The following is a 72,089-nucleotide window of genomic DNA, read 5'->3' as shown; positions in this document are numbered from 1 at the left end:
ACCCTTCTGCCATTCCTCCAAGTTTCCCTCTTTTTTTAAAATAGGTATCATCTGGAACAAAAAAAGAAACTTTGGTAGAACATTCATTTTTACAGCTGAAATTCTCCCCAACAATGACAGTTGAAATTTTTTCCAATCCTTTAAATCCTTTTGTACTTTTGCCCATAATGGTTCATAATTGTTCTTATACAATTTTCCATTTGAAGCAGTTAAATATACTCCCAAGTATTTAACCTTTTTTACCATCTGAAAACCTGTAGCTTTAACCAGACTTTCCCTATCCTTAACTGACATATTCTTAGGTAATATCTTAGTCTTGTAATTGTTAACTTTAAAACCAGAAACATTCCCATACTGTGTTATAAGTTCTAATAAGCAATCAATCGTTTGATTCGATTGTTCCAAAATTAAAACCAAATCATCCGCAAAAGCCCGCAGTTTATACTCATTCTTCCTTATCTTTATACCCTTGACTACCGTTGATTCTCAAATCTGGATCAACAAAATTTCCAACGTTAAAACAAATAACAATGGAGATAATGGGCATCCTTGTCTTGTCCCTTTTTCAATATTGAAAGTCTCAGTCAATCCCCCATTTACAACAATTTGTGCAGATTGTTGCTGATATATAGCTTTAAGTGCATATAGAAACTTATCCCCAAAATTCATTTTCTAATTTTGGGAGGTATTTCTTTTAAAATTATCACGTCTTGATCTGCAATTTGAAACTTCTGTTTATAAAAAGCCTGTATAATTTCATTACGAATAAATCTTCTAGAAAAATAAATAACCACATCTCTTGGTAGGTTTCTCTGTCTAGCAACCCGTGAGTTGACTCTAAAAAATTTTTCTATCTCATTCCCAATTATTTCAGGTCTCCATCCAAGATTAATAGCAGTATCTTTCACAATAAGCTTCTTTAAGTCCTCCTGAAAGTTTTCTCTCAATCCCCTGATACGCAATGCAAACTCCATCTCTCTGTATTGTGAAATAATTTGTTCATCCTGTGTAATTTCTATCTTATTCTCCACCTCCTCCATTCTAGATTCCAATCGTGTTGCATTTTCGGTAATCTCCTCCATTTTGTCATCAATTCTTTCAATATGCACAGCAAGACCTTGAAATGCAAATAGGATGTCCTCCCTGACTTGCTTATTTATTTTCTCCAATAGTTCTTCTGTAATAGCCCTCTCTGCAATTATAAGATCTTTTACTTCCTCTTTAATATCCAAAGCATTCTTTTTAAAAGCTTCTTGTAAGTCTTTAAGAGAAATTGCAGGAGGAGGGGAGGGTGGGGGTGATTTTGGTTTCTGAGAAACAGGCTGAGACATTGGAGAGGAGATGAAAGCTTTAGGAGCAGGGGGCAAACGTTTTGAAGCCATTCTCTTAAATACAAAAGAATAAAATTCTTGCCTATAAAATCACAGTTCTTTAAATAGTAGCAAAAAGAAAAAAAAGAAAAAAAAGAAAGAAAAAAAGAAAAAAAGAAAAAAGAAACCAAGTTCTTGCCTCTATATTTAAAACATTGATCTATGTCCAACTTTTAACTTTGTTGCTAAATCAAACAAGAAAGACGGTCGCCATTTTGCCTTTCACTTTCCCTTTCTTCAAAAGGGAAAGTAAACAATAAAAAGAGGAGAAGATACTTGCTGGAGTTAAAGTCACAATCAATCTTAAACGCGGTTTCTCCTGGTCTGCTCTGTCTGCATTTAAGTACTCACAAACCTCCAAAAAAAGCAGATGTGGGAGCGGCGCCTTGCTTCATCCCAAAGCTTTGGGACAAAGACGTCCTGGAGTGCAGAGTTGGCTCAGGCTCCGAGGGAGCTCTACCCTCCGATCCCTGAAATATGGGGATCCAGGGGAGCTCTTACCTCTACCTGAGCAGCTCTTCTCCTCTCTTTATCCCAGAGAGGAGATTCAAACCGCAGGACAGCTGATTGTAAAAATCTTGCGGCTTTTACACAACCCAGGAACGGGCTGCTTTGTGAAAAGCAGCAATCGTAGCTGCTTGTTCAACAGGAAGTCGTGCCTCCTTATTTTTTGATGGTCAAAGTATCAGATTATCACAAATGTCCTAGTGCCCATCCATAGTTCTTACTTGGGGAACTTTGTAAAAGCCCAAGACATCTTCTATACAGAAGGAAGCATCAGCACTTAGTTCACCAATGACACCTATTAATTTTTGACTGCTTCCACATTTGTAGTTCTGTGTAGCAAAACTACACAGAAGAATTATACAAAAATGAGCTTAATGTCCCAGATAACTACAATGGGGTGGTCACTGATCTCAAGCCAGACATCCTAGAATGTGAAGTGAAATGGGCCTTAGGAAAGCTGAGCAACAACAAAGCTAGTGGAGGTGACAGTATTCCAGCTGAGTTATTCAAAATCTTAAAAGTTGATGTAGTAAAAGTGCTACACTCAATTTGCCAGCAAATTTGAAAAACTCAACAGTGGCCACAGGATTGGAAAAGGTCAGTTTACATTCCAATTCCAAAGAAAGGCAATGCCAAAGAATGTTCAAACTATCGCACCATTGCACTCATTTCACCTGCAAGTAAAGTTATGCTTAAAATCCTACAAGCTAGACTCAAGCAGTATATGGATTGTGAACTACCAGAAGTACAGGGAGGATTTTGAAGAGGCAGAGGAACTAGAGATCAAATTGCCCACCTATGTTTGATCATGGAGAAAGCTAGCAAGTTCCAGAAAAACATCTACTTCTGCTTCATTGACTATGCTAAAGCCTCTGATTGTGTGGATCACAACAAATTGTGGCAAGTTCTTAAATAGATGGGAGTACCAGACCATCTTATTTGTCTCTTGAGAAACCTATATGTGGGTCAAGAAGCAACAGTGAGAACTGGACACGGAACCACTGATTCGTTCAAAATTGGGAAAGGAGTCCGGCAAGGCTGTATTCTGTCACCCTGCCTATTTAACTTATATGCAGAACACATCATGAGAAAGGCAGGGCTAGATGAATCAAAAGTTGGAATTAAGATTGCCGGGAGAAATATCAACAACCAAAGATATGCAGATGATACCACTCTAATGGCAGAAAGTGAAGAGGAACTAAAGAGCCTCTTGATGCAGGTGAAGAAGGAGAGTGCAAAAGTTGGCTTGAAACAACATTAAGAAAACCAAGATTATGGCATCCGGCTCTCTCAATTTCTGGCAAATAGATGGGGAAGAAATGGAGATAGTGACAGATTTTATTTTCCTGGGCTCCAAGATCCCCTCAGATGGGGACTGCATCCAAGAAATTAAAAGACGCTTGCTCCTGGGGAGGAAAGCTATGGAAAATCTAGACAGCATACTAAAAAGCAGAGACATCACCCTGCCAACAAAAGTGTGTATAGTCAAGGCCATGTTTTTCCCAGTTGCAATGTGTGGATGTGAAAGTTGGACCATAAGAAAGGCTGAGCGCCAAAGAATTGAGGACTTTGAACTAATGGTGCTGGAGAAGACTCCTGCGAGTCCCTTGGACTGCAAGGTGATCAAACTGGTCAGTCCCAGAAGAGATCAACCCTGACTGCTCTTTAGAATGTCAGATCCTGAAGTTGAAACTCAAGTACTTTGGCCACTTAATGAGAAGGAAGGACTCACTGGAGAAGAGCCTAATGCTGGGAAAGATTGAGGGCAATAGAAGAAGGGGACGACAGAAAATGAGGTGGCTGGATGGAGTCACTGAAGCAGTAGGTGTGAGCTTAAATGGACTCCAGAAGGTGGTAGAGGACAGGAAGGCCATGGGATTGCAATGAGTCGGACACAACTTCACAACTAACAACAACAACAACATTTGTAGTTGGGAAGAAATTGATGTGAGTTGGAGAGCAAGTCCAAAGTGGCACGGAAGGTTGTCCTTGAATCAGTGTAGCTGTCATGGATGTGGAACCCAGAAGTTACATTGGGTAAGAGCTCAGAATTCCCATTGATCTCATCAATGGCAAAGACCAAGGCTAGGATATGTTGGATGAACTTTTTGATCAATCTGCAAAGAAAGAGATTGGATGCTTGTAGGCAGAAATCAAAATTAACTAATTTTAATTATTTATTGTTTCCCTTTAGAAGCAATAAAATAGGCCATAGTTACCACCCAAGTGATTACATCCATGAACTATGTTTACTAAATAAAAAAGTGCTAGTTAGCAGCCAGATCAGATCTATATCCTCATCACTGAGCTATAGCAATTGAGGATTTGAATGGAAATTATGTTGAATTAACTTCATCAAATAATAAGCTCTTTGTATGGAATTGCATTCAATGCAAGAACAACCTAAACAATACATTTTATTCATTTCTTATCCCCATGAATTGAATTCAGGCTTAATTATCCTCAAAAAATTAAATAAATAGAATTGAAATTAGTCTGGCCATAATTCCAGTGGGTACAGTCCAAGCATAACTAAATCTGGATCCAGATGTATGACTTTAACATTTCTGATTAAACTTTTACTGATCCTGATTCTGAAGTTAGTTAACAGAACATAGGTATTCCTTAATGGAACTGAAAAAACTGGATCTGTGACTTTCATTCATTCGCTAATTTCTGTTCACTCCTCAAATGTAATGCAATTTCCTCTTGGCTACTGTTTTAATTTCATTCCTTTTCTTGTTTTCCATGAATGTGGCCTTTTGAGAAATGTATTTTTATGGTACAGACTTATCAAAGAACTATGCCAGATATATAATCATCTATTCTCAGTTCTGTTCGTTGTTTCTTCACAGCGGATAGAAGGGACATAAGAATCTCTCCCCAAGGCAGTTCTGATTCAGCCCTGGATCTGAATGTTCTCCAACACATCAACTAGAAAGAAATTATGGTGACAGAATATCTGCCTCAGTAGATTTGGGAACAAACATCCCAATTTCTGAAAGAATATATGAAAATAATAGTAATGTAATGAATAGTAGAAAATAGAGAGTAATGTTATTTAATGCAATGGAAGAATGGAATGGAATGGAACATAGAATGGAATAAAACAAGAATAGAATAGAATAGAATAGAATAGAATAGAATAGAATAGAATAGAATAATTCCTTTACACATACATATATTTACATCTCTATTTTGATTTAAGGATCTAATGGTTTTATTTTTGTCTTTTTTATATAAAAGTTTTATTGGTTTTTTCCATTTTTTTTACAAAAGCTTAGGACACAACGTGGTGGTCAGAGTGTCAGATCATTCAAAAACAAAATCATATACATATAGCTCAAATTAATTATAAACAATTTCCTCTCTGTAAGGAATAATGTTACTTATTAAAATTAATACAATTTTAGATAAAGTTCAATCAAACAAAAATCCTCAATCACCTTGCAATTATGATAATCTATATCCTGTTTTAAGCTTTACTAATTACAATTGTCATATTCCAGTTACATTTCAATAGACATATAGTTGGGATTTCAGGTATACTTAATAACAGATCGTTCATTAAAACTATTTTTTCCCTATCACAAGTGGCTCTTACTCTCTCTCTATTACCGCATATTTTTCACTTTTAAAATAACAATATAAATCCAACAAATACAGTTCTATTTTTAAAAATATATTCTATCATTTCATCAATCCACATCTATAAAAAATCTTTTTAAGCCCTTTTATAAAATTTACACCTTCAAATACTTATCAAGTATAATGTCAGGAAATTCCCAGCCTTCATTCATTATTAAATCAAACAGAAATTCTCTCTCTATTTCAAAATAAGTATCATATTTAAAATAATAGTGTAGTTCCAAAAAGAAAACAAATATCTATTTTTAAAAACATGTTCTATCATTTCATCACTCTACGTTTATAAAATCTTTTTAACCCTTAAACAAGTTTGCTCCCTAATAATTATCAACTATGATAACAGTCAATGCTCATCCTTCTTTTATTGTTAAATCAGACAAAATCTCTAAAGTCTTTTTAACACATCAAGTAACATTTTATATCACATTTAAACCTGACTCTAGCTTTCTTTCTAGGTCAAGTTGGTTCCCATATTAAAACTTTTCGATCATCAAACCTCAAACTTTGGTTACAAAAGTTTCTAATCAATTCAAACTGAGCAAAATTTTCTTTTCTTCCTGTCAATATCATCTGAGTGTTATATTGACTTTTATTCCATATTATAATTGTAAATAGGTTATCTGCTTTGTTGTGGTTTCCAGAAAGTTGTATCTGAGTGTCAATCTTTGTAGTTTTTGGTAGTTGAACTGAATCAGTTACAGTTAGTTCTTGATCATCCAAGTTATCCATCCGTTGTAGGTAATGTTGTGTAGAATTAGTTGACTCATTGGTTACCACCTTTTCTCCCAGTGTAGATTCACCATTGGGTTGTAAGAATAATGTCTCTGTTTCTTTAGATTGTGTTTCTTGATGTGTGAAAGCTTGTTCAGTTTTGCTCTGTTCTTCCTCTGGTGTTCCTTGTTCCATGGCTTGATTCATTATTGGAGGGTCCATTGGAAATGCCAAGGTGGCATCTTTAGATTGTCTCCTAGATTTCCAATAAGTTTTGAGCTCTGCTGCCATTTCAAAAAAAAAAAAAAAAAATTCAAATACTAGATCATAGTCAAGATATGGAATATTTTCTTCCATTTTGGTGGTAGACTAGCCTATTCCTTTATTAGAGACTATATTTAACAAAAGTCCAAAAATATCTGCCTCTAAAGGTCTAATAGCCAGCTTCACTACCCAAATGTCAGATTATCTTTTCTCTTTTACTGTCATATGAAGTCCAATCCCTCTTCCAATCACAAAGATAGAGTTGTAATGTCACTTTTGGCCACCAGATATCCTCAGTGGACTGTAAGTTCTTTTTTCCAAGTTGATAAATTTAAAGAAACAAAATGTTTTCACTTTTATTTTTTTAAAATTTAACAAGAGAGGTATCTCCAACATTATAAAGTTGATAGGAACAAATTAGCAATGTCCCTTCTTTCTTCTTTTCCCCTAAATATCCCCACTGAGAAAGTCCAATGGTAGAAAAAACAACCCAAAAAGACAAAGAGGTTTTTTTTAAGCAGCTGCTGCTTTCTTAGCAAAGGGAAATAGTCAGAGCTCTTTACAGGAAAGATCAGGATAGCGATAGAAAAGGGAGTCTCACCCAGATTCACCACGGTGGGTCTTCAAGCTTAGTTGTTCTTTTGATTTGCGGTTAGTGCAGCTGGGTGATCGGCCATTTTACTGGCCGATCTTCTTCTCCGTCGACCCTCAGAGTTCACTCGGCCAGCTGGGGGAGCCGCTGCTCCTCTACAACTGAGCACAGCCTCCTCGACAGTAGTCGCATCTTCCAGGGCGACTTTTGACCTGGATAAGGGTCTACCGGCAGAGGGAAACTAGCTCACGAGGAGACGAGTCTCTTTGAACGGCTAGAGGCACCGCGATCTAGAAACGGAAGTCATTTTTGTCTTATTGCTCATGTATCTCTGCCTCTGGAGGCCCTCACATGTTTTGAAGATGTTCACATATGTGACTCTCTTATTATCATTAAGAAATTAACCAGTTTGTCTCTTACAAATCCTATGGGACTCCATGAAAACAGGCGGAAGGGACACTGAAATATGGTATTTATTGTCCCCATGATATTCCAACCTATGGCTGGGAGCCCCAAAGCTTTGTGAGTTGATCTGATAGTATGTTGCACTCACTATTTGTGTTTGAAGAAGGCAAGTCAGTCTGATCCACTTCAAATAACTTGTGGCAGAGAGAGGCATTTGCACCCAGAAAGAAGACACTCACAGAAGATGTTAGTATTCATGGAGTTACTGTTAACAGTATTGCCTGAAGTGGTGTGCAAGGATCCTGGTCTTCAATGTGACTTTCATCAGCCTCTTCCTATTCGGCACACCTATCATCAGCTTGGAGACATTAATATTGCTGGTATTATTTCTGTCTTGTTTGCACCTTCTAGTCCTATTAATTTTATTCAAGATCCTTCTCAGGGATTTCATGATGGACTTATGTAAGTACACCATTAATTCATTGTCAAGCTCTGAACCTTATCTGATGCTTGAAATGTTTCCTCTAAGGGCAAAAATTCCAGAAAGAAACATCAACAATATGATGCCTAGGTTTATTTTGTGTGAAGTTATATTTTACTTTAGTCTCCATCAAATCTCCATTTATAATAAATCACATCTAAATATATATTAATATACAGGAATGTGGCTTAATTTATGAAGCTGTTACTATCATTAAGAAAGGGGAAGCACATATTTCCCATGATCAGGTTTCTCATTTGATATTTCCGGTGCCAAAATGTAGCAATTTCCTTCTGCATATAAGCCATTCTTAAAATGTATTGCTTGATAGTGGGCCGTTCTCACATATAAGAGCACAGAAATAAGAATTATTTCACACATTCCCCAAAATGTGTTGTACTGAAGGATTGCAAGTGCCATAATTGAAGCAGACCCTTCTTAATATTTATATTTTAAACATTTTACAGAATAATATTTCAGAATTACCAGCATATTCTGGCATTAGCATTTACTATAAAACAGATTAATGAAAACCCTCAGATCCTACCCAACATTATGTTGGGCTTCCACATTTTTAACAGCAATTTTAGTCCAAGCTGGACTTACTTCACATCAATGGTTCTGCCTTTCACTCAGGGAAAATTCATCCCTAACTACAAGTGCGGTGTCCCAAATACCTTGGCCGCAGTCATTGGGGCACCTGACATCTCTCTTCACATGGCAACTGTGCTCTGCATCTACAAAATTCCTCAGGTAAGATGTGCTGAAGACATACACTATCATTCTGCCATATCCCCACAGGTATCTATATGCTTCTCTCTGTGAAAAGGAGAAACTTTTCTGATTCCTACATATTATTTTTTGTCTGATAGTATCTGATAGAGCTGCCTGAGTAATGAGTAAGTTTGAATAGACAGTGGGTATATGTGACATAGCAAAACATTTCTCAATTTCAGAAATTGATCCAAGGTTCAATTTTGATATATCCACAAGGAGACTATTTCTAGGAAACGGTATTTACTGATACCTGAAGAGTGACATCTTGGTGATATTCCTAAGAATCCTTTAGATTCCTAGATATTATTTTTGCTTGATAGGATTAGCATAACAGCACGAATAATCATAACTCTGAATAGATGGTGGGGCTATTTGACACAGCAAAATATATCCAAATTCCAGACACTGAACTAAGATGCAAATATTCAAAATGAGACTACTTCAACAAAAATGTATTTACTGATCCCTCAAGAGTGACATTTTGGTGGATATTTCCTAATAAACACAACCAGTTGCATAGAGTTTCACAATATAACATCAAAGATACCCAAAAATGCACATAGACCTTAATCTCACACAGACCTTTGCAACTGCATATGTTTATCTTTCTGTAGTTGATATATGGCTCTGCTCCAGTCATGGATAAAGAGACTCAAGCAGTTTTCTTCCAACAAATGTTTCCGAATGAATCCCACCAACATAAAGGCCTCCTGCAGCTATTGCTGTATTTTAGATGGATCTGGATTGGAATTCTTGTAGTAAAGGATGAGAAAGGAGAGAAATTCCTTCAGGAGATGCTCCCCAAATTTTCTGAGAAGGGCATTTGCATTGAATTCATAGCAGAATTCCCAAAAGAATCTTTTTACAGTGATTTTACTGATACCATGGATGAGGGATTAAATATATACCATGTTCTCATGAAGAGCACAGCCAATGTGATTCTCTTATATGGTGAAACTCAGTCCATATCAGCTCTGAGAAGCTTTCTCCAGTTTTCAGAAGTGGAAGATATACCAAAGAAGAATAAGATTTGGCTTATAACAGCTCAGACAGATTACACTTCAGTTGCCGTTCATAAATTTTGGGATATCCATTTTCTCCATGGTGCTTTATCCTTTGCAGTTCATACAAAGGAGGTCCAAGACTTCCAGGAATTTCTTCAAAACTTGAATCCAAACAACAACAACCAGCATGATCGTTTTCGGAAAGATTTTTGAGAACAGGCATTTGATTGTTTTTTTGCAAACTCAAAAACTGAGATCTCTGGGAAGAAATGTACTGGACAGGAGAGGCTTGAGACCCTTCCCACATCTGTGTTTGAAACAGTAATGAATGGCCAGAGTTACAATATTTACAATGCAGTCTATGCTGTGGCACATGCTTTGCAATCTCTGTATTCATCCAAATCCAGGGGAAAAACATTTGTTAAAGAAGGGAGGAAACAGTTTCATAATCAAGCATGGTGGCAGGTAAGTCTGTAAGCAGAGTAGTACAGAAACCACCATATGTTCAATTGCAAGATCTGTCCATAAATTCTAGCGAGCAATAATTTCTTCAGGGATTGACATCAGGTTTAAATGTGATATACAGTAATGGATTAACCAACTGAAATATTTATATGCTGATGTTAAAATTGTAAATAGCATCTTACAAAATTGTAACCACATCTCTTAGAATTTACTACTGTCCATGAAATTAACTGCCTGCAAAATTTAGAAATGGATTTGATGATTCTTCGAAACTGGTTTCTTTCTTGTTTCATACCTATAGACAAAATCTTGCCAGACTGAGCACTTTAATATATGTATCCATAGTATAATCTGTGAACTATTCAGGAAGGAGTGTTTTCATCCTCTTTCTCTCACACATAATATTCAAACTGAGTTGTCTTTTACTTGTCAAAAATATATCCCCTCCCTCCTGAGAATTCACCTCCTTACCACAATTCCCTCTCTCTGCCATAAATTCAGTCTATTAATAAATAGAATGAGGTGATCTGTTCCATTCACATGATGTGCAGTAGTTGCAAGCTGCCCGGGACCAGACAGAGTGGTGCCAGCCTGCGCGCATGCGCAAGGCGCAAAAGCGCACCATTCTTTGTTACCTTTTTGCCAGGGGATTGTATTTAGAGGCAGAGAGGCCTGTGAGCCTCTAAGTTGTGTCGGAGAGAGCTGAAGAGAATAAAAGCTGTTATAACCATCAGAATGTGTGCTCTTCTTTCGCCATTGACTCGATGATTAAACAGCCCAGATTTCACAGACCATTAGAAAGTCATCTGTATTTCTACACACAGAAATTAACAGCAAAACGTGCTTAGTTTGGGAGCAAATGAATGGAGAAGAATGACGACAGCCTCTCTTTGAACACATCCAGTAAAAGAAAGGTCATTGCTCCTTAGTTATTATTTCTTATTGCCTAACCCATGAGGGTCAAACTTGCCACATCACGTGATGTGTCGTGACGTATCGTGACTTTTTTTGCATTGCCAGAGCTGCCATGAATGTGGCCTCGATATGATGTAACCGGCCCACAGTCCAGCAGCTTGACACACCTGGCCTAATCTCTTCTACTGAGGTTTTGTTTAATAGGTAAAATATAGTTTGCAAAAATATTTTTAATGAAGTTTAGATTTTACATTCTAAAAGTAAAATCTGTCTTCCATTATACTGAATATTTTGCAGATCATTCTTACTGAACTATGGTAATCAGGGCCAGAATTTCCATTGCTAAGTGATGCAGTTATAAAGTATGCTGTCATTTGACCATGCAGCTTACAAAAGCAATAGTGACAGTTTCCAATTATCTTTGTTAAGTGGGGACTGCACAGGTTTTGAAGCACCTCATGTGATTACAACCTCCAACTTCCTTCCAGCTTCCCCATTGACTTTGCTTGTGGAAAGCCACCAAGGAAGGTTACAAATCCCAATCATGTAATTTTGGGATACTGCAGCAGTCAGAAATCCAGTTACCAAGTTGCACTATTGTGATCACATGACCACAGGGGTGTTGTGACAGCTGGAATTTCAAGGAAGTCATCAGTACCATATATTTTGCACCAACCAATTTCAAATGATTGCTGAACAAGAAGCCATTGAACGAGGACCACCTGTACTTACATATTTCTGTGTTGTCTCATATATAGAGACCTCCAAGACATTTTCAGCCCCAAAAGGTAGACCAGACTGGGAAACCATCACCATGTAGGTCAAGATTAATTTTATTGCAAGAGCTCTAGTAACTGAATCTTGCAAGTCTGAATGTGCCTAGATCTCTACCATATTCTCTTTGTTTGATACACTAAGGTTTCTCTGAAATGTTTTCTCAACTAATATTTCTTAATTAAGGTTCAAGTACTTATTTGAATGTTACCTTGATAGTTGCTCTCCCTTCTGTACTTCAAGACCATTCATATGATCATTACAAATGTAGATATTTCCCCATTCACAACACATTGGCTGTGGGAGAAGGACCTTGACTACTTCTGTGTCTTGCTAGCTGTCCAGGAATGGGGATATCATATATTGTAGCCCAGTTCTGTATGTGAGATAAGATTGAATGCATATCACTCCTCCAAGTGAAGTGATCCTGAATCCAATCAAGGTTACCATAACAAAGTATGCCTAATGGCCATTTTTCTTTCTGTTTTGAACATAAGATAATACAACCAAATACATAACACAATATCTAGATATTGTAACTGGAAAGGATTTTGTGTCTGTCTGTATATACATACAGTTAGATTTTGTTTTAATTTGTTAGTTCCTTGCCTCTAGTCTGTTTGATTTTAACCATACTGTAACTGAAATCAAATTTTAGCACAGTTACAAGTATAAGGCTCTTTATAAGTAAGAAGAGTATTCAACTATTATATCCCTATATATTCTATATATAGTTTTTGTTTAATCATTAAGTTGTGTCTGAATCTTTGCGACCTCATGGACCACAACACCCAAGGACCCCCTATCGTCCACTGTCTCACAGAATTTGCCCAAATTAAAGTTCATTGTGGTGAACATCTCATTTAACCATCTTATCCTCTGCTGTCCTTTTGACTTCTCCTTTTGCTTTCCTTCTTTCCCAACATCAGGATCTTTTCCAACGAGTTCTCTCTTCTCATTAGGTGGCTAAAGTATTTGAGCTTCAGCTCCAATATCTGTCCTCCAAAGTAGTCAGAGTTTATTTCCTTTAGGAATGACTAATTTACTCTCCTTGTACTCTAAGGAACTCTCAAGATCTTCTCCAGCACCACAAATGGAAAGCATCAATTCTTTGGTGCTCAGCCTTCTTTATGGTCCAACTCTCACAGTTTTACATTACTACTTTGAAAACCATAACTTTGACTATACAGACTTTTGACAGCAAGGTGATGTCTCTGCTTTTTAATATTCTGTGGAAGTTTGCCATAGCTTTCCTCCCAAGGAGTAAATTTCTCTCAATTTCATGGCTGAAGCCACTATCTGCAGTGATTTTGTAGCCCAAGAAAATAAATCTGTCACTGCTTCCATTTCTTCTCCTTCTGTTTGCCAGGAGTGATGGGACCAGATGCCATGATCTTAGTTTTTTCATGTTGAGTTTCAAGCTAACTTTTGCACTCTCCCGTTTTACCTTCATCAAGAGGTTCTTTATTTCCTCTTCACTTTCTGCCATAAAAGTAATATTTTCTGCTTATCTGAGGTTGTTAATATTTTTCCTGGATATCTTAATTCCAGCTTGTGATTTATCCAGCCTGGAGTTTTTCATCATTTACTCTGCATATAATTTAAATAAGGATCGCTGAGACGATTATTGATTAACTAGTTGATATCATAAGGACTTCTTATTAGTACCTATATTAGGACACAACTGAAAGATACGTAAATACAACATTGACAATTGAAAGATGGTTTACCCAAAATATTACAGATGTTATACGCACAGTTTGTTATACTCTGTCCTGTTATAGAATGTATTTTAAGTTTCTGTTTTTCTTTCTGTAACATAAGGTAATAGTAATAGCACTGTTGAAGCCAGGGAAGTTGAATCATGTCCATTTTTGTTTTTAAAATGTATATTTAATAAATTTTGTAAAAAAAACCATTATCTCTATCTTTCTTTCTGTATCTTAAAATATTCTTCTTCATTCATTGATAGGCATTACCTCTATCTTTGTGTAATGATCCTTGTGAGACAGGATACAGCAAGGAAAAGTTAGAAGGGGAGTCGTTTTGCTGCTATGATTGCCACCTATGTCCAGAAGGGAAAATATCAAAGGAGAAGTGTTGCGTCCTTGGCGGGAAAACAGACACGAGAAGCAGCTGGAGTTCTCAGTTTCTTTTATTCAGCGTTCAGCTTACAGGAAGATGGCTTCAGCCTCGCCCAAACGCCTCGCAGCCTCTTATATAGGCAACTCCCGGGTAAATGGGTTACTTTTCCCGCGCCAGCACCCGCGCATGCGCACGGCGCTGGCGACAGCCTGTCTGGTCCCGGGCAGCTTTGCACCTGCCCGGGACTGTCTGCAAACGCCCGAGCCGTTTGCAAAGGCTCGGGACATAACAAGAAGGGTAGGAAATTTTCAAATATAATGGGATGGCACAACACTATAATTCCCTATATCAATTCACATGCATTCTTTTTCAGACAAAGATGACTGCTCTCCATGTCCAAAAGACCAATATCCAAATCCTGACAAAAATATGTGCCTTCCAAAGCGGATCACCTTTTTGTCCTATGAAGAACCCTTGGGAATCAGTCTGACTGTTCTTTCTCTTTGCTTTTCATTGATGACACCTTTGGTAATAACAATTTTTCTGAAACACAAAGATACTCCCATTGTCAAAGCCAACAATCGGAATCTCACTTATATACTCCTAGTTTCTCTTCTCCTTTCTTTCCTTTGTGTCTTTCTATTTGTTGGGAGACCCAATACAATTGTGTGTCTCCTTCGACAACCAGCTTTTGGCCTCATCTTTTCTATGGCGGTTTCTTGTATATTGGCCAAAACCTTTGTTGTGGTTCTAGCATTCATGGCCACCAAACCTGGTTCCAAATTGAGGAAATGGGTGGGAGGAAGAATGGTTAGTTTCATTCTACTGTCCTGCTCCCTTGTTCAAATATGTGTTTGTGCTGTGTGGATGATAGCCTTACCACCATATCCAGATTTTGATGTGCATTCAATACCTGAAGAACTTATCCTGGAGTGTCATGAAGACTCGGTCATGTTCTACTGTGTTTTGGGTTTTATGAGTTTTCTTGCGCTGGTTAGTTTCTCTGCTGCTTTTCTAGCTAGGAATTTACCTGACAGTTTCAATGAAGCCAGCATGTTGGTCTTCTGCAGTGTTTGGCTGCAGTGTTTGGCTGTGCTTTATTCCAACCTATCTAAGCACAAAGGGAAAATATACATTGGCTGTGGAGATCTTCTCCATGATCTCCTCCAGTGCTGGCTTATTAGTGTGTATCTTTCTTCCCAAGTGTTTTATCATTGTGATGAGACCTGAACTGAACAATAAACATCAGCTCATGAAAATAAAGTTTTAACAAATCTCTCTGTTTGCATGACATCATATATAATGTATTTTGTAGCTTCAATGTACTTGTACATTGAAGCTACAAAGTAATGTGCAGTTAGATTGGCCTTCTCTGATGCCCTTTCCTGTAGGGCTTGGATAGTTTAAAACTCTTTTTCCTTCTGGAAGTCAATTTTAATTGGGGACCATAAAATGTATAAATAAATAAATAAATAAATAAATAAATAAATAAATAAATGGACAAATTGATTTGTTAAGATATTTCAGTTATGTGATAGACAATTCTGACTAAATATATAGATTAAATGTTAATTATATATTTATCTTTATTGGTCATCTTAATTCATATCCAAACTAGAATGTGTAATAAGAAGTGGGCATTAAACACAAATGAGCCTTCATTTAAACAGGGAAGACCTATGAATTGGGTTTTTTAAAAATATTTTATTGGTTTTTTACAATAACAATCTCCAGTGCCTGTTGTACAGTGTGTTGTCTTGGTTTATATATTTGAACAAGAGACAATGGTAATTAAATAATAGTCAATAATAATAGATTTTGATAATTCCATAATTACTATATTAATTAATAATATATTTCTTTGATCTTCCTTCTCCCAATTGTATTCTCCTTCTTCAAACTCTAAAGAGATATTTCTTAATATTTTCAATGTATAAATGATTAAATATAAACGTTTTTCATATTTGTTCAGATAATGATAACTTATCATCTGCTTATGTTATTCTTATAGAAATCATCTCATTAGTTCATCATGCATCCTATTTGTGAAGTTTTTGTTTAAGCTTAATTTCCCCTTTATATTCAATCCATTCTTATCAATCATGATTTTCTCAATGTTCGTCATCTAAATATCCATTTTTTCCATTTAAGTATACCATCCCAATATTTTCATATTTCATACCTTATAAAAGTCTATATTCCTTATCTATCTTATAGCATCTGTGTATCATCTTATATTTCACTTATATTTATAAAAATTACATCTTCCCAATATTTTTACATTTCATATATTGTAAAACATACTATAGTACTTAAATCTCTTATCCCTCTTGTTGAAGAGCCCCTTTATGTTCAAAATTGCACATCATGTGAAATGGTCATCTACAAAACATGGGTTAAAGATCTTCCAGATGGCCATATGTCTTTTCCTCATTAGCAAAGATCAATGAAATCTTTGGCACAAAAACAATTTTGGAAAATCCAAATAAATTCCATGAAAAGTCCAATTCATACCAGTATCTAATACACATAATGGTCTCCTAGTAAATTCAATCACGTAAAAGATGACTGTAGAACAGCATGTTCCTGGGTCATAAGTCTGTTTGAGTAAGTTGACTAAGTTGCAAGCTATTGCCATGCTCACCAATGTCAGATACTAACCTCCAAAAAAATTGCACAGATAGATGAAAAATAGCCCAAGAAAGTGGCAGAAAATGATACAGCTGATGGTTACAGATGGGCACTTCAGACTAAACAAATATTATCATTTCATGGCAATGCTCAAGGAACAATCAAAATAGACCAGCATCCCAGAGCATATAAAAAGACTGGTCACCACCATCAAGACATGCCAGAAAAAGAAAAAAATAAATTACAAACAAAACTACTCAAACTAAACCCAGAATAAAATAGGTACCAGAGTCCAAATGGGTGATCAAAATGTCTAGCAGAATACAACATTTTATGGAAAAGCTTGATTTTCTTTTAAATCCTAACTTCATTTTTGCTGCCTAAAATAATACCCTCCTATTATACATACATGGAAAAAGAAGTAGTATCTCCAGTTACGGGGCCGTTGGTGTTCTTTGTGAGCTCTTTTGAGAACTGCTCTGTTCTCTGCTTTCAATTACTTTTCTCTTTTTCCTCTGGTCTGTGGTGTAATAGTTTGTCTGATGCTTTCTTAGTCCCTGCTGAAGGTCCTGTGGTTTTAAAGTCTACTTCTAAGCCTGCAAATAATTCTATTTGATTAGCATCATCTCTGTTTAGTTTAGTTAAAAGAAAATAGAAAAGCAGAGTTTAAAAGGCTGCTGCTACTGCAACACCAAACTTGCAGAAAAGAAAAAGGGGAAAGAAAAGAAAAGAAAAAAAAAGAAAGTGGGTGGGACAAGGCTGATCCTAGAAGAAAATTTATCCTCCCACAAATGCTCAAACAAAACCCTGGTTTGTTGTTGTTGTTAATTGCGAAGTTGTGTCTGACCCATCGCAACCCCATGGACAACGTTACTCTAGGTCTTCCTGTCTTCTACCATCTTCTGGAGTCCATTTAAGTTCCCACCCACTGCTTCAGTGACTCCATCCAGCCATCTCATTCTCTGTCATCCCCTTTTTCTATTGCCCTCAATCTTTTCCAGCATTAGGCCCTTCTCCAGTGAGTCCTTCCTTTTCATTAGGTGGCCAAAGTATTTTGAGTTTCAACTTCAGGATCTGGCCTTCTAAACAGCAGTTGGGGTTGATCTCTTCTAGGACTGACCGGTTTGATCACCTTGCAGTCCAAGGGTCTCGCAGGAGTCTTCTCCAGCTCCATAGTTCAAAGTCCTCAATTCTTTGGCGCTCAGCCTTCCTTATGGTCCAACTTTCACAGCCATACATTGCAACTGGGAAAATCATGGCCTTGACTAAATGCACTTTTGTTGGCAGAGTGATGTCTCTGCCTTTTAGTATGCTGCCTAGATTTGCCATAGCTTTCCTCTCCAGGAGCAAGCATCTTTTAATTTCTTGGCTGCAGTCCCCTTCTGAGGTAATCTGGGAGCCCAGGAAAGTAAAATCTGTCACTACCTCCATTTCTTCCCCATCGATTTGCCAGGAACTGAGAGGGACGGATGCCATGATTTTGGTTTTCTTAATGTTGAGTTTCAAGCCAACTTTTGCACTCTCCTTCTTCACCCACATCAAGAGGCTCTTTAGTTCCTCTTCACTTTCTGCCCTTAGAGTGGTATCATTTGTATATCTTAAGTTGATGATATTTCTCCCGGTTATCTTAATTCCAGCTTTTGATTCATCTAGCTCTGCCTTTCTCATGATGTGCTCTGTATATAAGTTAAATAGGCAGAGTACAGCCTTGCTAGATTCCTTTCACAATTTTGAACGAATCAGTGGTTCCGTGTCCAGTTCTTTCAGAGCTTCTTGACCCGCATATAGGTTTCTCAAGAGACAAATAAGATGGTCTGGTACTCCCATCTATTTAAGAACTTGCCACAATTTGTTGTGATCCACACAATCAAAGGCTTTAGCATAGTCAAAGAAGCAGAAGTAAATGTTTTTCTGGAACTCATTAGCTTTCTCCATGATCCAGAATAGGTTGGCAATTTGATCTCTAGTTTCTCTGCGTCTTTGAAATCCTCCCTGTACTTCTGGAAGTTCTTGATCCACATACTGCTTGAGTCTAGTTTGTAGGATTTTAAGCATAACTTTACTTGCATGTGAAATGAGTGCACCATTTTTGCACCTATTTCTGTCTGTAAGCCTTGTTCATTTATATCAGAACCCCACACATATAAACTTTACTTGCATCCCAACATTGGCATTGAAGTTCCCTTATACATATTTAAAACAAAACATTCCTTTAAATACACTTTAAGTTTCTGAACATTCATTTCTTGTCTAAATAAATTTTCATTCAGCCTCCAAGATCTTCTCTCCTCTTTTTCAGCCCATCCACACTGGGCTGTGACCTGTCAATGACCTTGGAAAAAATCTTTGCATTCTTTACCCTAAAATATAAATCAGTTGTAATAAAAAAAAGTGAATTCTTAAAAAAGATTAATATCTTTCTGAAAAAAAAGTAAAGTCCCTCTCTTCCATGTTATGTTCTCGCCAATAATCTCGCAACTCCTAGTCCTCTTTCAAATCAAAAAAGGACTTAAGTAATTTAGCCTGTTTAAAAAAAGTAGAAAGTCCTTTTTTATCTCTATGAGTGTCTAAAACTCCATTCCAATCTCTCATTAATATAACAGATCTATAGTCCAATAGAACTTGTCACAGTTTGTTGTAATCCACACAATCAAAGGCTTTAGCATAGTCAATGAAACAAAAGTAAATGTTTTTCTGGAACAAATGTGCTTTCTCATAATCCTGCAAATATTGGCAATTTGTTCACTATTTCCTCTGCCTTTTCAAAAAATAATTTGTACTTCTTGTGGTTCTTGGTTCACATACTGCTGAAGCCTAGCTTGTAGGATTTTGAGTATAGCCTTGGTATTGTGTGAAATGAGCACAATTATATGGTAGTTTTAAACATTTTAGTATTTATTATATATTTATTACAAGTCCTCTGGCTTAAGTAGCTTTCACAATTAAACTACAAATGTTTTGTTTTGTGTTTTTTTTTTTGCAATTCTATGTTAATTTCATTTCTGTAAACTGATATATTATCTCTCCTTTGTGTTAGAATGATTGTTATGTCATTTGTTTTATACTGGCCTACCACTAAATTAAAAAAAAAAGTTTACATTTTCTTTGCTTAAATAAACATTCATATGAATGTTTTGAATATATGAATTCTGTCTTCCTCCCTCAGTCCTATTCTCTCCCTTCCATCATCATCATCATCATCATTCCTCACAATCATCTGGTTGTTAGCACTCTTTCTGAGAATCACTGAGGCCACTTGGAGGTTTATCTGTGCCCTCAGGGACATCTGAGTAGTGCAAATGGGTGTGGAAGCTTTTTGGAACTGCTGAAAGGACTATGCTGTAAACAGGAGGTTGACAATATTGAAGGACAAAGGCCACTCTTTTGAAGATAGCAAAGTCCACATTATGGACAAAGAGAATTGCTGGTTTGAAAGAGGGGTCAAAGGGTCCATCTACATTAAAACTGAATAGCCCTCTCTCAACAGAGAAAGAGGGATATGATACCAACTAAATTCTTCCATTTCCTGCCACTCAAACTGAAAAAAAAAAACATATTATCATGTTTGGTGGACATGTGACAAAGCAAAGAGCTATTGGAAAAAGATACATACTTGGTTAGAAAAGATATTGGAAGAACATGTAGACTTTAAACCTGAACTTTTCCTACTAGGTATAACTCCAGAAAAGATTAACAAACAAAGCCTATATTTGATCCTACACATCACAACAGCTGCAAGAATAAGGTTTGTGCAATATTGGAAAAATGAAGGAACACCACCAGAGGAAGTAATAATTAAAAAAAATTGGAATATGCAGAGATGGACAGATTGACCTTGAGATTGAAAGAAAAAGAAACAGAATATTAGCAAACATGGGATTTATTCTATCAATGGCTAGAGGAAAAAAATGAAGGATTAGGAATCAAATATGTATTAGCGCTTTCAAACTCAGACAGCACATTGGTTGAAAAATTATTATATGTATGTAAGAAAAAAATCAATAAAACCTTATTAAAAAAAAGAAAAGAAAAAACATCTTGGATGAGAAACAAAATGTCTTCAAGGAAAAGCAAACTGCATATTGAAAAAGCACCTTTAGGTGTCCTAGCAGCTGAGTATTCGTAATCAGGAAATGGAGCAACCTAGTTAGAACTCCAATGTCCCTTCCAACTTTTATTATTATTATTATTATTATTATTATTATTATTATTATTATTATTATTGATCATCGCACAGCCAGATGTTCAGAATGGATTTGGTATTTTGTCTACCTATTGACTTGTTGTTGTTGTTGTTATTATTATTATTATTATCACCAGGTTGTTCTATTGTGGATCAATGTAACACTCTGCACCAGCTCTCTGCAAAGTACTTAAACCTTCCTGAAGGTGTTCTGTGTGCTGTTTTCACAAATCTGAAAGTGGTATTTGATTGAAAGATTGTGGCAAAAACTGCTTCCTTCACTGATCACTGGCTCCTGCAACTATACCAGTAGGTATAGGTTCTGAGTGACAGTTCAAAGTTACATTGAACATCTTCAAGGCTACTTAAGTTCTGATAGCCGAACCATCCCTTCTGTGAATGCTCAGCAATTGACCCACATTTATGATGTTTGCAGCATCTCACAATCATGCAAGTGTCATTTATGATGTTTTCTTTACCAGAGACCTACAGTTTCCAGCAAAAAATTCCCATTTCAGACAATGGATTTTCTTAATGACCACCATCTACCCTTAATGTCTACTGATGTCTAATGCCTAATGAACATTGAACACAGTCATTATGTAACTTAAGTAATGACTGTCCTGAGGTATAACAGTGATTCTAAGCTCATTTATAGTTGTAAGTTGAGTACTTCTAACACTTAGAACGTTCTATGAAGAGACTCCAATATAGGCTCTATGGTTATTAGTGGAGAACTGATTCCCTATTCCAGTTTCTAAAAGAATTAAACAAAACTCTATTCTGACTCTTATATTCTTCAATTGTTAAACTAACTCTACGGTATGTGTTCTCACCTAAACTGTTTTTTTCTCTTTTCTATTGCTAGTAAAGCAATCTTCACTCTGCTATATGCTTATTACATTGTCATTAGTTGGTTTCCCAATGCAGTCTTCATAAATTAGCATCCTACAACATCATATGTCAGTCTTGAATAGTAGAATTCAACTACAGGACAACTGAGAATTGCAATAAACATCCAAATTTCTTGAAGAATATATGAAAATAATGGTAATGTAATGGATAGTAGAGAATAGAGAATAATGTTATTTAGTGCAATGGAAGAATGAAATGGAATTGAATAGAATTGAACATAGAATGGAATAAAAGAAGAATAGAATAGAATAGAATAGAATAGAATAGAATAATGCCTTTACACATACATATATTTACATCTCTATTTTGATTTATGGATCTAATGATTTTAGTTTTGTCTTATTGCTCATGCATCCCTGCCTCTGGAGGCCCTCACATGTTTTGAAGATGTTCACATATGTGACTGTCTTATTATCATGAAGAAATTAACCAGTTTGTCTCTTCCAAATCCTATGGGACTCCATGAAAACAGGAGGAAAGAGCACTGAATTATGGTATTTATTGTTCCCATGATATTCCAGTTTATGGCTGGGAGCCTCAAAGCCCTGTGAGTTGATTTGATAGTATGTTGCACTCATGATTTGTCTCTGAAGATCATCTCAAAAAGAACGGTCAGTCTGATTCACTTCAAATAACTTGTGGCAGAGAGATGCATTTGCACCCAGAAAGAAGACACTCACAGAAGATGTTAGTATTCATCGAGTTACTGTTAATTGTATTGCCTGAAGTGGTGTGCAAGGATCCTAGCCTTCAATGTGACATTCATCAGCCTCTTCCTATTCGACACACCTATCATCAGCTTGGAGACATTAATATTGCTGGTATTATTTCTGTCTTGTTTGCACCTTCTAGTCCTATTAATTTTATTCAAGATCCTTCTCAGGGATTTCATGATGGACTTATGTAAGTACACCATTAATTTATTGTCAAGCTCTGAACATTGCTGGTATGTTAGCTGATGCTTGAAATGTTTCCTCTAAGGGCAAAAATTCCAGAAAGAAACATCTAAAATAGGATGCCTAGGTTTATTTTATGTGAAGTTATATGTTGCTTCAGTCTCCAGGTAATGTTGAAATGGAGATCAAATCTCCATTTATAACAAATCATATCTAAACAACTATCATTAAGAAAGGGGAAGCACATATTTCCCATGATCAGTTTTCTCATTTGATATTTCTGTGCCAAAATGTAGCAATTTCCTTCTGCATATCAGCCATTCTTAAAATCTGTTGTTTGATAGTGGGCCATTCTCACATATAAGAACACAGAAATAAGAATTATTTCACACATTCCACAAAATATGTTGTACTGAAGGATTGCAAGTGCCATAATGTGAAGCAGACCTTTCTTAATGTATTTTTTTTTTAAAAAAAATGTTTTACAGGATATTTTTTCAGAATTACCAGCATATTCTGGCATTAGCATTTACTATAAAAAAGATTAATGAAAATCCTCAGCTCCTACCTAACATCACACTGGGCTTCCAGATTTTTAACAGCAATTTTAGTCCAAGCTGGACTTACTTCACCTCAATGGTTCTACTTTACACTCAGGAAAAATTCATCCCTAACTACAAGTGTGGTGTCCCAAATACCTTGGCTGCAGTCATTGGGGCACCGGACATCTCTCTTCACATGGCAACTGTGCTCTGCATCTACAAAATTCCTCAGGTAAGAAGACATACACTATTATTCTGCCATATCCCCATAGGTATCTTTTCTGATTCCTAGATATTATTTTTTTGTTTGATAGGATCAGTAGAGCTGCCTGAGTAATAAGTAAGTTTGAATAGACAGTGGGGATATGTGACATAGCAAAACATTTCTCAATTCTAGAAATTGATCCAAGGTTCAATTTTGATATATCCACAAGGCGACTATTTCTAGGAAACGGTATTTACTGATACGTGAAGAGTGACATCTTGGTGATATTCCTAAGAATCCTTTCAGATTCCTAGATATTATTTTTGCTTGATAGGATTAGCATAACAGCATGAGTAATCATCACTCTGTACAGATGGTGGGGCTATTTGACACAGCAAAATATATCCAAATTCCAGACACTGAACTAAGATTCAAATATTCATAATGAAACTATTTCAACAAAAATGTATTTACCGATACCTCAAGAGTGACATCTTGGTGGATATTTCCTAATAAATACAATCAGTTGCATAGTGTTTCACAATATAATATCAAAGATACCCAAAAATGCACATAGACCTTAATCTCACATAGACCTTTGCAACTGCATATGTTTATCTTTCTGTAGTTGATATATGGCTCTGCTCCAGTCATGGATAAAGAGACTCAAGCAGTTTTCTTCCAACAAATGTTTCCGAATGAATCCCACCAACATAAGGGCCTCCTGGAGTTATTGCTGTATTTTAGTTGGATCTGGATTGGAATTCTTGTAGTAAAGGATGAGAAAGGAGAGAAATTCCTTCAGGAGATGCTCCCCAAATTTTCTGAAAAGGGCATTTGCATTGAATTCATAGCAGAGTTCCCAATAGAATCTAATTACAGTGATTTTACTGATACCATGGATGAAGGAATATATATTTATCGTGTTCTGATGACCAGCACAGCCAATGTGATTCTCTTATATGGTGAAACTCAGTCCTTATCAGTTCTGAGAAATTCCCTCCAGTTTTCAGAAGTGGAGGATATACCAAAGAAGAATAAGATTTGGCTTATAACAGCTCAGACAGATTACACTTCAATTGCCTTTCATAAATTTTGGGATATCCATTTTCTCCATGGTGCTTTATCCTTTGCAGTTCATACAAAAGAGGTCCAAGACTTCAAGGAATTTCTTCAAAACTTGAATCCAAACAACAACCAGTATGATCATTTTCAGAAAGATTTTTGGGAACAGGCATTTGATTGTTTCTTTGCAAACTCAAAAACTGGGAAGAAATGTACTGGACAGGAGAGGCTTGAAACCCTTCCCACATCTGTGTTTGAAACAGTAATGAGTGCTCAGAGTTACAATATTTACAATGCAGTCTATGCTGTGGCACATGCTTTGCAATCTCTATATTCATCCAAATCCAGGGAAAAAACATTTGTTAAAGAAGGGAGGAAACAGTTTTATAATCAAGGGTGGTGGCAGGTAAGTCTGTAAGCAGAGTACTAGAGAAGCTATCATATCTTCAATTGCAAGATCTGTCCATAGATTCTAGTGAGCAAAAATTTCTTGGGGGATTGACTTTAGGTTTAAATGTGAGATAAATCTCTTAGAATGTACTACTGTCCATGAAATTAACTGCCTGCAAAATTTAGAATGGGATTTGGTGATTCTTCGAAACTGGTTTCTTTCTTGTTTCACACCTATGGACAAAATCTTGCCAAGCTGAATACTTTTATATATGTATCCATCGTATAATCTGTGAACTATTCAGGAAGGAGTGTTTTCATCCTCTTTCTCTCACACATAATATTCAAACTGAGTTGTCTTGTACTTGTCAAAAATATATCCCCTCCCTCCTGAGAATTCACCTCCTTACTACAATTCCATCTCTCTGCCATAAATGCAGTCTATTAATAAATAGAATGAGGTGATCTATTCCATTCACATGATGTGCAGTAGTTGTTTTTCCTTCTAGATTAGGAGTGTCAAACTCACCACCTCACGTGACGTGTCACGATGTATCGCAACTTTTTCCCCATTGCTGGAGCTGGAATGTGCATGGCTTCTGCGTGACACAACCAGCCCACAGGCCAGCAGTTTTACACCCCTGTTCTAGATGCTTTCTTTGGAATAGTTGCTTTTAATCACAATCAATTCTATGATTGTTGAAAGTACAGTCATTCCTTTATTAGTCATTCCATGTGTGGAAGAGGAAGGACTGATAATTATATTGTGACATGATTACTCAAAACAGGATTCAGATGTTCCTTTTCCATCAGGCATCGGTTTCCCAGACTTCACAGACCATTAGAAAGTCATCTGTATTTCTACACCAGAAATTAACAACAAAACATGCTTAGTTTGGGAGCAAATGAATGGAGAAGAATGAGGAAAGTCTTATATGCTTTCTGGAATAGAGTTCTAGGAATAGCAGGGAAGGGCATGAAGGTGTTTTTAAGATGTGCTTAAAAAAAAGAGGACTAAGATAGGGTTTAATTTTGAGCCTACTTTTTGTGAGACATATATACTCCAAGTGATGAAAGAATCATAGGTTTAAAAATGGGTATTTAAGCCCTTGCTTAGTGCAAAATTTCAAATTCTAGCATCTCAACAGATGTTGATTCTGTCTCTCTTTGAATACATTCAGTAAAAGAAAGGGCATTGCCTTTTGGTCATTATTTCTCATTGCCTAACTCAAGGGGGTCAAAGTCGTCACGTCATGTGATGTGTTGTGAGGTATTGTGACTTTTTTTTCCCATTGCCAGAGCTGGGGTGGGAATGGCTTTGATATGATGCAACCAGCCCACAGACCAGCAGTTTGACACCCCTGGCCTAACCTGTTCTACTGAGACTTTGTTTCATAGGTAAAATATAGTTTGCCAAAATAGATTTTTAATTAAGTTTAGATTTTACATTCTAAAAATAATGTATTATACTGAACATTTCACAGATCATCCTTACCGAACTATGGTAATCAGGGCCAGAATTTCCATTGCTAAGTGATGCAGTTATAAAGTATGCTGTCATTTGACCATGCAGCTTACAAAAGCAATAGTGACAGTTTCCAATTATCATTGTTAAGTGGGGACTGCATAGGTTTTGAAGCACCTCATGTGATTACAACCTCCAACTTCCTTCCAGTTTCCCCATTGACTCTGCTTGTGGAAACCGAGCAAGGAAGATTTCAAATCCCAATCATGTAATTTTGGGATATTGCAACAGTCAGAAATCCACTTACCAAGTTCCAATATTGTGGTCACATGACCACAGGGGTGTTGTGACAGCTGGAATTTCAAGGGAGTCATCAGTACCATATGTTTTGCACCAACCAATTTCAAATGATTGCTGAACAAGCAGCCATTGAATGAGGACCACCTGTACTTAAATATTTCTGTGTTGTCTCATATATAGAGACCTCCAAGACATTTTCAGCTCCAAAAGGTAGTCCAGACTGGGAAACCATCACCATGTAGGTCAGGATTAATTTTATTGCAAGAGCTGTAGTAACTGAATCTCGCAAGTCTGAATGTGCTTAGCTCTCTACCATATTCTGTTTGTTTGATACACTAAGGTTTCTCTGAAATGTTTTCTCAACTCATATTTCTTAATTAAGGTTCAAGAACCTCTTATTTAATATTACGTTGATGGCTGCTCTCCCTTCTGTACTTCAAGACCATTCATATGATCATTAGAAATGTAGATATTTCCCCATTCACAACACATTAGCTGTGGGAGAAGGACCCTGACTACTTCTGTCTCTTGTTAGCTGTCCAGGAATGGAGATATCATATATTGTAGCCCAGTTCTGTATGTGAGATAAGATTGAATGCATATCACTCCTCCAAGTGAAGTGATCCTGAATCCAATCAAGGTTACCATAACAAAGTATGCCTTATGGCCATTTTTCTCTCTGTTTTGAACTTAAGATAACAAAACCAAATACATAACACAACATCTAGATATTGAACTGGAAAGGATTTTGTATCTGTCTGTATATACATACAGTTAGATTTTGTTTTAAATTGTTAGTTCCTTGCCTCTAGTCTGCTTGATTTCAACTATACTGTAATTGAAATCAAATTTTAGCATAGCTACAAATATAAGGCTCTTTATAAGGAAGAAGAGTATTCAACTATTATATCCCTATATATTCTACATATAGTTTTTGTTTAATCATTAAGTTGTGTCTGAGTCTTTGCGACCTCATGGACCACAACACCCAAGGCCCCCCTATCGTCCACTGTCTCACAGAATTTGCCCAAATTAATGTTCATTGTGCTGAACATCTCATCTAATCATCACATCCTCTGCTGTCCTTTTGACTTCTACTTTTGCTTTCCTTCTTTCCCAACTTCAGCATCTATTCCAACGAGTCCACTCTTCTCATTAGGTGGCCCAAATATTTGAGCTTCAGTTCCAATATCTATCCTCCAAAGTAGTCAGAGTTTATTTCCTTTAGGAATGACTGATTTACTCTCCTTGTACTCCAAAGAGCTCTCAAGATCTTCTCCAGCACCACAAATGGAAAGCATCAATTCTTTGGTGCTCAGCCTTCTTTATGGTCCAACTCTCACAGTTTTACATTACTACTTTGAAAACCATAACTTTGACTATAAAGACTTTTGACAGCAAGGTGATGTCTCTGCTTTTTAATACACTGTGTAGGTTTGCCATAGGTTCTTTATTTCCTCTTCACTTTCTGCCATGAAAGTAATATTGTCTGCTTATCTGAGGTTGTTAATATTTTTCCTGGATATCTTAATTCCAGCTTGTGATTTATCCAGCCTGGAGTTTTTCATGATTTACTCTGCTTATAATTTAAATGAGCAGGGTGAAATATACAGCCTTGTGGTACTCCTTTCCCTATTTTGAATCAATCATTTGTTCCATCTCCAGTTATAACTGTTGCTTATTGAACCTGCATAGAGGTTTCTCAGTTGATCTTTTAAGAACTTGTCACAGTTTGTTGTGATCCACACAACCAAAGGCTTTAGCATAGTCAATGAAACAGAAGTAAATGTTTTTCTGGAACAAACATGCTTTCTCATAATCCAGCAAACTTTGGCAATTTGTTCACTATTTCCTCTGCCTTTTCAAAAAATAATTTGTACTTCTTGTGGTTCTTGGTTCACATACCGCTGAAGCCTAGCTTGTAAGATTTTGAGTATAACCTTGCTATTGTGTGAAATGAGCACAATTATATGGTAGTTTTAAAGTTTTTAGTATTTATTATATATTTATTACAAGTCCTCTGACTTAAGTAGCTTTCACAATTAAATTACAAAGGTTTTTTTTTTCCTTTTTGCAATTCTATGTTAATTTTATTTCAGTATGCTGATATGTTATCTCTTCCTTTTGTTAGAATGATTGTTATGTCATTTGTTTTATACTGGGCTACAACTAAATTTAAAAAAAAGTTTATATTTTCTTTGTTTAAAAAAACATTCATATAAATGTTTTGAATATATGAATTATGTCTCCCTGCCTCCGTCCTATTCTCTCTTTTTTCCTTTCTGAGTATCAATATATTTCAGGTTCATTCTTTTCTGAGAAGTGTCAGATTCAACAACAGTGTTGGTGAAAAGATCTCCTTTGACAAAAATGGAGAATTCATTGGTGGATTTGATATTATCAACTGGATCACATTCCCAAACCAATCCTTTGTGAGGGTCAAAGTTGGAATAATAGATCCCACAGCTCCAACAGACAAGTTCTTCAATATTTCTGTGGATTCCACCACGTGGCCAGTAGGCTTTAATCAGGTTAGCTTTTTGAATCTAGATTGGTCTGCCTTCATTTAAATATCCTTATTGATGAAGATCTTAAAGCATCATTTCTGACTAACCTACAGTAGATACAAATGTCATGGGGAAGGAAAAATATCAGTATTTTTTTTTACTTTTCTAGCAATTGCTATTGAACATTGTACTCTTTATTTTGGCCCCCTGTTAAATATGGACAATGGTTTTCATAGTTTTGACATAAAAACTGCAAGCTAGTGTACTAGATTTCATCAGTTAGCTGGCTTCAAAAATTCAGAAGTTGAGAAGACCAACTTTAACTACTCAGCACAGAAATTGTCTTTCGACAGTGGGGAGAGAAGGCCATAAATTCCAATAATTGTAGATATTTAATTCATTATTATTTCAGACCAATTACATCAAAAATTATGTTATCACACTACTTTATTTTTAATCTATTGATTGCACATTAACATTATCTCTCCATAATTACATATAAAGATATCTTAGAGAAGAATGGGGACCTGAAAACAAGGAAAAGATTATCAGAAGATGGTATAGAGTTGGAATGGTGGGCATACTTACAAATACAGTCACGATACAGAAAAGAGAAAAAAGAACCGGGGATAAAATTAGAGCATTCACAGTTAGATAAAATCCTTTTAGGAACAGAAGATGAAATGATAAAAAAGATATATCAATATTTATTAGAACAAGATTTGTTAGAAGAACAGATAAAAGAAACAATGTTAATCTGAAATAAAATTTTTGGTTACAGTATTGACCTAGATAATTGGCAATCATTATGGGACAGAAAGAGGAGCTTAACACTAGCCACCTCCTACAAAGAAAATTTATACAAGATGTTTTATAGATGGCACCTTCCCCCTACAAGGCTAGCAAAAATAGATAGAAAGACATCACCAACATGCTGGAAATGTAGAAGGCTTCCAGGGACTTACTATCACATGTGATAGGAATGTTCAAAGGAGCAAAATTTTTGGAATGAGATAAAAAATTGGCTGGAAGAAATACTATTACAAAAAAATTGATTTAAAACCAGAAATCTTCTTATTAGGGATTATTAATGATAAACTCAGAAAAGCATTTTTTTTACTTACTATTGCATATTTTAACCGCAGCAAGATTGCATACACCCAAAAATGAAAAGAAAAGGAAACCCCCACTGAGGAAGAAATAATAAATAAAATTTTATCCTGCGCTGAAATGGAAAGGTTAACTCTAGAGATTAAAAATAAAACTGAAACAGAGTATTATGAAATTTGGAAAAATTTGTACGATTGGTTAGAGCAGTGGTTCTCAACCTTTCTAATGCCGCGACCCCATAATACAGTTCCCCATGTTGTGGTGACCCCCAACCACTTATACATCACTGGGTGCCAGGGGTGTGGCCAAAGAAAAGGGGGGAAAAATGGCGGACAGCCTTGTTTGGCAACCCCCGTGAAATGGTCGTTCGACCCCAAATGGGATCCCGACCCACAGGTTGAGAACCACTGGGTTAGAGATAAGGAGGATCGCTGAGACGATTATCGATTAACTAGTTGATATCATAAGGACTTCTTATTAGTACCTATATTAGGACACAACTGAAAGATACGTAAATACAACATTGACAATTGAAAGATGGTTTACCAAAAAAAATTACAGATGTTATACGCACAGTTTGTTATACTCTGTCCTGTTATAGAATGTATTTTAAGTTTCTGTTTTTCTTTCTGTAACATAAGGTAATAGTAATAGCACTGTTGAAGCCAGGGAAGTTGAATCATGTCCATTTTTGTTTTTAAAATGTATATTTAATAAAATTTGTAGAAAAAAACATTATCTCTATCTTTCTTTCTGTATCTTAAAATATTCTTCTTCATTCATTGATAGGCATTACCTCTATCTTTGTGTAATGATCCTTGTGAGACAGGATACAGCAAGGAAAAGTTAGAAGGGGAGTCGTTTTGCTGCTATGATTGCCGCCTATGTCCAGAAGGGAAAATATCAAAGGAGAAGGGTAGGAAATTTTCAAATATAATGGGATGGCACAACACTATAATTCCCTATATCAATTCACATGCATTCTTTTTCAGACAAAGATGACTGCTCTCCATGTCCAAAAGACCAATATCCAAATCCTGACAAAAATATGTGCCTTCCAAAGCGGATCACCTTTTTGTCCTATGAAGAACCCTTGGGAATCAGTCTGACTGTTCTTTCTCTTTGCTTTTCATTGATGACAACTTTGGTAATAACAATTTTTCTGAAACACAAAGACACTCCCATTGTCAAAGCCAACAATCGGAATCTCACTTATATACTCCTAGTTTCTCTTCTCCTTTCTTTCCTTTGTGTCTTTCTATTTGTTGGGAGACCCAATACAATTGTGTGTCTCCTTCGACAACCAGCTTTTGGCCTCATCTTTTCTCTGGCGGTTTCTTGTATATTGGCCAAAACCTTTGTTGTGGTTCTAGCATTCATGGCCACCAAACCTGGTTCCAAATTGAGGAAATGGGTGGGAGGAAGAATGGTTAGTTTCATTCTACTGTCCTGCTCCCTTGTTCAAATATGTGTTTGTGCTGTATGGATGATAGCCTTACCACCATATCCAGATTTTGATGTGCATTCAATACCTGAAGAACTTATCCTGGAGTGTCATGAAGACTCAGTCATGTTCTACTGTGTTTTGGGTTTTATGGGTTTTCTTGCGCTGGTTAGTTTCTCTGCTGCTTTTCTAGCTAGGAATTTACCTGACAGTTTCAATGAAGCCAAATTCATCACCTTCAGCATGTTGGTCTTCTGCAGTGTTTGGCTGTGCTTTATTCCAACCTATCTAAGCACAAAGGGAAAATATACATTGGCTGTGGAGATCTTCTCCATGATCTCCTCCAGTGGTGGCTTATTAGTGTGTATCTTTCTTCCCAAGTGTTTTATCATTGTGATGAGACCTGAACTGAACAATAAACATCAGCTCATGAAAATAAAGTTTTAACAAATCTCTCTGTTTGCATGACATCATATATAATGTATTTTGTAGCTTCAATGTACTTGTACATTGAAGCTACAAAGTAATGTGCAGTTAGATTGGCCTTCTATGATGCCCTTTCCCGTAGGGCTTGGATAGTTTAAAACTCTTTTTCCTTCTGGAAGTCAATTTTAATTGGGGACCATAAAATGTATAAATAAATAAAAGGACAAATTGATTTGTTAAGATATTTCAGTTATGTGATAGACAATTCTGACTAAATATATAGATTAAATGTGAATTATATATTTATCTTTATTGGTCATCTTAATTCATATCCAAACTAGAATGTGTAACATGAAGTGGGCATTAAACTCAAATGAGCCTTTCATTTAAACAGGGAAGACCTATGAATTGGGTTTTTAAAAAATATTTTATTGGTTTTTTACAATAACAATCTCCAGTGTCTGGTGTACAGTGTGTTGTCTTGGTTTATATATTTGAACAAGAGATAATGGTAATTAAATAATAGTCAATAATAATAGATTTTGATAATTCCATAATTAGTATATTAATTAATAATATATTTCTTTGATCTTCCTTCTCCCAATTGTATTCTCCTTCTTCAAACTCTAAAGAGATATTTCTTAATATTTTCAATGTATAAGTGATTAAATATAAACGTTTTTCATATTTGTTCAGATAATGATAACTTATCATCTGCTTATGTTATTCTTATAGAAATCATCTCATTAGTTCACCATGCATCCTATTTGTGAAGTTTTTGTTTAAGCTTAATTTCCCCTTTATATTCAATCCATTCTTATCAATCATGATTTTCTCAATGTTCGTCATCTAAATATCCATTTTTTCCATTTAAGTATACCATCCCAATATTTTCATATTTCATACCTTATAAAAGTCTATATTCCTTATCTAACTTATAGCATCTGTGTATCATCTTATATTTCATTTATATTTATAAAAATTACATCTTCCCAATATTTTTACATTTCATATATTGTAAAACATACTATAGTACTTAAATCTCTTATCCCTCTTGTTGAAGAGCCCCTTTATGTTCAAAATTGCACATCATGTGAAATGGTCATCTACAAAACATGGGTTAAAGATCTTTCAGATGGCCATATGTCTTTTCCTCATTAGCAAAGATCAATGAAATCTTTGGCACAAAAACAATTTTGGAAAATCCAAATAAATTCCATGAAAAGTCCAGTTCATACCAGTATCTAATACACATAATGGTCTCCTAGTAAATTCAATCACGTAAAAGATGACTGTAGAACAGCATGTTCCTGGGTCATAAGTCTGTTTGAGTAAGTTGACTAAGTTGCAAACTATTGCCATGCTCACCAATGTCAGATACTAACCTCCAAAAAAATTGCACAGATAGATGAAAAATAGCCCAAGAAAGTGGCAGAAAATGATACAGCTGATGGTCACAGATGGGCACTTCAGACTAAACAAATATTATCATTTCATGGCAATGCTCAAGGAACAATCAAAATAGACCAGCATCCCAGAGCATATAAAAAGACTGGTCACCACCATCAAGACATGCCAGAAAAAGAAAAAAATAAATTACAAACAAAACTACTCAAACTAAACCCAGAATAAAATAGGTACCAGAGTCCAAATGGATGGTCAACATGTCCAGCAGAACACAACATTTTATGGAAAAGCTTGATTTTCTTTTAAATCCTAACTTCATTTTTGCTGCCTAAAATAATACCCTCCTATTATACCTACATGGAAAAAGAAGTAGTATCTCCAGTTACGGGGCCCTTGGTGTTCTTTGTGAGCTCTTTTGAGGACTGCTCTGTTTTCTGCTTTCAATTACTTTTCTCTTTTTCCTCTGGTCTGTGGTGTAATAGTTTGTCTGATGCTTTCTTAGTCCCTGCTGAAGGTCCTGTGGTTTGATTAGCATCATGTTTGTTTAGTTTTGTTAAAAGAAAATAGAAAAGCAGAGTTTAAAAGGCTGCTGCTACTGCAACACCAAACTTGCAGAAAAGAAAAAGGGGAAAGAAAAAAAAAAGAAAGAAAGTGGGTGGGACAGGGCTGATCCTAGAAGAAAATTTATCCTCCCACAAATGCTCAAACAAAATCCTGGTTTGTTGTTGTTGTTAATTGCGAAGTTGTGTCTGACCCATCGCAACCCCATGGACAACGTTACTCCAGGTCTTCCTGTCCTCTACCATCTTCTGGAGTCCATTTAAGTTCATGCCTACTGTTTCAGTGACTCCATCCAGCCACCTCATTCTCTGTCATCCCCTTTTTCTATTGCCCTCAATCTTTTCCAGCATTAGGCCCTTCTCCAGTGAGTCCTTCCTTTTCATTAGGTGGCCAAAGTATTTTGAGTTTCAACTTCAGGATCTGGCCTTCTAAACAGCAGTTGGAGTTGATCTCTTCTAGGACTGACCGATTTGATCACCTTGCAGTCCAAGGGACTCACAGGAGACTTCTCCCGCTCCATAGTTCAAAGTCCTCAATTTTTTGGCGCTCAGCCTTCCTTATGGTCCAACTTTCACAGCCATATATTGCAACTGGGAAAATCATGGCCTTGACTAAATGCACTTTTGTTGGCAGAGTGATGTCTCTGCTTTTTAGTATGCTGCCTAGATTTGCCATAGCTTTCCTCTCCAGGAGCAAGCATCTTTTAATTTCTTGGCTGCAGTCCCCTTCTGAGGTAATCTGGGAGCCCAGGAAAGTAAAATCTGTCACTACCTCCATTTCTTCCCCATCGATTTGCCAGGAACTGAGAGGGATGGATGCCATGATTTTGGTTTTCTTAATGTTGAGTTTCAAGCCAACTTTTGCACTCTCCTTCTTCACCCACATCAAGAGGCTCTTTAGTTCCTCTTCACTTTCTGCCCTTAGAGTGGTATCATTTGTATATCTTAAGTTGTTGATATTTCTCCCGGTTATCTTAATTCCAGCTTTTGATTCATCTAGCCCTGCCTTTCTCATGATGTGCTCTGTATATAAGTTAAATAGGCAGAGTACAGCCTTGCTAGATTCCTTTCACAATTTTGAACGAATCAGTGGTTCCGTGTCCAGTTCTTTCAGAGCTTCTTGACCCGCATATAGGTTTCTCAAGAGACAAATAAGATGGTCTGGTACTCCCATCTATTTAAGAACTTGCCACAATTTGTTGTGATCCACACAATCAAAGGCTTTAGCATAATCAAGGAAGCAGAAGTAAATGTTTTTCTGGAACTCATTAGCTTTCTCCATGATCCAGAATAGGTTGGCAATTTGATCTCTAGTTTCTCTGCGTCTTCGAAATCCTCCCTGTACTTCTGGAAGTTCTTGATCCACATACTGCTTGAGTCTAGTTTGTAGGATTTTAAGCATAACTTTACTTGCATGTGAAATGAGTGCACCATTTTTGCACCTATTTCTGTCTGTAAGCCTTGCTCATTTATATCAGAACCCCACACATATAAACTTTACTTGCATCCCAACATTGGCATTGAAGTTCCCTTATACATATTTAAAACAAAACATTCCTTTAAATACACTTTAAGTTTCTGAACATTCATTTCTTGTCTAAATAAATTTTCATTCAGCCTCCAAGATCTTCTCTCCTCTTTTTCAGCCCATCCACACTGGGCTGTGACCTGTCAATGACCTTGGAAAAATCTTTGCATTCTTTACCCTAAAATATAAATCAGTTGTAATAAAAAAAAGTCAATTCTTAAAAAAGATTAATATCTTTCTGAAAAAAAAGTAAAGTCCCTCTCTTCCATGTTATGTTCTCGCCAATAATCTCGCAACTCCCAGTCCTCTTTCAAATCAAAAAAGGACTTAAGTAATTTAGCCTGTTTAAAAAAAGTAGAAAGTCCTTTTTTATCTCTATGAGTGTCTAAAACTCCATTCCAATCTCTCATTAATATAACAGATCTATAGTCCAATAGAACTTGTCACAGTTTGTTGTAATCCACACAATCAAAGGCTTTAGCATAGTCAATGAAACAGAAGTAAATGTTTTTCTGGAACAAATGTGCTTTCTCATAATCCTGCAAATATTGGCAATTTGTTCACTATTTCCTCTGCCTTTTCAAAAAATAATTTGTACTTCTTGTGGTTCTTGGTTCACATACTGCTGAAGCCTAGCTTGTAGGATTTTGAGTATAGCCTTGGTATTGTGTGAAATGAGCACAATTATATGGTAGTTTTAAACATTTTAGTATTTATTATATATTTATTACAAGTCCTCTGGCTTAAGTAGCTTTCACAATTAAACTACAAATGTTTTGTTTTGAGGTTTTTTTTTGCAATTCTATGTTAATTTCATTTCTGTAAACTGATATATTATCTCTCCTTTGTGTTAGAATGATTGTTATGTCATTTGTTTTATACTGGCCTACCACTAAATTAAAAAAAAAGTTTACATTTTCTTTGCTTAAATAAACATTCATATGAATGTTTTGAATATATGAATTCTGTCTTCCTCCCTCAGTCCTATTCTCTCCCTTCCATCATCATCATCATCATCATCATCATTCCTCACAATCATCTGGTTGTTAGCACTCTTTCTGAGGCCACTTGGAGGTTTATCTGTGCCCTCAGGGACATCTGAGTAGTGCAAATGGGTGTGGAAGCTTTTTGGAACTGCTGAAAGGACTATGTTGTAAACAGGAGGTTGACAATATTGAATGACAAAGGCCACTCTTTTGAAGATAGCAAAGTCCACATTATGGACAAAGAGAATTGCTGGTTTGAAAGAGGGGTCAAAGGGTCCATCTACATTAAAACTGAATAGCCCTCTCTCAACAGAGAAAGAGGGATATGATACCAACTAAATTCTTCCATTTCCTGCCACTCAAACTGAAAAAAAAAAACATATTATCATGTTTGGTGGACATGTGACAAAGCAAAGAGCTATTGGAAAAAGATACATACTTGGTTAGAAAAGATATTGGAAGAACATGTAGACTTTAAACCTGAACTTTTCCTACTAGGTATAACTCCAGAAAAGATTAACAAACAAAGCCTATATTTGATCCTACACATCACAACAGCTGCAAGAATAAGGTTTGTGTAATATTGGAAAAATGAAGGAACACCACCAGAGGAAGTAATAATTAAAAAAAATTGGAATACGCAGAGATGGACAGATTGACCTTGAGATTGAAAGAAAAAGAAGAAACAGAATATTAGCAAACTTGGGATTTATTCTATCAATGGCTAGAGGAAAAAAATGAAGGATTAGGAATCAAATATGTATTAGCGCTTTCAAACTCAGACAGCACATTGGTTGAAAAATTATTATATGTATGTAAGAAAAAAATCAATAAAACCTTATTAAAAAAAAGAAAAGAAAAAACATCTTGTCCCTTCCAACTTTTATTATTATTATTATTATTATTATTATTATTATTATTATTATTATTGATCATCGCACAGCCAGATGTTCAGAATGGATTTGGCATTTTGTCTACCTATTGACTTGTTGTTGTTGTTGTTATTATTATTATTATCACCAGATTGTTCTATTGTGGATCAATGCAACACTCTGCACCAGCTCTCTGCAAAGTACTTAAACCTTCCTGAAGGTGTTCTGTGTGCTGTTTTCACAAATCTGAAAGTGGTATTTGATTGAAAGATTGTGGCAAAAACTGCTTCCTTCACTGATCACTGCTCCTGCAACTATACCAGTAGGTATAGGTTCTGAGTGACAGTTCAAAGTTACATTGAACATCTTCAAGGCTACTTAAGTTCTGATAGCCGAACCATCCCTTCTGTGAATGCTCAGCAATTGACCCACATTTATGATGTTTGCAGCATCTCACAATCATGCAAGTGTCATTTATGATGTTTTCTTTACCAGAGACCTACAGTTTCCAGCAAAAAATTCCCATTTCAGACAATGGATTTTCTTAATGACCACCATCTACCCTTAATGTCTACTGATGTCTAATGCCTAATGAACATTGAACACAGTCATTATGTGACTTAAGTAATGACTGTCCTGAGGTATAACAGTGATTTTAAGCTCATTTATAGTTGTAAGTTGAGTACTTCTAACACTTAGAACGTTCTATGAAGAGACTCCAATATAGGCTCTATGGTTATTAGTGGAGAACTGATTCCCTATTCCAGTTTCTAAAAGAATTAAACAAAACTCTATTCTGACTCTTATATTCTTCAGTTTTTAAACTAACTCTACGGTATGTGTTCTCACCTAAACTGTTTTTTTCTCTTTTCTATTGCTAGTAAAGCAATCTTCACTCTGCTATATGCTTATTGCATTGTCATTAGTTGGTTTCCCAATGCAGTCTTCATAAATTAGCATCCTACAGCATCATATGTCAATCTTGAATAGTAGAATTCAACTACAGGACAACTGAAAATTGCAATAAACATCCAAATTTCTTGAAGAATATATGAAAATAATGGTAACGTAATGGATAGTAGAGAATAGAGAATAATATTATTTAGTGCAATGGAAGAATGAAATGGAATTGAATAGAATTGAACATAGAATGGAATAAAAGAAGAATAGAATAGAATAGAATAGAATAGAATAGAATAATGCCTTTACACATACATATATTTACATCTCTATTTTGATATGGATCTAATGATTTTAGTTTTGTCTTATTGCTCATGCATCCCTGCCTCTGGAGGCCCTCACATGTTTTGAAGATGTTCACATATGTGACTGTCTTATTATCATGAAGAAATTAACCAGTCCAAATCCTATGGGACTCCATGAAAACAGGAGGAAAGAGCACTGAATTATGGTATTTATTGTTCCCATGATATTCCAGTTTATGGCTGGGAGCCTCAAAGCCCTGTGAGTTGATTTGATAGTATTTTGCACTCATGATTTGTGTCTGAAGATCATCTCAAAAAGAATGGTCAGTCTGATTCACTTCAAATAACTTGTGGCAGAGAGAGGCATTTGCACCCAGAAAGAAGACACTCACAGAAGATGTTAGTATTCATCGAGTTACTGTTAATTGTATTGCCTGAAGTGGTGTGCAAGGATCCTGGCCTTCAATGTGACATTCATCAGCCTCTTCCTATTCGACACACCTATCATCAGCTTGGAGACATTAATATTGCTGGTATTATCTCTGTCTTGTTTGCACCTTCTAGTCCTATTAATTTTATTCAAGATCCTTCTCAGGGATTTCATGATGGACTTATGTAAGTACACCATTAATTTATTGTCAAGCTCTGAACATTGCTGGTATGTTAGCTGATGCTTGAAATGTTTCCTCTAAGGGCAAAAATTCCAGAAAGAAACATCTAAAATAGGATGCCTAGGTTTATTTTATGTGAAGTTATATGTTGCTTCAGTCTCCAGGTAATGTTGAAATGGAGATCAAATCTCCATTTATAACAAATCATATCTAAACAACTATCATTAAGAAAGGGGAAGCACATATTTCCCATGATCAGTTTTCTCATTTGATATTTCTGTGCCAAAATGTAGCAATTTCCTTCTGCATATAAGCCATTCTTAAAATCTGTTTTTTGATAGTGGGCTATTCTCACATATAAGAACACAGAAATAAGAATTATTTCACACATTCAACAAATATGTTTTACTGAAGGATTGCAAGTGCCATAATGTGAAGCAGACCTTTCTTAATGTATTTTTTTTTAAAAAAAAATGTTTACAGGATATTTTTTCAGAATTACCAGCATATTCTGGCATTAGCATTTACTATAAAAAAGATTAATGAAAATCCTCAGCTCCTACCTAACATCACACTGGGCTTCCAGATTTTTAACAGCAATTTTAGTCCAAGCTGGACTTACTTCACCTCAATGGTTCTACTTTACACTCAGGAAAAATTCATCCCTAACTACAAGTGTGGTGTCCCAAATACCTTGGCTGCAGTCATTGGGGCACCGGACATCTCTCTTCACATGGCAACTGTGCTCTGCATCTACAAAATTCCTCAGGTAAGAAGACATACACTATTATTCTGCCATATCCCCATAGGTATCTTTTCTGATTCCTAGATATTATTTTTTTGTTTGATAGGATCAGTAGAGCTGCCTGAGTAATGAGTAAGTTTGAATAGACAGTGGGGATATGTGACATAGCAAAACATTTCTCAATTCTAGAAATTGATCCAAGGTTCAATTTTGATATATCCACAAGGCGACTATTTCTAGGAAACGGTATTTACTGATACGTGAAGAGTGACATCTTGGTGATATTCCTAAGAATCCTTTCAGATTCCTAGATATTATTTTTGCTTGATAGGATTAGCATAACAGCATGAGTAATCATCACTTTGTACAGATGGTGGGGCTATTTGACACAGCAAAATATATCCAAATTCCAGACACTGAACTAAGATTCAAATATTCATAATGAAACTATTTCAACAAAAAGGTATTTACTGATACCTCAAGAGTGACATCTTGGTGGATATTTCCTAATAAATACAACCAGTTGCATAGTGTTTCACAATATAATATCAAAGATACCCAAAAATGCACATAGACCTTAATCTCACACAGACCTTTGCAACTGCATATGTTTATCTTTCTGTAGTTGATATATGGCTCTGCTCCAGTCATGGATAAAGAGACTCAAGCAGTTTTCTTCCAACAAATGTTTCCGAATGAATCCCACCAACATAAGGGCCTCCTGGAGTTATTGCTGTATTTTAGTTGGATCTGGACTGGAATTCTTGTAGTAAAGGATGAGAAAGGAGAGAAATTCCTTCAGGAGATGCTCCCCAAATTTTCTGAAAAGGGCATTTGCATTGAATTCATAGCAGAGTTCCCAATAGAATCTAATTACAGTGATTTTACTGATACCATGGATGAAGGAATATATATTTATCGTGTTCTGATGACCAGCACAGCCAATGTGATTCTCTTATATGGTGAAACTCAGTCCTTATCAGTTCTGAGAAATTCCCTCCAGTTTTCAGAAGTGGAGGATATACCAAAGAAGAATAAGATTTGGCTTATAACAGCTCAGACAGATTACACTTCAATTGCCTTTCATAAATTTTGGGATATCCATTTTCTCCATGGTGCTTTATCCTTTGCAGTTCATACAAAAGAGGTCCAAGACTTCAAGGAATTTCTTCAAAACTTGAATCCAAACAACAACCAGCATGATCATTTTCAGAAAGATTTTTGGGAACAGGCATTTGATTGTTTCTTTGCAAACTCAAAAACTGGGAAGAAATGTACTGGACAGGAGAGACTTGAGACCCTTCCCACATCTGTGTTTGAAACAGTAATGAATGCCCAGAGTTACAATATTTACAATGCAGTCTATGCTGTGGCACATGCTTTGCAATCTCTGTATTCATCCAAATCCAGGGAAAAAACATTTGTTAAAGAAGGGAGGAAACAGTTTTATAATCAAGGGTGGTGGCAGGTAAGTCTGTAAGCAGAGTACTAGAGAAGCTATCATATCTTCAATTGCAAGATCTGTCCATAGATTCTAGTGAGCAAAAATTTCTTGGGGGATTGACTTTAAGTTTAAATGTGAGATAAATCTCTTAGAATGTACTACTGTCCATGAAATTAACTGCCTACAAAATTTAGAATGGGATTTGGTGATTCTTCGAAACTGGTTTCTTTCTTGTTTCATACCTATGGACAAAATCTTGCCATGCTGAATACTTTTATATATGTATCCATCGTATAATCTGTGAACTATTCAGGAAGGAGTGTTTTCATCCTCTTTCTCTCACACATAATATTCAAACTGAGTTGTCTTGTACTTGTCAAAAATATATCCCCTCCCTCCTGAGAATTCACCTCCTTACTACAATTCCATCTCTCTGCCATAAATGCAGTCTATTAATAAATAGAATGAGGTGATCTATTCCATTCACATGATGTGCAGTAGTTGTTTTTTCTTCCAGATCAGGAGTGTCAAACTCGCCACGTCACGTGACGTGTCACGATGTATCGCAACTTTTTCCCCATTGCTGGAGCTGGAATGTGCATGGCTTCTGCGTGACACAACCAGCCCACAGGCCAGCAGTTTTACACCCCTGTTCTAGATGCTTTCTTTGGAATAGTTGCTTTTAATCACAATCAATTCTATGATTGTTGGAAGTACAGACATTCCTTTATTAGTCATTCCATGTGTGGAAGAGGAAGGACTGATAATTATATTGTGACATGATTACTCAAAACAGGATTCAGATGTTCCTTTTCCATCAGGCATCGGTTTCCCAGACTTCACAGACCATTAGAAAGTCATCTGTATTTCTACACCAGAAATTAACAACAAAACATGCTTAGTTTGGGAGCAAATGAATGGAGAAGAATGAGGAAAGCCTTATATGCTTTCTGGAATAGAGTTCTAGGAATAGCAGGGAAGGGCATGAAGGTGTTTTTAAGATGTGCTTAAAAAAAAGAGGACTAAGATAGGGTTTAATTTTGAGCCTACTTTTTGTGAGACATATATACTCCAAGTGATGAAAGAATCATAGGTTTAAAAATGGGTATTTAAGCCCTTGGTTAGTGCAAAATTTCAAATTCTAGCATCTCAACAGATGTTGATTCTGTCTCTCTTTGAATACATTCAGTAAAAGAAAGGGCATTGCCTTTTGGTCATTATTTCTCATTGCCTAACTCAAGGGGGTCAAAGTCGCCACGTCATGTGATGTGTTGTGAGGTATTGTGACTTTTTTTTCCCATTGCCAGAGCTGGGGTGGGAATGGCTTTGATATGATGCAACCAGCCCACAGACCAGCAGTTTGACACCCCTGGCCTAACCTGCTCTACTGAGACTTTGTTTCATAGGTAATATATAGTTTGCCAAAATAGATTTTTAATTAAGTTTAGATTTTACATTCTAAAAATAATGTATTATACTGAACATTTTACAGATCATCCTTACAGAACTATGGTAATCAGGGCCAGAATTTCCATTGCTAAGTGATGAAGTTATAAAGTATACTGTCATTTGACCATGCAGCTTACAAAAGCAATAGTGACAGTTTCCAATTATCTTTGTTAAGTGGGGACTGCACAGGTTTTGAAGCACCTCATGTGATTACAACCTCCAACTTCCTTCCAGTTTCCCCATTGACTCTGCTTGTGGAAACCGAGCAAGGAAGATTTCAAATCCCAATCATGTAATTTTGGGATATTGCAACAGTCAGAAATCCACTTACCAAGTTCCAATATTGTGGTCACATGACCACAGGGGTGTTGTGACAGCTGGAATTTCAAGGGAGTCATCAGTACCATATGTTTTGCACCAACCAATTTCAAATGATTGCTGAACAAGCAGCCATTGAATGAGGACCACCTGTACTTAAATATTTCTGTGTTGTCTCATATATAGAGACCTCCAAGACATTTTCAGCTCCAAAAGGTAGTCCAGACTGGGAAACCATCACCATGTAGGTCAGGATTAATTTTATTGCAAGAGCTGTAGTAACTGAATCTCGCAAGTCTGAATGTGCTTAGCTCTCTACCATATTCTGTTTGTTTGATACACTAAGGTTTCTCTGAAATGTTTTCTCAACTCATATTTCTTAATTAAGGTTCAAGAACCTCTTATTTAATATTACGTTGATGGCTGCTCTCCCTTCTGTACTTCAAGACCATTCATATGATCATTAGAAATGTAGATATTTCCCCATTCACAACACATTAGCTGTGGGAGAAGGACCCTGACTACTTCTGTCTCTTGTTAGCTGTCCAGGAATGGAGATATCATATATTGTAGCCCAGTTCTGTATGTGAGATAAGATTGAATGCATATCACTCCTCCAAGTGAAGTGATCCTGAATCCAATCAAGGTTACCATAACAAAGTATGCCTTATGGCCATTTTTCTCTCTGTTTTGAACTTAAGATAACAAAACCAAATACATAACACAACATCTAGATATTGAACTGGAAAGGATTTTGTATCTGTCTGTATATACATACAGTTAGATTTTGTTTTAAATTGTTAGTTCCTTGCCTCTAGTCTGCTTGATTTCAACTATATTATAATTGAAATCAAATTATAGCATAGCTACAAATATAAGGCTCTTTATAAGTAAGAAGAGTATTCAACTATTATATCCCTATATATTCTACATATAGTTTTTGTTTAATCATTAAGTTGTGTCTCAGTCTTTGTGACCTCATGGACCACAACACCCAAGGCCCCCCTATCATCCACTGTCTCACAGAATTTGCCCAAATTAATGTTCATTGTGCTGAACATCTCATCTAATCATCACATCCTCTGCTGTCCTTTTGACTTCTCCTTTTGCTTTCCTTCTTTCCCAAGTTCAGGATCTATTCCAACGAGTCCACTCTTCTCATTAGGTGGCCAAAATATTTGAGCTTCAGCTCCAATATCTGTCCTCCAAAGTAGTTTATTTCCTTTAGGAATGACTGATTTACTCTCCTTGTACTCCAAAGAGCTCTCAAGATCTTCTCCAGCACCACAAATGGAAAGCATCAATTCTTTGGTGCTCAGCCTTCTTTATGGTCCAACTCTCACAGTTTTACATTACTACTTTGAAAACCATAACTTTGACTATAAAGACTTTTGACAGCAAGGTGATGTCTCTGCTTTTTAATACACTGTGTAGGTTTGCCATAGGTTCTTTATTTCCTCTTCACTTTCTGCCATGAAAGTAATATTGTCTGCTTATCTGAGGTTGTTAATATTTTTCCTGGATATCTTAATTCCAGCTTGTGATTTATCCAGCCTGCAGTTTTTCATCATTTACTCTGCATATAATTTAAATGAGCAGGGTGAAATATACAGCCTTGTGGTACTCCTTTCCCTATTTTGAACCAATCATTTGTTCCATGTCCAGTTATAACTTTTGCTTATTGAACCTCCATAGAGGCTTCTCAGTTGGACTGATACTCCCAGCTCTTTTAAGAACTTGTCATAGTTTGTTGTGATCCACACAACCAGAGGCTTTAGCATAGTCAATGAAACAGAAGTAAATGTTTTTCTGGAACAAACGTGCTTTCTCATAATCCAGCAAACTTTGGCAATTTGTTCACTATTTCCTCTGCCTTTTCAAAAAATAATTTGTACTTCTTGTGGTTCTTGGTTCACATACCGCTGAAGCCTAGCTTGTAAGATTTTGAGTATAACCTTGCTATTGTGTGAAATGAGCACAATTATATGGTAGTTTTAAACTTTTTAGTATTTATTATATATTTATTACAAGTCCTCTGACTTAAGTAGCTTTCACAATTAAATTACAAAGGTTTTTTTTTCCTTTTTGCAATTCTATGTTAATTTTATTTCAGTATGCTGATATGTTATCTCTTCCTTTTGTTAGAATGATCGTTATGTCATTTGTTTTATACTGGCCTACAACTAAATTTTAAAAAAATGTTTATATTTTCTTTGTTTAAAGAAACATTCATATGAATGTTTTGAATATATGAATTATGTCTCCCTGCCTCAGTTCTATTCTCTCTTTTTTCCTTTCTGAGTATCAATATATTTCAGGTTCATTCTTTTCTGAGAAGTGTCAGATTCAATAACAGTGTTGGTGAAAAGATCTCCTTTGACAAAAATGGAGAATTCATTGGTGGATTTGATATTATCAACTGGGTCACATTCCCAAACCAATCCTTTGCGAGGGTCAAAGTTGGAATAATAGATCCCACAGCTCCAACAGACAAGTTCTTCAATATTTCTGTGGATTCCACCACTTGGCCAGTAGGCTTTAATCAGGTTAGCTTTTTGAATCTAGATTGGTCTGCCTTCATTTAAATATCCTTATTGATGAAGATCTTAAAGCATCATTTCTGACTAACCTACAGTAGATACAAATGTCATGGGGAAGGAAAAATATCAGTATTTTTTTTTACTTTTATAGCAATTGCTATTGAACATTGTACTCTTTATTTTGGCCCCCTGTTAAATATGGACAATGGTTTTCATAGTTTTGACATAAAAACTGCAAGCTAGTGTACTAGATTTCATCAATTAGCTGGCTTCAAAAATTCAGAAGTTGAGAAAACCAACTTTAACTACTCAGCACAGAAATTGTCTTTCGACAGTGGGGAGAGAAGGCCATACATTCCAATAATTGTAGATATTTAATTCATTATTATTTCAGACCAATTACATCAAAAATTATGTTATCACACTACTTTATTTTTAATCTATTGATTGCACATTAACATTATCTCTCCATAATTACATATAAAGATATCTTAGAGAAGAATGGAGACCTGAAAACAAGGAAAAGATTATCAGAAGATGGTATAGAGTTGGAATGGTGGGCATACTTACAAATACAGTCACGATACAGAAAAGAGAAAAAAGAACCAGGGATAAAATTAGAGCATTCACAGTTAGATAAAATCCTTTTAGGAACAGAAGATGAAATGATAAAAAAGATATATCAATATTTATTAGAACAAGATTTGTTAGAAGAACAGATAAAAGAAACAATGTTAATCTGAAATAAAATTTTTGGTTACAGTATTGACCTAGATAATTGGCAATCATTATGGGACAGAAAGAGGAGGTTAACACTAGCCACCTCCTACAAAGAAAATTTATACAAGATATTTTATAGATGGCACCTTCCCCCTACAAGGCTAGCAAAAATAGATAGAAAGACCTCACCAACATGCTGGAAATGTAGAAGGCTTCCAGGGACTTACTATCACATGTGGTAGGAATGTTCAAAGGCGCAAAATTTTTGGAATCAGATAAAAAATTGGCTGGAAGAAATACTATTACAAAAAATTGATTTAAAACCAGAAAACTTCTTATTAGGGATTATTAATGATAAACTCAGAAAAGCATTTTTTTTACTTACTATTGCATATTTTAACCGCAGCAAGATTGCATACACCCAAAAATGAAAAGAAAAGGAAACTCCCACTGAGGAAGAAATAATAAATAAAATTTTATCCTGCGCTGAAATGGAAAGGTTAACTCTAGAGATTAAAAATAAAACTGAAACAGAGTATTATGAAATTTGGAAAAATTTGTACGATCGGTTAGAGCAGTGGTTCTCAACCTTTCTAATGCCGCGACCCCATAATACAGTTCCCCATGTTGTGGTGACCCCCAACCACTTATACATCACTGGGTGCCAGGGGTGTGGCCAAAGAAAAGAGGGAAAAAAAGGCAGACAGCCTTGTTTGGCGACCCCCGTGAAATGGTCGTTCGACCCCAAATGGGGTCCCGACCCACAGGTTGAGAACCATTGGGTTAGAGATAAGGAGGATCGCTGAGACGATTATCGATTAACTAGTTGATATCATAAGGACTTCTTTTTTTTATTGAAAATTTTTAAAATTTTTACAAATAGAGAGAAAAAAAAAGACAAAAAAACAACCCTACCCAACCACTCCAACCCCCCAACCTTCCCAGAGCTGAATATAGGCTTAATTAAAATTTCTAAAAATCTTAAAAATAGATTAAAAAAGTATAAACCATAAATATATCTAAATACATTACATAAACTTATAAGATAATTAACAATAATATATATGTAAAAAAGCATAAATATTAAAAAGGAGAAATGCTTAAAAAGAAAAAGAATAAAAATAAAAGAAAAAAGAAAGAAGAAAAGATGTATATATATATAAAAAAGGAAGTGAAATAAGATAAAATAAAAATAAGAAATATAAGAAAAGAGAAAAGAAAAAAAAATACAATCTGTAAAATATTAAGATTTATATATAAGTTATTGAAAAACTAAGTAATATTTTTTTATATCCAACTTATGTTGTATAAAATCTATCCATTTTTCCCATACCGCAAAAAACTTCTCTTGCGATTGATCCTTTAAGAAAGCCGAAATCTTTGCCATTTCTGCCAAATAAGAAACTTTAAAAAACCATTCTTGCAAGGTAGGCAAGGATTCCTTCTTCCAATATTGCCCTACTAACAACCTTGCGGCTGTGATTAAGTTTAACATCAGTATAACCTCCTTAGCATCACAATCAGTAACGATACCCAACAAAAACAATTGTGGGGTAAATTTTACCCTCCTTCTAAAAATTCTTTGAATATTCCACCATATCTTAATCCAAAAAGCTTTTATATTTTTACACAACCACCAAATATGATAATAAGTAGCATCCAAACAACCACATCTCCAACATTTAGGCTGTAAGTCAGGATACATACGAGACATTTTTTGTGGATCAAGGTGCCATCTATAAAACATTTTGTAAAAATTCTCCCTTAAGTTCTGGGCTTGTGTAAATTTAACATTCCTCACCCAGATGGTTTCCCAGGTATCTAGTAGAACTGGTTCACCAAAATTTTGTGCCCATTTGATCATACATTCTTTAATTAGTTCTGGTTCTGAATCCAGTTCTACTAGCACCATCATAAGGACTTCTTATTAGTACCTATATTAGGACACAACTGAAAGATACGTAAATACAACATTGACAATTGAAAGATGGTTTACCAAAAAAATTACAGATGTTATACGCACAGTTTGTTATACTCTGTCCTGTTATAGAATGTATTTTAAGTTTCTGTTTTTCTTTCTATAACATAAGGTAATAGTAATAGCACTGTTGAAGCCAGGGAAGTTGAATCATGTCCATTTTTGTTTTTAAAATGTATATTTAATAAAATTTGTAAAAAAAACATTATCTCTATCTTTCTTTCTGTATCTTAAAATATTCTTCTTCATTCATTGATAGGCATTACCTCTATCTTTGTGTAATGATCCTTGTGAGACAGGATACAGCAAGGAAAAGTTAGAAGGGGAGTCATTTTGCTGCTATGATTGCCGCCTATGTCCAGAAGGGAAAATATCAAAGGAGAAGGGTAGGAAATTTTCAAATATAATGGGATGGCACAACACTATAATTCCCTATATCAATTCACATGCATTCTTTTTCAGACAAAGATGACTGCTCTCCATGTCCAAAAGACCAATATCCAAATCCTGACAAAAATATGTGCCTTCCAAAGCAGATCACCTTTTTGTCCTGTGAAGAACCCTTGGGAATCAGTCTGACTGTTCTTTCTCTTTGCTTTTCATTGATGACAATTTTGGTAATAACAATTTTTCTGAAACACAAAGACACTCCCATTGTCAAAGCCAACAATCGGAATCTCACTTATATACTCCTAGTTTCTCTTCTCCTTTCTTTCCTTTGTGTCTTTCTATTTGTTGGGAGACCCAATACAATTGTGTGTCTCCTTCGACAACCAGCTTTTGGCCTCATCTTTTCTCTGGCGGTTTCTTGTATATTGGCCAAAACCTTTGTTGTGGTTCTAGCATTCATGGCCACCAAACCTGGTTCCAAATTGAGGAAATGGGTGGGAGGAAGAATGGTTAGTTTCATTCTACTGTCCTGCTCCCTTGTTCAAATATGTGTTTGTGCTGTATGGATGATAGCCTTACCACCATATCCAGATTTTGATGTGCATTCAATACCTGAAGAACTTATCCTGGAGTGTCATGAAGACTCAGTCATGTTCTACTGTGTTTTGGGTTTTATGGGTTTTCTTGCGCTGGTTAGTTTCTCTGCTGCTTTTCTAGCTAGGAATTTACCTGACAGTTTCAATGAAGCCAAATTCATCACCTTCAGCATGTTGGTCTTCTGCAGTGTTTGGCTGTGCTTTATTCCAACCTATCTAAGCACAAAGGGAAAATATACATTGGCTGTGGAGATCTTCTCCATGATCTCCTCCAGTGCTGGCTTATTAGTGTGTATCTTTCTTCCCAAGTGTTTTATCATTGTGATGAGACCTGAACTGAACAATAAACATCAGCTCATGAAGAGAAAGTTTTAACAAATCTCTCTGTTTGCATGACATCATATATAATGTATTTTGTAGCTTCAATGTACTTGTACATTGAAGCTACAAAGTAATGTGCAGTTAGATTGGCCTTCTATGATGCCCTTTCCTGTAGGGCTTGGATAGTTTAAAACTCTTTTTCCTTCTGGAAGTCAATTTTAATTGGGGACCATAAAATGTATAAATAAATAAATAAATAAATAAATAAATAAATAAATAAATAAATGGACAAATTGATTTGTTAAGATATTTCAGTTATGTGATAGACAATTCTGACTAAATATATAGATTAAATGTGAATTATATATTTATCTTTATTGGTCATCTTAATTCATATCCAAACTAGAATGTGTAACAAGAAGTGGGCATTAAACATAAATGAGCCTTTCATTTAAACAGGGAAGACCTATGAATTGGGTTTTTTAAAAATATTTTATTGGTTTTTTACAATAACAATCTCCAGTGCGTGTTGTACAATGTGTTGTCTTGGTTTATATATTTGAACAAGAGACAATGGTAATTAAATAATAGTCAATAATAATAGATTTTGATAATTCCATAATTACTATATTAATTAATAATATATATCTTTGATCTTCCTTCTCCCAATTGTATTCTCCTTCTTCAAACTCTAAACAGATATTTCTTAATATTTTCAATGTATAAATGATTAAATATAAACGTTTTTCATGTTTGTTCAGATAATGATAACTTATCATCTGCTTATGTTATTCTTATAGAAATCATCTCATTCGTTCACCATGCATCCTATTTTTGAAGTTTTTGGTTAAGCTTAATTTCCCCTTTATATTCAATCCATTCTTATCAATCATGATTTTCTCAATGTTCGTCATCTAAATATCCATTTTTTCCATTTAAGTATACCATCCCAATATTTTCATATTTCATACCTTATAAAAGTCTATATTCCTTATCTAACTTATAGCATCTGTGTATCATCTTATATTTCACTTATATTTATAAAAATTACATCTTCCCAATATTTTTACATTTCATATATTGTAAAATATACTATAGTACTTAAATCTCTTATCCCTCTTGTTGAAGAGCCCCTTTATGTTCAAAATTGCACATCATGTGAAATGATCATCTACAAAACATGGGTAAAAGATCTTCCAGATGGCCATATGTCTTTTCCTCATTAGCAAAGATCAATGAAATCTTTGGCACAAAAACAATTTTGGAAAATCCAAATAAATTCCATGAAAAGTCCAATTCATACCAGTATCTAATACACATAATGGTCTCCTAGGAAATTCAATCATGTAAAATTTGACTGTAGTACAGCATGTTCCTGGGTCATAAGTCTGTTTGAGTAAGTTGACTAAGTTGCAAACTATTGCCATGCTCACCAATGTCAGATACTAACCTCCAAAAAAATTGCACAGATAGATGAAAAATAGCCCAAGAAAGTGGCAGAAAATGATACAGTTGATGGTCACAGATGGGCACTTCAGACTAAACAAATATTATCATTTCATGGCAATGCTCAAGGAACAATCAGAATAGACCAGCATCCCAGAGCATATAAAAAGACTGGTGACCACCATCAAGACATGCCAGAAAAAGAAAAAAACAAATTACAAACAAAACTACTCAAACTAAACCCAGAATAAAATAGGTACCAAAGTCCAAATGGATGGTCAACATGTCCAGCAGAACACAACATTTTATGGAAAAGCTTGATTTTCTTTTAACTCCTAACTTCATTTTTGCTGCCTAAAATAATACCCTCCTATTATACCTACATGGAAAAAGAAGTAGTATCTCCAGTTACGGGGCCCTTGGTGTTCTTTGTGAGCTCTTTTGAGGATTGCTCTGTTTTCTGCTTTCAATTTCTTTTCTCTTTTTCCTCTGGTCTGTGGTGTAATAGTTTGTCTGATGCTTTCTTAGTCCCTGCTGAAGGTCCTGTGGTTTTAAAGTCTACTTCTAAGCCTGCAAATAATTCTATTTGATTAGCATCATCTCTGTTTAGTTTAGTTAAAAGAAAATAGAAAAGCAGAGTTTAAAAGGCTGCTGCTACTGCAACACCAAACTTGCAGAAAAGAAAAAGGGGAAAGAAAAGAAAAGAAAAAAAAGAAAGTGGGTGGGACAGGGCTGATCCTAGAAGAAAATTTATCCTCCCACAAATGCTCAAACAAAACCCTGGTTTGTTGTTGTTGTTAATTGTGAAGTTGTGTCTGACCCATCGCAACCCCATGGACAACGTTACTCCAGGTCTTCCTGTCTTCTACCATCTTCTGGAGTCCATTTAAGTTCCCACCCACTGCTTCAGTGACTCCATCCAGCCATCTCATTCTCTGTCATCCCCTTTTTCTATTGCCCTCAATCTTTTCCAGCATTAGGCCCTTCTCCAGTGAGTCCTTCCTTTTCATTAGGTGGCCAAAGTATTTTGAGTTTCAACTTCAGGATCTGGCCTTCTAAACAGCAGTTGGAGTTGATCTCTTCTAGGACTGACCGGTTTGATCACCTTGCAGTCCAAGGGTCTCGCAGGAGTCTTCTCCAGCTCCATAGTTCAAAGTCCTCAATTCTTTGGCGCTCAGCCTTCCTTATGGTCCAACTTTCACAGCCATACATTGCAACTGGGAAAATCATGGCCTTGACTAAATGCACTTTTGTTGGCAGAGTGATGTCTCTGCTTTTTAGTATGCTGCCTAGATTTGCCATAGCTTTCCTCTCCAGGAGCAAGCATCTTTTAATTTCTTGGCTGCAGTCCCCTTCTGAGGTAATCTGGGAGCCCAGGAAAGTAAAATCTGTCACTACCTCCATTTCTTCCCCATCGATTTGCCAGGAACTGAGAGGGATGGATGCCATGATTTTGGTTTTCTTAATGTTGAGTTTCAAGCCAACTTTTGCACTCTCCTTCTTCACCCACATCAAGAGGCTCTTTAGTTCCTCTTCACTTTCTGCCCTTAGAGTGGTATCATTTGTATATCTTAAGTTGTTGATATTTCTCCCGGTTATCTTAATTCCAGCTTTTGATTCATCTAGCTCTGCCTTTCTCATGATGTGCTCTGTATATAAGTTAAATAGGCAGAGTACAGCCTTGCTAGATTCCTTTCACAATTTTGAACGAATCAGTGGTTCCGTGTCCAGTTCTTTCAGAGCTTCTTGACCCGCATATAGGTTTCTCAAGAGACAAATAAGATGGTCTGGTACTCCCATCTATTTAAGAACTTGCCACAATTTGTTGTGATCCACACAATCAAAGGCTTTAGCATAGTCAAGGAAGCAGAAGTAGATGTTTTTCTGGAACTCATTAGCTTTCTCCATGATCCAGAATAGGTTGGCAATTTGATCTCTAGTTTCTCTGCGTCTTCGAAATCCTGCCTGTACTTCTGGAAGTTCTTGATCCACATACTGCTTGAGTCTAGTTTGTAGGATTTTAAGCATAAGTTTACTTGCATGTGAAATGAGTGCAACGGTGCAATAGTTTGAACATTTTTTGGCATTGCTTTTCTTTGTAATTGGAATGTAAACTGACCTTTTTCCAATCCTGTGGCCACTGTTGAGCTTTCCAGATTTGCTGGCAAATTGAGTGTAGCACTTTTATTGCATCGTCTTTTGAGATTTTGAATAGCTCATCTGGAATACTGTCACCTTCACTAGCTTTGTTGTTGCTCAGCTTTCCTAAGGCCCATTTCACTTCACATTCTAGGATGTCTGGCTCAAGGTCAGTGACCACCCCATCGTGGTTATCAGGGATGCTAAGCTCATTCTTGTATAGTTCTTTTGTGTAATTTTACCACCTCTTCTTAATCTGTTCTGCCTCTGTTAGGTTCCTGCCATTTTGGTCTTTTATCATGCCCATCTTTGCATGAAACATTCCCTTCATATCTCCAATTTTCTTGAAGAGATCTCTTATTCTACTGTTCTCTTCTATTTCTTTGCACTGTTCATTTAAGAGGGCATTCTTTTATCTTCTAGCTATTCTCTGGAATTCTGTATTCAATTGGGTGTATCTTTCTCTTTCTCCCTTGCTTTTCACTTCCCTTCTTTCCTTAGCTATTTGCAAAGCTTCCTCAGACAGCCATTTTGCTTTCTTGCATTTCTTTTTCTTTGGGACAGTTTTAGTTGCTACCTTTTGTATAATGTTGCGAACCTCTGTCCATATTTCTTCAGGCACTCTGTCTATCAGATCTAATTCCTTAAATTCCTTGAAGAGGGATTTAAATTATTTAAAAGAAGCAGACCAAATAAAAGAGGAGGCGGAGTTGCTCTCTATATAAGAAATAACTACATCTCTACAGAAATAGAGCACAACAATGATGAAAACTGTCTTGAATGCATTTGGGTCAATATAAAAGGGGGAAAAATGACATTGCCATAGGTGTATAGGCCACCCAACCAAACAGAGGAAATAGATGAACTTTTTTTTGCCAGTCAGCTAACTAAGGTATGTAGGAAGCACATCACAATAATAATGGAGGGCTTTAATTACCCTGATGAGAATGAGAATGGATGAGAATCCTCAAAGGGAAAACAACTCAAGAAGCTTGGGAAATTTTGAGAAGTGAGATAATAAAAGCCCAGTCTAAAATAATACCAACAAAGAAGAAAAGCAACAGCTCTCAAAAGAAGCCAGATTGGCTGCATAAAAAGTCCTCTGATAAATTGAAAGATAAAAAGGACAAGTATAAAAAGTGGAAAGAGGGGCACACAACTAGAACAGAATATCAGCAAATAGCCCGAGCCTGAAAAGATGAAGTGAGGAAAGCTAAGGCTCAAAATGAACTAAGGCTTGTGACCAAAGTCAAAAATAACAAAAAAAGCTTCTTTCAACATATAAAAAAACAAGAAAAGAGTGAAGGAAATGATTGGTCCATTAGCGGGGGAAAGTGGCAAGAAGGTGAGAAGCAACAGGGAGAAAGCAGAACTATTTAACTCCTTTTTTACATCTGTCTTTACACAAAGGGAAAAAAACAGTCCAACTTATCAAAAACAGTACCATAAAAAATAGATTAGGAACACAAGTTAAGATAGGCAAGAAAATGGTAAGTGAGCACCTATCCAGCCTAGACGAGTTCAAATCACCAGGACCAGATGTATTACACCCCAAGGTTCTTAAGGAACTGACAGATGTGATCTCAGAACCACTGAATTATATTTTCCAAAGATCCTGGAGCACTGGAAAAGAGGACTGGAAAAGAGCTGATGTAGTTCCCATCTTCAAAAAAGGGAAAAAATGGATCCAGGAAATTAAAGACCTATAGCCTGACCTCAATACCTGGGAAGATTCTGGAAAAGATAATCAAACAACAAATCAGCGAACACCTAGAAGCAAACAAAGTCATTACTAATAGTCAACATGGGTTTGTCAAAAACTGAACATGCCAGACAAATCTTATTGCATTCTTTGACCAAGTCACAAAATTAGTGGACCAGAGGAATGCTGTGGATATAATTTCTTTGAACTTCAGTAAGGCATTTGATAAAATAGATCACAAGCTACTACTTGACAAGATAGAAAAATGTGGGTTAGAGAGAATCACCACCAGATGGATTTGTAGCTGGATGACCGGCCGTAATCAGTGTGTGGTCCTCAATGGAACTGCATCTACATGGAGGGAAGTGTGTAGTGGGGTGCCCCAAGGCTCTGTTGTAAGCCCAGTGCTCTTCAACATCTTCATCAATGATTTGGACAAGGGGATAGATGGGGAACTCATCAAATTTGCAGACAACACCAAGCTGGCAGGAATAGCCAACACTCTACAAGATTGGCTTAAGATACAGGAGGATCTGAACAAATTGGAACACTGGGTGCTATCTAACAAAATGAAATTCAACAGTGAAAAAAAGTAAAGTTCTACATTTAGAAAAGTTTTACATAAGAAAAACCAAATGTACAGATATAGTATAGGTGGTACCTTGCTCAAAAGTAGTAACTGTGAGAGGGACCTCGGAGTCCTAGTGGACAATCATTTAAATATGAGTCAGCAGTGTGCTGCAGCTGCCAAAAAAGCCAATACAGTGCTAGGCTGCATTAACAGAGGGATAGAATCAAGATCACATGAAGTATTAATACCACTTTACAATGCCTTGGTAAGGCCACACTTGGAATACTGCATCCAGTTTTGGTCACCATGATGTAAAAAAGAAGTTGATATTCTAGAAAGAGTATAGAGAAGAGCAACAAAGATGATTAGAGATTTGGAGGCTAAAATATATAAGAAATGGTTGCTGGAATTGGGTATGTCTAGTTTAATGAAGAGAAGGATGAGGGGGGACATGATAGCAGCGTTCCAATATCTCAGGGGCTGCCACAAAGAAGAGGGAGTCAAGCTCTTTTCCAAGGTGCCCTAAGGCAGGACAAGAAGCAACAGGTGGGTTGAGGAGAAGGAGAGGGAGTGAGTAAGGAAGAGGAAGAAGAGGGAAAGAGGCAAGTTGGTTAGAGGGTGGATGCGATTTGGGGGGAAATGGGTGAGCAATACCGAAAGTGCTGTGTATCAATTTGTTTTATTTTTTATCTGAAGTATTTTTAAGAATGTTATGTATTGTAAAATTGAAAAGAAAAACTTTTTACAAAAGAAGCAATGGGTGGAAACTAATCAAGGAGAGAAGCAACCTAGAACTAAGGAGAAACTTCCTGATAGCTAGAACGATTAAACAGTGGAACAACCTGCCTCCAGAAGTGGTGAATGCTCCAACACTGGAAGTTTTCAAGAAGAGACTGGACAGCCATTTGTCTGAAATGGTATAGGGTTTCCTGCCTGAGCAGAGGGTTGGACTAGATGACCTCCAAGGTCACTTCCAACTTTATTATTATTATCATTATTATTATTATGATCAATGCATAGTCAGCCAGATGTTCAGAGTGGATTTGGCATTTTGTCTACTTATCGAGTCCTTCCAAGGACCAGGGATAGACAGATATGGATGTTTGATGGTATTACAGATATCATCGCAGGATGGAAGAAATTCCTAGTAAGGCCGCCTTTTGCAATTGACTAATGGCAAATTTATCTATGCCAATGGTGTTCAAGTGGTGCTCCAGTTTTTTGGGGATTGCACCCAAGGCGCCTATTACTATTGGTACTACCCTTGCTTGCTTTTGCCACAGTCTTTCTATTTCTATTTATAGGTGTTTGTATTTTGTTATCTTTTCCAGTTACTTCTTGTCTATTCTGCTGTCTCCAGGCACTGCTACATCCACTATCCAGACTTTTTTGTCTTTCTTATCGATAATTGTTAAGTCCAGGGTGTTAGGTTGCAGGTGCTTGTCTGTTTGAATCCTGAAGTCAGAGAGCAGTTTAATTTTATCATTTTCTATGACTTTTTCTATTTTATCATCCCACCAGTTTTGGCTTACAGGCAAATGATATTTTGTGCTTATCTTCCAATGCACCATTGTTGCTACTTTGTCATGGCGCTGCTTGTAGTCAGTCTGTGCAGATTTTCTTGCAACAGCTTACCAGTGTTTCTTCATATTATTATTATTATTATTATTATCGATCATCGCACAGTCAGCCAGATGTTCAGACTGGATTTGGCATTTTGTCTACCTATCGAGTCCTTACCCAGGACCTGGGATAGGCAGATGTGGATGTTTGATGGTATTACAGATATCGTCGCAGGATGGAAGCAGTTCCTAGTAAGGCCGCCTTTTGCAATTGACTAATAGCGAATTTGTCAATGCCAATGGTGTTCAAGTGGTGCTCCAGTTGTTTTGGGATTGCACCCAAGGAGCCTATTACTATTGGTACTACCCTTGCTTGCTTTTGCCACAGTCTTTCTATTTCTATTTGTAGGTCTTTGTATTTTGTTATCTTCTCCAGTTCTTTCTCTTCTATTCTGCTATCTCCAGGCACTGCCACGTCCACTATCCAGACTTTTTTGGTCTTTCTTATCGACAATTGTTAAGTCTGGGGTGTTATGTTGCAGGTGCTTGTCTGTTTGAATTCTGAAGTCCCAGAGCAGTTTAATTTTATCATTTTCTATGACTTTCTCTATTTTATGATCCCACCAGTTTTTGCTTACAGGCAAATGATATTTTTTGCAGATCTTCCAATGCACCATTGTTGCTACTTTGTCATGCCGCTGCTTGTAATCAGTTTGTGCAATCTTCTTGCAACAGCTTACCAAGTGGTCCACTGTTTCTTCAGCTTCTTTGCATAGGCGGCACTTACTGTCTGTTGCTGTCTTCTCAATTTTGACTTTGTATGCATTTGTCCTTAAGGCTTGGTCTTGTGCAGCCAGAATTAGTCCCTCGGTCTCTTTCTTCAATTTTCCTGCTCTTAGCCATTGCCAGGTTTTATTATTATCTGCTTTCCCAGCTATTTTTTTAATGTATCGGCCATGTAGTGCTTTGTCTTCCCATGCCTCTATTCTGTTCTTCATTTGGTCTTTCTTGTAGGCCAGTTTGGTCTCTCCAGTAGTTAGTAAGCCTTCCTGATATACTAATTTCAGTGCATCTTCATCATTGTTCTTCAGATATTCTTCCAAAGCCATTTTTTCTTCTTCAACCATCTGATGTACTTGTAGCATTCCACGCCCACCTATTTGCCTTGGTAGATAAAGTCTATCAATGTCACTGCGTGGATGAAGGGCATGATTCATTGTCATTATTTTTCTGGTCTGCCTATCCATTGCTTTTAGTTCTGCTTGAGTCCAGTCCACTATTCCAGCTGTGTACCTAATGACTGGGATTGCCCAGGTGTTGATTGCCTTTATGGTATTTCCTCCATTGAGTTTGGATTTTAAGATCTTCTTCACTCTCTTGATGTATTCACCTCTAATCTTTTTCTTGACTTCAGTGTGCTTGATGTTGTCAGCTTGAAGGATACCCAAGTATTTGTAGTACTCTTCCTCATCCAGACTCTTAATGTTATTTTCGTGGGGCATCTTGATTCCTTCAGTTTTCATTATTTTTCCTTGTTTGATAGTAAGTGTGGCACATTTGTCCAAGCCAAACTCCATTACAATATCTTGGCTATATATACGGACAGTGTTGAGCAGCGATTCTATTTCAGATGATGTTTTTCCATACAGCTTCAGATCATCCATGTAAAGGAGGTGGGATAGTCTGGCAGATGTTTTTGATGTTTGATAGCCATGTCCTGAGTTATTCAGTATTGTTGACAGAGGAAACAGTGCAATAACAAATAGTAATGGTGATAATGAATCTCCTTGAAATATTCCTCTCTTGATATTAACCTCTCCCAGCCTCTCACCATTGATCTGCAACTGTGTCTTCCATTGTGCCATCGATCTTTGCACAAATTTTCTGATGTTTCTACTGACTCCTGTTATTTCTAGGCACTTTATTATCCAATCATGTGGCAGAGAGTCAAATGCCTTTTTGTAGTCAATCCATGCCACATTCAGGTTGGTCTTCCTTCTCTTGCAGTTTTCCAAGATCATTTTGTCTATTAGGAGTTGATCTTTTGTTCCTCTGCTATTGGGGCGGTTTCCTTTCTGCTCAGGTGGAAAGAGATTGTTTTCAACTAGATGCTGTTGTACTGCATCAGCTACTACACCAGTTAGTAATTTGAAAGTTGTTGGTAAGCAGGTAATTGGCCTGTAGTTACCTGGTGTTGCCCCTTTTGCTGGATTTTTCATTATTAGGTAGGTTTTCCCAGTTGTTAGCCACTTTTCAATTTCTCCTCCTTGTAGTATATTGTTGAACTGTTTGGCAATGAGTGGGTGTATAACAGTTAGATGTTTCAACCAAAACCCATGCAGTTCATCTTCACCTGGTGCTGACCAATTTTTGATTTTCTTTGCTCTTTTTTCTACCATTTTTGTTGTTATTACTAGTTCTTTCATTTCAACTTCTGTTTTATTTGCATCCACCTCTTTTAACCAAGCCGCATCCTTGTTGTATTTCTTTGGGTTATCCCATATCTGCTTCCAGAACTGCACTGTTTCTTCCTTGTCAGGTACTGACTGATTCCTTGCAGTTTCTCCATTGATGGATTGGTAGAAACGTTTCTGATTGGATTGAAATTGGAGGTTCTGCCTATAGTTTGCAATTCGAGCTTCATATCTACTGATTTTCCTGGCTATAGCTGTTATTTGTTGCTTTATTATTTCCAGTGCTTCCTTGATCTTCCTTGTTTCTAAGTGGTATTTCTTGATTAGGTATTCTTTGGTCTTCTTGTTCTTCAGCTTCTTTTCTTTCATCTGTTCTAGCTTGCTTGCATGTGATCTTAACTTGCTGATCTTATTTTCTAGTCTAACCTTCCATTTTTCTGGTGCACTGTTTGTTTGTTTTTCTTTTTTGTTGATTTTGCATCCCAGGTATTCTGTTATAACTGCAGCTGTGCTGTACATTAGTTGGTTTGTTTCTTGCATGAATTGGTGCTTATACTTGATATTGCAATATTTGCATCTTTTAATGCTTGTGCTAGCTGTTTCTTTGGAACAAGCTTCAATGCAGGTAGCCTTATTCTGTTGTTTTTGTGCTGTTCTAGATGCTCAGTTATTCTTTGTTTCAATTCTTTTATTTCTTTAGTTAGAGGGTTTTGTTCTTCCTGAGGAAGAGGTGCCTGGTTTCCAAATGAGAACAGTTGTATATCTCTGCTGGATTCCTTCACTGCCAACTCCCCCTGGTTTGCCTCTACATTCTGAATTACTTCTGGTAAGGCTTTGATTTCTTTGCCCTGGGTAAACCTTTGCAGTTCGTCCAATTCTGTTTCTGTGAATATTTTATTTCGTGTTATAAATCGGCGTTGATCTGCTAGTCTCTGTTCTGTTATTTCTGATTCTGGATGTTGTTCTTTCCAGAACTGGTGCATTCGTTTTAGATATCCTCTTCTTGTTGGACTTGATCTGTAGTAACAGATCATTATTTCTTTGTTTTCCATCACTGTGTATCTGCGACGGGTAAACACCTTTTCTTCCAGTAGTTCTGCAGCTGCTGGCCCTGGTTGCTCAGCCAACAGTCCTGAGTCCTGTAACCCATTTTTCACCAGATATCCAGGAACTCCAATATCTAGTGCGGACCTTGTTAACCCGGGCGACGTCCGAGCCGGTATGGCATTCTGAAATTTACGTCTCACCATATTTTTTATGGGAGAGACACTCTTTGTCTGACTCCTCTGATGAGACCTGTCCAGTATGGTTGAACCTCTAGCATAGCTCTCATCTTCCTCAGAGTACACAAGCCCCACAACCACGTCAAGGTAGTGCCTCACTGGGGGTTATTATTATTATTATTATTATTATTATTATTATTATTATTATTATTAAATCTATCAGTCACCTTTACTGTATAGTCATCAGGGATATGATTTAGTTCATACCTGAGTGGCCTAGTATTTTTCCCTACTTTATTCAATTTAAGCCTAAATTTTGCAATGAGAAGCTCATGATCTGAGCCATAGTCAGCTCCTGGCCTTGTTTTTACTGATTGTGTAGAGCAGTGATGGCAAACCTTTTAGAGACCGAGTGCCCAAACTGTAACCCAAAACCCACTTATGCATTGTCGGGTGCCAGGTGGGTGTGGCCCATTGGGTGGATGTGGACCATTGGGTAGGCATGGCTGCAGTGGTAACAGCAGACTGGGTGGGACTAAAAAGTTTAATCAGTCAATTCCAACTTTGCAAGATCTTTTTTTTTTCCCACCAGAAGTTGAAATTGACTGATTGATTGAACCTTTTTTTTTGTACACAGCAGTGGAGGCCTAAAGTCAAAAGGTTTTATAAAACTCAGCTGAAGGCCTAGGACTGGGGTGAAAGTACACGTGCCCACAGAGAGGGCTCTGAGTGCCGCCTCTGGCACCCGTGCCATAGGTTCGCCACCACTGGTATAAAGTTTCTTCATCTTTGGCTGCAGAGCATCTAGTCAATCTTATTTCTGTTTTGACCGTCTGGTGATGTCCATGTGTTGGGTTGTTGGAAAATAGTGTTTGCTATGAGCAACGTATTCTCTTGACAAAATTCTATCAGCCTGTGCCCTGCTTCATTTTGTACTCCAAGGCCAAACTTGCCTGTTATTCTGTTTATCTTTTGGCTTCCTACTTTAGCATTCCAATCCCCCATGATGATAAGGACATCATTTTTTGGTGTTGAAAAACCATAGCTTTGACTATACAGACTTTTTACAGCAAGATGATGTCTTTGCTTTTTAATATTATGTGTAAGTTTGCCATAGCTTTCCTCCCAAGGAATAAGCTTCTCTTAATTTCATAGCTGAAGCCTCTATCTGCAGTAATTCTATAGCCCAAGAAAATAAACCTGTCACTGCTTCCATTTCTTCTCCTTCTGTTTGCCAGGAGTGATGGGAACAGATGCCATGATCTTAGTTTTTTCATGTTGAGTTTCAAGCTAATGTTTGCACTCTCCCGTTTTACCTTCATCAAGAGGTTCTTTATTTCCTCTTCACTTTCTGCCATTAAAGTAATATTGTCTGCTTATCTGAGGTTGTTAATATTTTTCCTGGATATCTTAATATCAGCTTGTGATTTATCCAGCCTGGAGTTTTTCATCATTTACTCTGCATATAATTTAAATGATCAGGGTGAAATATACAGTCTTGTGGTACTCCTTTCCTTATTTTGAACCAATCATTTGTTCCATGTCCAGTTATACCTGTTGCTTATTGAACCTGCATAGAGGTTTCTCAGTTGATCTTTTAAGAACCTGTCACAGTTTGTTGTAATGCACACAACCAAAGGCTTTAGCATAGTCAATGAAACAGAAGTAAATGTTTTTCTGGAACAAACGTGCTTTCTCATAATCCTGCAAACTTTGGCAATTTGTTCACTATTTCCTCTGCCTTTTCAAAATGTAGACTTTAAACCTGAACTTTTCCTACTAGGTATAACTCCAGAAAAGATTAACAAACAAAGCCTATATTTGATCCTACACGTCACAACAGCTGCAAGAATAATGTTTGTGCAATATTGGAAAAATGAAGGAACACCACCAGAGGAAGAAATAGTTTAAAAAAAAAATTGGAATGTGCAGAGATGGACAGATTGACCTTGAGATTGAAAGAAAAAGAAGAAACAGAATATTAGCAAACTTGGGATTTATTCTATCAATGGCTAGAGGAAAAAATGAAGGATTAGGAATTAAATATGTATTAGCGCTTTCAAACTCAGACAGCACATTGGTTGAAAAATTATTATATGTATGTAAGAAAAAAAATCAATAAAACCTTATTAAAAAAAAGAAAAGAAAAAACGTCTTGGATGAGAAACAAAATGTCTTCAAGGAAAAACAAATTGCATATTGAAAAAGCACCTTTTGGTGTCCTAGCAGCTGACTATTCATTATTAGCAAACAGAGCAACCTAGTCAGACCTCCAATGTCCCTTCCAACTATTATTATTATTATTCCTTATAATATGAGATTTAAAAACCCGGTCAACTTTTTTATTAAAGATTAAATAGGCATGCCATCCAAAAAGTAAATCCCAACCCTCCAAGTGGAGTATTTCTACATTTGTTAAATTAACCCAGTCACTAATTAACGTTAAGGCCACAGCATCATAATACAATTTCAAATTCGGTACCTTGAGTCCACCTCTCTCACGAATATCTTGCATAATTTTAAGCTTTACTCTTGGTTTTTTCCCTGCCCAGATAAATTTATTGATACCTTTCTGCCATTCATTTAAGTTAACCTCATTCTTTAAGATAGGTATTGTTATGTCCCGAGCCTTGCAAACGGGCTCGGGGCGTTTGCAGGCAGTCCCGGGCAGGTGCAAGCTGCCCGGGACCAGACAGGTTGTCGCCAGCGCCTGTGTGCATGTGCGGGTGCTGGCGCGGGAAAAGTAACACATTGACCCGGGAAATGCCTATATAAGAGGCTGGGAGCTTTTGGGCGTTGCTGAAGCCTTCATCTGTACCTGAACACAGAATAAAAGAAAACATGAGAACTACAACTGCTTCTCGTGTCTTGCCTTTCGCGAAGGACTCAACACTGGCGACGAGGATGGGATGCCTTTCACCGACGGAAAAGAAAAAGGTGTAAGCTTACCCAAGTGAGTCCTGAGCGGCGGAACGGCGTTGACTCGGCAGCTACCCGCCAATCCAGTGCACATTCGGGGGTAGGCTGGCTGATAGACCCGTCTCCTGAAGATGGCAAAAATTGGAAGGCTTTCGGAGTTCGACGTCTCACATCCAGAGAGGTGGGAGTCCTACAAAGCCAGGGTGGAAAACTACCTCAAGGTGAACCAAGTGAGGGAAGATAGCTTGAAGGCTGCCACCCTGCTGTGTGTCTGCGGTCAAGACGCCTTCGAAATCGCGGAGAACCTCGCAGCACCTGTCTCATTAGAATCTGTCAGCTACGCACATCTAAAGAAGCTACTGAAGGAGCACTTCCAGCCTAAGATGTCCGTCATCGCATGGCGCCACACCTTCGAGCAGAGGGATCAACGATCCGGAGAATCGGCCAAAGAATACATCACCGCATTAAGAAAGGCCGCCAAGCACTGCGAATTCAAGGACCTCGAAGAACGACTGAGGGACCGATTCGTGTGCGGGCTAAGGCATCGAGAGTTACAACAGAGGCTTTTCGCCAAAGAGGACTTGTCCTTCCAAGATGCCTTGAGAGAAGTCACCGCAGAAGAAGCAGCAGGCGGCGCCATCAAGAACATGCGGCTGATCAGGAACAGTCCAGATGTTGCATCCATGCACCAAGAAGAAGTCCAAGGGAACTCCGAGGAGGATCCGGACGAGGAAGTCGACCATCTCCACCCCATGAAGGAAGGGAACCAGAAAGGAAGCTCTTCAGCTCCCCTCAAGTGCATCGGCTGTGGAGGTCGCCACAGGAGAACCGACTGCAAGTTCCGCTCCGCTATCTGCCGGGCGTGCGGAAAACAAGGACATATTGCAGCTGTGTGTCTGGGCCGACGAAAGGTACAACCTCAGGAAGAATTGCGCCTGAAAGGTACCAGGGTCCCCAGCCAGAATAGGGTGGGGTTTTGCGCTTCGCGAAGGAGCATCTTTAGGACAGGCACACACAAGCCCATTAAGAAAAAGCTGTCACTCAAGGTGAAGCTACAAGGGGTTCCATTAACTATGGAACTAGACACGGGGTCTGCACTTTCAATCATCTCCTTACATACATTTAGGAAGATTTGTTCCGGCAGTGGAACTCAGGCCAAGTTAAGGCCTTCTGACATTGTGCTAACAGACTTTCAGAATTCGAGAGTGTGTGTTAAGGGGGAGGCCACCCTTAACGTTCAGTACAAGAATTTTGAAGGTCCACTAGACCTATTAGTAGTAGGGGGTGAACGAACGAGTCTCATAGGACTCGATTGGTTTGAGGCTTTGGGGATACATGTCACGGGGCTTAACAGCTTACAAACACTTGACCTGCAGGAAGTCTGCAAAGAATTCGCAGATGTCTTCAGCCCCCAGCTGGGCACATTCAAAGGACCCCCCGTGTCCTTAAAACTAGACCCCACTGTCACTCCTATTAGAATTAAAGCAAGAAGGGTCCCTTTTGCTTTAAAGAGTAAAATTGACACTGAGTTGGACAAACTGATCCAACAAGGAATGCTAGAACCTGTTGACTCCAGTCCTTGGGAGACCCCCATTGTCACGCCTCTAAAGGCAAATGGGGACATTCGCATTTGTGCCGATTACAAATGCACTCTGAATAAGGCATTACAGCAACATGCCTATCCTGTTCCTGTGGTCAGTCATATCCTGGCCTCTCTCAAGGGGGGGCGCGTTTTTGCAAAGCTTGACCTAGCTCAAGCATATCAACAGCTGCCTGTTGATGATGCTGCTGCTATAGCTCAGACTATTGTGACCCACAGAGGAGCCTTTAAGGTAAAAAGGCTACAGTTTGGAGTGAATGTCGCTCCTGGGATTTTCCAAAGCGTAATGGAAAACACACTACGGGGTATACCGGGGGTTTGCCCCTACTTTGATGATATCTTAATTGCAGGAGACTCCACACACATTCTAGCTGAAAGGCTAAGGGCTGTTTTATTAAGATTCAGGAAGACAGGCCTCAAGCTTAAGAAGGACAAATGCAAAATAGGGGTGCCTTCTACTGAATTTTTGGGATTCAAAATTGATGCTGCTGGGATTCACCCTGCTGAATCCAAACTAACTGCCATTTTAGAAGCACCTAGGCCAAAGTCTAAGGCCGAACTTCAGGCCTTCCTGGGCCTCCTGAATTTTTACAATTCTTTTCTTCCACATAAAGCTAGTGTAGCTGAGCCTCTTCACAGGCTATTAGACAAACAAGCAGTGTGGCAGTGGTCACAAACACATGAGAATAGTTTCAATGAGGTCAAGGCCTTGCTCACCTCTAACAGTGTACTTGCACACTTCAATGAGTCCCTTCCTGTGTGCATCGCTTGTGATGCTTCCCCTTACGGGGTCGGAGCTGTCCTGAGCCACCTCAGGTCTGATGGAACTCAGGTTCCTGTTGCATATTACTCCAGAACATTGTCTTCTGCTGAGCGCAACTATGCTCAGATAGACAGGGAGGCTTTAGCTGTTGTTGCTGGAATTAAAAAAATCCATGATTTTTTATATGGCAGGCATTTCACGGTCTTCACTGACCATAAGCCTGTGCTGGGACTGTTTACCACATGTAAGCAAACTCCCCAAATCATTTCACCTAGAATGCTCAGGTGGTCTATTTTTTTGTCTGCATATAATTTTTCCTTACTTCATAAGCCTGGGAAAGAGATGGGCCATGCTGATGGCCTCAGTAGATTACCCCTGCCAGTAATAGAAGCTGACCCTGCGCCAGCTGTTAACATTCTATCCATCCAAGCCTTGCCAGAGTCCCCTCTGAACGCCAAGGATGTAGCCGCTGAATCGGGCACAGATCACACACTTTCACGTGTCCTTTCTTGGGTTTTGTCTGGTTGGCCTGAGCACTGTCCTAGTCCTGAGTTTCAGAGTTTCTGGTCTAAAAGGAACGAGTTGTCCACCTCTCAGGGTTGTCTGCTTTGGGGAAACAGAGTTGTCATTCCCACCTCAATGAGGACTAGGATCTTAGAGTCCCTCCACGAGGGTCATCCTGTATTGTTTGAATGAAGGCCCTTGCGCGCAGCCATTTGTGGTGGCCTGGTCTAGACAAGGACATTGAGGCTAAGGTGCATGCATGCCACCTGTGCCAACGCTCTCGCCCAGAGATGCCCCAAGCTCCTGTGCATAGATGGGAGGAAACACAGTCCCCATGGTCTAGGGTGCACATTGACTACACTGGGCCCTTTCAGGGCCAATTCTTCTTGGTCCTCGTTGACAGCCATTCAAAATGGCTTGAGGTTGTACCTGTCTCATCCACCACCACTGCAAAGACTATTCAGGTACTGAGGGGGATTTTTGCTGCACACGGGCTCCTAGATGTCACTGTGTCTGACAATGGCCCTCAATTTACTTCCTCCAAATTCCAAGCTTTCTTGCAGGCCAACATGATTCATCATGCCACTTCTGCACCCTTCCACCCGTCCACCAATGGTATGGCTGAACGCATGGTTCGCATCACCAAGGACGCCTTGAAGAAACTCACCTATGGGGACTGGCATCACAGGTTGGCTGACTTTCTCCTTTCTTATCGCACCACACCATCCACTTCTACAGGGAGAAGCCCAGCTGAACTTCGCTGGGGGCGCAAACTGACTACGAAGCTTGACTGGTTGCATCCGGACAGACTACCTTTATCTACCTTACACCCTAGGGCACCTCGACAACTACTTGTGGATGCACCGGTTTGGACTCGCAATTATGGGCCTGGTCATACATGGGTCCCCGCTTCTATTTCCACGGTCACAGGTTCTCTGTCCTACGAGGTCTCCCTGGACAATGGCCGTGTCCTGCGTCGGCACATTGACCAACTCCGCCCTAGGTGGGACCTTCTTACTGAGACTCCTGGGTCTTTTCCAGGGGGGGAGGGGACCCCCTTGAGCAAAGGGAAGGGCACGAGCTGCTGCCCATCACCAATGATGGAGCCACAAACGGCACATTCCAAGATTCCGCGAGTGCCCCAAACAGGAATTCTAAGAGCCTATCCAACCACCAGGCATTTACGCCTACTCCAGCCAGGGAGCCACCCCGGGGGTACAATCACTATTCACCTGCACAGCACAGTACTCCAGTCAGGGAGGATACCCGGGAGCATCCCAATAAATCATACCCCGCAAGAGAGCTGGCACATAATCCCCAGAGTTGGCCTGACCTTACCCAAAGTCCTACAGGGGGTCAAACATACAGGGAGGTGGTCGAGGAACCAAGTCCCGACCGCAACACCTCTAGCCCAAATCAGGGAGTAACTGAGTTTTGGGAAGGTACAGAAATCCACACGAGCCCGGACACAGAATGGGGTTTAGGGGATGGACAGCCTCCTGACAGGTCTTGGACGGACCTAGGAGGTTCTACAGAGACGCCCAGCAGTGGCTATCACTTCAAGGGGCCTGAGGGCCTACAGCTAGGCGGGTCAACCAGGTCACAAAGTGACAGAAGCCCTGGCCTGACGAGCCTGGTGGGCAAGCAAGCAGGCCAGGCATTGGGGTACAGTCCTTGGAAGACACCAAGGCATGATAAGGAGAACAGGCTCACGTCACCCCTCAGTCGGGGAACACCTGTCAGAAACCCAGAGCTGAGAAGGTCATAGAGAGCAAGGAAATCGCCTAAGTATTTAGAAGATTACATAACATTGCTGGCTAAACAAAAGCCAGTAAACAGTAGGAGCACTGGGGAGTAGAACATTGCATTAAGAAATGATTGTATGTTGGTAATAGTTTTAGCCCGGGGGAAAGGGGTGTTATGTCCTGAGCCTTGCAAACGGGCTCGGGGCGTTTGCAGGCAGTCCCGGGCAGATGCAAGCTGCCCGGGACCAGACAGGCTGTCGCCAGCGCCTGTGCGCATGCGCGGGTGCTGGTGCGGGAAAAGTAACACATTGACCCGGGAAATGCCTATATAAGAGGCTGGGAGCTTTTGGGCATTGCTGAAGCCTTCATCTGTACCTGAACACAGAATAAAAGAAAACCTGAGAACTACAACTGCTTCTCGTGTCTTGCCTTTCACGAAGGACTCAACAGGTATCATTTGAAATAAAAAGAGAAACTTTGGCAGGACATTCATTTTAATCGCCGCAATTCTTCCCATAAGAGATAATTGCAACTTCTCCCAATTTTTCAAATCTCTTTGTACCCTGACCCACAACCTTTCATAATTGTTTTTATACAATTTTACATTATTATTATTATTATTATTATTATTATTATTATTATTATTATTATTATTATTATATTGATCATCGCACAGTCAGCCAGATGTTCAGATTGGATTTGGCATTTTGTCTACCTATCGAGTCCTTACCCAGGACCTGGGATAGGCAGATGTGGATGTTTGATGGTATTACAGATATTGTCGCAGGATGGAAGCAGTTCCTAATTATTATTATTATGGATCATCGCACAGTCAATCAGATGTTCAGACTGTATTTGGCATTTTGTCTACCTATCGAGTCCTTACCCAGGACCTGGGATAGGCAGATGTGGATGTTTGATGATATTACAGGTATCGTCGCAGGACGGAAGCAGTTCCTAATAAGGCCGCCTTTTGCAATTGACTAATAGCAAATTTGTCAATGCCAATGGTGTTCAAGTGGTGCTCCAGTTGTTTTGGGATTGCACCCAAGGAGCCTATTACTATTGGTACTACCCTTGCTTGCTTTTGCCACAGTCTTTCTATTTCTATTTGTAGGTCTTTGTATTTTGTTATCTTCTCCAGTTCTTTCTCTTCTATTCTGCTATCTCCAGGCACTGCCACGTCCACTATCCAGACTTTTTTGTCTTTCTTATCGACAATTGTTAAGTCTGGGGGTTATTATTATTATTATTATTATTATTATTATTATTATTATTATTATTATGGATCATGCTGTCATGCTGCTGTTTCTAATCAGTTTGTGCAATCTTCTTGCAACAGCTTACCAAGTGGTCCACTGTTTCTTCAGCTTCTTTGCATAGGCGGCACTTACTGTCTGTTGCTGTCTTCTCAATTTTGACTTTGTATGCATTTGTCCTTAAGGCTTGGTCTTGTGCAGCCAGAATTAGTCCCTCGGTCTCTTTCTTCAATTTTCCTGCTCTTAGCCATTGCCAGGTTTTATTATTATCTGCTTTCCCAGCTATTTTTTTCATGTATTGGCCATATAGTGCTTTGTCTTCCCATGCCTCTATTCTGTTCTTCATTTGGTCTTTCTTGTAGGCCAGTTTGGTCTCTCCAGTAGTTAGTAAGCCTTCCTGATATACTAATTTCAGTGCATCTTCATCATTGTTCTTCAGATATTCTTCCAAAGCCATTTTTTCTTCTTCAACCATCTGATGTACTTGTAGCATTCCACGCCCACCTATTTGCCTTGGTAGATAAAGTCTATCAATGTCACTGCGTGTATGAAGGGCATGATTCATTGTCATTATTTTTCTGGTCTGCCTATCCATTGCTTTTAGTTCTGCTTGAGTCCAGTCCACTATTCCAGCTGTGTACCTAATGACTGGGATTGCCCAGGTGTTGATTGCCTTTATGGTATTTCCTCCATTGAGTTTGGATTTTAAGATCTTCTTCACTCTCTTGATGTATTCACCTCTAATCTTTTTCTTGACTTCAGTGTGCTTGATGTTGTCAGCTTGAAGGATACCCAAGTATTTGTAGTACTCTTCCTCATCCAGACTCTTAATGTTATTTTCGTGGGGCATCTTGATTCCTTCAGTTTTCACTATTTTTCCTTGTTTGATAGTAAGTGTGGCACATTTGTCCAAGCCAAACTCCATTACAATATCTTGGCTATATATACGGACAGTGTTGAGCAGCGATTCTATTTCAGATGATGTTTTTCCATACAGCTTCAGATCATCCATGTAAAGGAGGTGGGATAGTCTAGCAGATGTTTTTGATGTTTGATAACCATGTCCTGAGTTATTCAGTATTGTTGACAGAGGAAACAGTGCAATAACAAATAGTAATGATGATAATGAATCTCCTTGAAATATTCCTCTCTTGATATTAACCTCTCCCAGCCTCTCACCATTGATCTGCAACTGTGTCTTCCATTGTGCCATCGATCTTTGCACAAATTTTCTGATGTTTCTACTGACTCCTGTTATTTCTAGGCACTTTATTATCCAATCATGTGGCAGAGAGTCAAATGCCTTTTTGTAGTCAATCCATGCCACATTCAGGTTGGTCTTCCTTCTCTTGCAGTTTTCCAAGATCATTTTGTCTATTAGGAGTTGATCTTTTGTTCCTCTGCTATTGGGGCGGTTTCCTTTCTGCTCAGGTGGAAAGAGATTGTTTTCAACTAGATGCTGTTGCACTGCATCAACTACTACACCAGTTAGTAATTTGAAAGTTGTTGGCAAGCAGGTAATTGGCCTGTAGTTACCTGGTGTTGCCCCTTTTGCTGGAATTTTCATTATTAGGTAGATTTTCCCAGTTGTTAGCCACTTTTCAATTTCCCCTCCTTGTAGTATATTGTTGAACTGTTTGGCAATGAGTGGGTGTATAACAGTTAGATGTTTCAACCAAAACCCATGCAGTTCATCTTCACCCGGTGCTGACCAATTTTTGATTTTCTTTGCTCTTTTTTCTACCATTTTTGTTGTTATCACTAGTTCTTTCATTTCAACTTCTGTTTTATTTGCCTCCACCTCTTTTAACCAAGCCACATCCTTTATTCCTTGTCAAGTACTGACTGAAGAACAAAATCCTGTAACTAAAGAAATAAAAGAATTGAAACAAAGAATAACTGAGCATCTAGAACAGCACAAAAACAGCAGAATAAGGCTGCCTGCATTGAAGCTTGTTTCAGAGAAACAGCTAGCACAAGCATTAAAAGATGCAAATACTGCAATAGCAAGTATAAGCACCAATTCACTGCAAGAAACAAACCAACTAATGTACAGCACAGCTGCAGCTATAACTGAATACCTGGGATGCAAAATCAACAAAGAAGAAAAACAAACAAACAGTGCACCACAAAAATGGAAAGTTAGACTAGAAAATAAGATCAGCAAGTTAAGATCACATGCAAGCAAGCTAGAACAGATGAAAGAAAAGAAGCTGAAGAACAAGAAGACCAAAGAATACCTAATCAAGAAATACCACTTAGAAACAAGGAAGATCAAGGAAGCACTGGAAATAATAAAGCAACAAATAACAGCTATAGCCAGGAAAATCAGTAGATATGAAGCTCGAATTGCAAACTATAGGCAGAACCTCCAATTTCAATCCAATCAGAAACGTTTCTACCAATCCATCAATGGAGAAACTGCAAGGAATCAGTCAGTACCTGACAAGGAAGAAACAGTGCAGTTCTGGAAGCAGATATGGGATAACCCAAAG

At 37.5% G+C, this 72,089-nt stretch overlaps 2 protein-coding genes across 2 annotated transcripts; both read left to right on the top strand.

The window, feature by feature from the left end:
• The first annotated feature begins 22,412 nt into the window (after positions 1 to 22,412).
• On the top strand, positions 22,413 to 32,201 carry LOC120314842 (vomeronasal type-2 receptor 26-like). Its single transcript, XM_039358347.1, has 6 exons — positions 22,413 to 22,630; positions 23,112 to 23,397; positions 23,999 to 24,841; positions 28,894 to 29,121; positions 30,997 to 31,123; positions 31,200 to 32,201. Exons 1-6 carry the CDS (start codon positions 22,413 to 22,415, stop codon positions 32,096 to 32,098), a joined length of 2,601 nt encoding a protein of 866 aa, XP_039214281.1. The 3' UTR covers positions 32,099 to 32,201.
• Positions 32,202 to 39,032: 6,831 nt separating this feature from the next.
• LOC120314841 (vomeronasal type-2 receptor 26-like) lies at positions 39,033 to 49,801 on the top strand. The gene is made up of 6 exons (XM_039358346.1): positions 39,033 to 39,250; positions 39,730 to 40,015; positions 40,617 to 41,459; positions 45,521 to 45,748; positions 48,700 to 48,826; positions 48,903 to 49,801. The coding sequence occupies exons 1-6, from the start codon at positions 39,033 to 39,035 to the stop codon at positions 49,799 to 49,801; spliced, it is 2,601 nt and encodes an 866-aa protein (XP_039214280.1).
• The last annotated feature ends 22,288 nt before the right edge of the window (positions 49,802 to 72,089 follow it).

Source organism: Crotalus tigris, unplaced genomic scaffold, assembly GCF_016545835.1.
Source record: "Crotalus tigris isolate CLP2741 ecotype Arizona unplaced genomic scaffold, ASM1654583v1 scf7180000019011.417310, whole genome shotgun sequence".
NCBI lineage: Eukaryota > Metazoa > Chordata > Lepidosauria > Squamata > Viperidae > Crotalus > Crotalus tigris.
Note: the sequence above shows the minus strand (reverse complement) of the source record. Positions and strands in the feature narration are given on the sequence as shown.

What these genes read in the sequence shown, in the direction of transcription:
- LOC120314842 (XM_039358347.1), top strand. Translation starts at nt 22,413, where the DNA reads ATGTTAGTATTCATCGAGTTACTGTTAATTGTATTGCCTGAAGTGGTG. An exon ending in ATAATCAAGGGTGGTGGCAG is followed by an intron (nt 24,842 to 28,893) that starts GTAAGTCTGTAA and finishes AATATATTTCAG; the next exon opens with GTTCATTCTTTTCTGAGAAG. An exon ending in GAAAATATCAAAGGAGAAGG is followed by an intron (nt 31,124 to 31,199) that starts GTAGGAAATTTT and finishes ATTCTTTTTCAG; the next exon opens with ACAAAGATGACTGCTCTCCA.
- LOC120314841 (XM_039358346.1), top strand. Translation starts at nt 39,033, where the DNA reads ATGTTAGTATTCATCGAGTTACTGTTAATTGTATTGCCTGAAGTGGTG. An exon ending in GGCCAGTAGGCTTTAATCAG is followed by an intron (nt 45,749 to 48,699) that starts GTTAGCTTTTTG and finishes ATTCATTGATAG; the next exon opens with GCATTACCTCTATCTTTGTG. An exon ending in GAAAATATCAAAGGAGAAGG is followed by an intron (nt 48,827 to 48,902) that starts GTAGGAAATTTT and finishes ATTCTTTTTCAG; the next exon opens with ACAAAGATGACTGCTCTCCA.